The sequence below is a fragment of the Saccopteryx leptura genome, chromosome 3, assembly GCF_036850995.1.
Source record: "Saccopteryx leptura isolate mSacLep1 chromosome 3, mSacLep1_pri_phased_curated, whole genome shotgun sequence".
NCBI lineage: Eukaryota > Metazoa > Chordata > Mammalia > Chiroptera > Emballonuridae > Saccopteryx > Saccopteryx leptura.
In genome coordinates, this window is record NC_089505.1 from 144,569,215 (window position 1) to 144,641,303 (window position 72,089).

Genomic DNA, 72,089 nt, shown 5'->3' on the forward strand with positions numbered 1-72,089 from the left:
ACACACATACACACACACATACACACACACATACACACACACACATGTACCCATGCAGGGAAATGTAAAAAAGAAGTATCAGTGGGAAATAGTTGAAAATATTTATTTTATTCTTACTATAGAATATGAAACTATTGTTTAAAATAATGAATTAGATCTACATTTGCTGTTCTTAAAGGGTTTCCAAGATCTATAGTTAAGTAACAAAAGCAAGTTATAAAAGAAATGTAGATTATAAAAAATAATATAAATTGTGCACTCTGTTTGAGTCTGAAGAAATTTGGGAGGCTTTTGTAATAAAAGAATCTAATAAAGTGAAATTTGAAGGTGAAAAGTAATAAATTTAAGTTGGTTTTGCCTGGTGGGAATTAGGGAGACTAGGGAAGAGATTATTTATTTATTCTTTAACTGTCTTTGTATTTTTTCAGGTTTTACAACAAGCACTAATATTTTTAATATTAAATGTATTCTTATACAAACAATTTAAGTGTAGAAGTTAAAAATTTATTTTTCTCATTAAAAATCATTGACCTGGTGGGGTGTAAGGCCAGGGGCCGCTGCCATTGTGGCCATTCACATGCAGGTTCTCACTGAATTCTGGCAGACGGTAAAGAAACAGCGGAGCCAGAGGATGGTGGGCCATTCTGTTTATTGGTGTCTCACCAAGACTAGCAAGCCGCAAGAGCCAAGGGAAACACAGAAAACCTGCGTTTCCCATGGAAGGCAAGGGATCAGGGAGTGGAGAAAAAAGAAATCCTCCTGCACATCTCGGTGGTGGGGGCAGAATCTCCCTTTCAGTAACCATTAGCAAGACAATGGCCCCTCCCAATCAGGAAGGCTACCTGCAACCTCACAGACCACTATACCTGGCATTGCCCAGCCCCCAATGCTAACTATAAGCGAGCAAACATAAAAATCATATTTACAAACTTATTTAGCTAACATAGGGGATAAACACAATACAACGTACAGAGATGTGTTATAGAATTGTGCACCTGAAAGCTGTATAATTATGTTAACCAGTGTTACCCCAATAAATTCAATTAAAAAGTCATTAACCTATGTTAAACCATAGACTGGTAAATTGTAAGTGACTGATCATTGTGCTAAATACATCATGAAAAGTTGTTTTCTGATAGATGGCAGCCACAGTATATAATTATTGTGGAGAATTAAAGAGGAAAGGAAAGATGAGAAAAAATACCCTAACAACTAAGAAAAATAATAAACAATGTTCAGAAAGAAGTCTAGCATTCTGCATAAATAGAAAATACTATTTGTTTTTTCTTTCTGAAAGGCCCTAAAAACTTGAAAATAAGATATTTTCTTATTCAGAACAGGTGTATAGCAAGGCACAGAAGTTCAAATCAAAGAGTAGAGACCTATGGGTCTATCAGACTTCTATGAAGAAAATGGTAAAAATTAGTAAATGTTGCTTGAATAGTGATATATTCTAATAATAGTCAGTGTTATGATAAAAAGCCAAGTAAAAAAAAATATATATATTGAAGAGTATGGGGTCAGTAGCTAGAACAAACACCCCAAGCTCCACTTAACTGCTGTAATGACACAATCCTAAAATCTCAGTGGCTTACCACAATAAAGGTTTATTTTGTGCTCATGTCACAGACCAGCATTGACTAGTGGAGGGACTCTGCTTCAACAGCTGTTTTGGAGCAGCAGTCTTGATAGGGGAGCCCCAAAGTAAGAAATTTGGGTTCAGTAATAGTAGCTTTTCAGTTGTAATGAATAGGAGATATGTAAGGGTTAAGGAATAATCTGCTTGCTGATTTCTCTTAATGGCTCCCTGGGTTTTACTTTGAAATGTACAGGAGTGTCAGGGAAAGCTTACATTGGGGAGGAACCTGACAATTAGGGGAGTTTAAACCACAATAGTTGTTTGTAAAAACCTAGCCACAGGATTGATTAACTGTGAAAAGTTAAGGCTTATAAATTAATTAAAATTTAGCTCACCAATCTTAAATCTTTACTTTGTATCCTAAGAAAACAGAGAGGGTTTTTTTTCACAGATAATTCCCAGAGGTGCCAGGTCCCAGCTGTTACTGGAAGAAACCTGACCTTGGCTGTCTTGAAGATCTACCAAGACCAGCAGATAGGACCATGCTGATTAAGCCTGTGCTACATCAGAAGAACTTGCAGAGGAGATGTTTCTACAGCTGAACCCCACCTCCTGCGTATTGCTACGTGACTAACTGCGTGGACTTTTTTTCTTTCTCAGTGAACTTTATTAAAGCTGCCAACACCAGGAGTGTTAAGGCAGCTGTGTGGAAAGGACTCCCCTGCCTTCCAGGGTACCTGCATTTCTGAATTAAAGATGCTCTTATATACTCAGTCAGGTTTGTCTCTTTCATGGGCTGAATGCGATGAGCTGCTCTGAACCCGGCTTGTTTGGTAATAGTTTCTTCCATCTAATAGTACTGTTACCTTCAATATCTTAGATCACTATAGAATGAAAAGAGTAAGAGTGTGGTTTTGAGTGTAAAACATTTTTTGTGGGCCAGGTTTGGAAGCAGAACACATCACTTTTGTCCACATTCCATTTTCTCAGAATTTAGGATTATGATGCCAATTTATCAGCACAGAGACAGGGGAATGCAATTTAGCTGTGTGGCCATGAAAAGGAGGTGAAAAGGCAAGTTGGTGAGCACTGGCAGGCTCCCTGCTGCAGAAGGCCTCTTGCTGTAGTGCTCCCTGACAATCACCATACAGCATGGCCAGGACCAACACAGAAGGTATATGCACAAATTTAATCCTCCAGACTAAATTAATTTTATGTCCATTTAAAAATGTTGACTTGTGGGTAAGGAAGAGACATGTCATGACAAGAAAGTTGGGAATCTCATGAACCAAAAGTGTGAATTCAGATTTATTATAGAAGTCTTCCAAACATAACAAATATGCCAACCTTATGAAACCATTTGCTGTTCCTCACAAATGTGTGTTCTTATTTGCTGTATCCTTTAACTGGGATACTTCTTTCTCTTTGGTTTCTTTATCTGGCTTTCTTTTCTTACTTTTTACAGCTCAGCTTAAGGATTATCTCCTTCAGAGATCTAACTAACTCAGTCTGGGTTGAGTGATCCTTCTCAACAGAATGGACATTATTCTCTCTCTGTCATTGCACAACTGTGCCTTATCTCTTTGTTTCCACTGTTAGAACTTGAGCACAATAAGAGCCAGGATGCCTATTTCATCTCTGTATTCTTACTGCTTGAAGCACGTACACATGTAATTAGAATTGCCGTATTGATTAATAAATGAATATATTCATGACAATTATATCTATGTATAGGTGTACATATATGTATATATATATATATATATATATATATATATATATACTCTATTCACACTTATAAGGCAGTAATTAACAACAAATAGTTTTATACTTTTTGGTAATTGGATGTTTGGGAATCAAGTATTCTAAGTTAAAAAGTAAATTAGCTTCTTCAATAATGGTGCATATTTGTAATATATGTTCATAGGAAGGAAAGAGTGAAAGGGGTAGGGAGAAAGTAGTGGAAAGAAAGAAAACTGTAAAAGAGAAGGAGAAATAGAAAATGGAAAGTAATATGTGCTTGTATATGTGCTTTTTTGTGTACAAAAATATTTTTATATAAACTTGTGATTTTTTACATAATATGCTAGGTGGACACATTCTGGGAAGCTGGCTAAAAGTGTGTTCTTCTTGGTATTAAAGAAAGACATTATTATTTGCTGCCTGCAAAATTATATGTGAATTGAGGTTCAGCTACATCTGACTTTGATTAATTTGTTGTACAAATGAAATCAGATGGCTTTACTTGGGAATGACTCATTAGTCCTTCATCTTTCTTTGTTAATGTTCTCTAAATTTAATAGTGGTGTTGTGTAAGCTATCATATGGCTATTATCAAGCAGACTTAGAAGACGACATTTAATGATGTGTTCTGGATACATAGACAACTGTATTTTGCTATTTGGGTGCCAAAGGGGTTTTCTAATTATCTTGGATGGCATAGTGACTCATTATAGCTCTGTACAAGGACAGGAAAAAGGATCAGTGCCAAGAGCTTACCTAATTATCTTTGTACTCCAAGGTGTACCAGTAATAGGAGAAGGCTACAACTTTAAATGGAAGGTTCTATTTCTCCTTCAAGGCACAGAAAATTTCATCCTTACTTCCCTCCCCACCCCCACAATTCTTTCTCCCAGCTCCCAACTCTAAACTCCATTAGTACTTATTAGTTAGCTATTGCAATCCTTTAATATCATTAACCTTTTGTCCTGGGTTGCTGTGTATCTCTCTAGATACAAAGTAACCTTCTCTAGTGAACCTGTAAACTCTTTGTGGGCACAAAAAATTATTATTATTTCACTTTTAAAATTAAAAAGATTGTTGGAAAATTAAGGTAGATCGTTGAGGTTTCAAGTTTTTCATGAAGCTTTATTTTTTTAATTTATTTTATATTTTTGCAAGAGAGAGACAGAGACAGATAGGAAGGGAGAGAGATGAGAAACATCAACTTGTAGTTATAGCAATTTAGTTGCTCATTGATTGCTTTCTCCTATGTACCTTGACTGGGGGCTCTTGCTGAGCCAGTGATTCCACGCTTAAGGCAGATGAACCTGCGCTCAAGCAGATGAGCCCCTGGTCAAGCTAGTGACCTTGGAGTTTCAAATCTGGGTCCTCTGCATCCCAGGCAGATGCTCTATCCACTGCCCCACCTCCTGGTTAGGCTTTCACAGATCTTTAAATGTGAGATGAATTTGTGTCTTCTTACACATCTTTCCATAATCAACAGATATGCTTCCTGAGGTTGAAAAGGTAGCCAGGAGACAGATTGAATTTTAACTAAGTGATGGCTACTAATATTTAATAAATACTAGATATTTTGCCAGGATAAATAAAGTATGTCTGATACTTTTACAACCTGAAATCCACAAATAACATGTTTTAGTCGACAGGTCATTTTTCATAAAAACTGTAAAAAAAATAACAACCCATAAAAATTAGAGAAAGAACATGAGCCAGTTGTCATAAAAAAGTTGGAATTTTGGACCCAAGTAGATGTAGGTCAAAATATTAATTTTTTTATTTATTAGCTATATAAATGACCTCTCTGGATTTCATTTTCTTCATTGTAAAATGACAAGGATAATATCTAATTTATATGATTGGATAGAGTAAGGTAGATTAAACAACTACTACTCAGTAGAGATCAATAAATGTTTATTCGCTTTTGGTGTTTTTGGCATTGCAAGATAGACTTAAAAATATATATGTGCTTTTTAACTGTACATATGTGTAAATATTTGTATAATTACATCTATGTAACATCTATGTATGTACAAAAATAAATTATGATAAACATCAGAAGCAGTACTATCAACTGGGTACTTATTTGCCTTCAAGCAGTGAGACTTATGCCTGCATGAAGTTGCTGATGTGCTTGATCTTAATCCATTTATTTGTTTATTCATTCAACATATAATTATTGAGTAATCCTAATGAGGTAGTAAGTATGAACATTGGAATGGCCACACTGCTAAGAGGCTCATGCTGCTCAAGCAACATGACTTCCATTAGGGCTGGCCATTTCCTCAGAATGACTAAGGAGTCATTCCGCAGAAGTCGGAGGATTAATGCCATTCAATGCAGCCATACGGGGGGCTGGGTATTGTTGCCTGCCAAATGATGAGAAAATTGAAGTAATTGACATTTTTATTGTAGGCAGACTGAATAACCAGGAATGATTATACATTAAAGTAATCCTTTGAGTTTGATTTTTCAACATTTAAAAATATTATGGACTGACCAGGTGGTGGAACAGTGGATAGAATGTTGAACTGGGATGCAGAAGACCCAGGTTCGAAAACCCGAGTTCGCAAGCTTGAACACGGGCTCATCTGGTTTGAGGAAGGCTCACCAGTTTGAGCCCAAGGTTGCTGGCTTGAGCAAGGGGTTGCTCAGTCTACTGGAGCCCTCCCCAGTCAAGGCACATATGAGAAAGCAATCAATGAAGAACTAAGGTGCCACAACGAAGAATTGATGTTTCTCATCTCTCTCCTTTCCTGCCTGTCTGTCTCTACCTATCCCTCTCTCTGTCTCTCTCTGTCTTTGTCACACACACACACACACACACACACACACACACACACAAATATTATGTTAAATATTTATATAACAAAAATTTTTTTTGAGAGAGCGAGAAAGAGAGACAGGAAAGGAGATAGAGTTGAGAAGCATCAACTCGTAGTTGAGTCTCTTTAGTTGTTCACTGATTGTTTCTCATATATGCCTCGATCCCTTGTTCAAACCAGCTACTTTGGGCTTCAAGCTAGTGACCTTTGAGCTCAAGCCAGTGACCTTGGGATGATGTTGATCCCATGCTCAAATTGGTGAACTTGTGCTCAAGCTGAATGAGTTTGCACTCAAACCAGTGATTTGTGGTTTGAACCTGAGACTGCAGCATTCCAGGTCAGCAATGTGTCCACTGTGCCACCACCAGTCAGACAATATATTATACAACAAATTTTTATACAATGCTATGGGAAAAGGAAGTCAAATTTTGTGGTGATAGGTTAAGCAGTGAACTGAGATTACAGCCTGAGTGATTGACGTGTATAAATTCTAAATCTGAATAACAAAGGTGTTTGTATATGTAGAAGGAAATAGATTTCCCAGGCATTGCAGTGGATGTAGGTATAATTTTTTCTTTGCTGTTGATTATAGGCAGAACAGATCCTGAAAAGAGGAGATCCTAGTCATAAGAAAATTTTAAAAGTGATTGTGTCACTTGTGGAAATTGGTCAATGTCCTTCCTGTTCTCTGTTTTCCCAATATCTTGAGGGAAAAAAATCTTTGACCTGATTTTAATGATTGTTTATGACCATGACAAATATGGTTCATTACATTAAAAATAAACTTTATTTTGTTAGTCTCATTATTCTGAGCTACAAAAATTAAGAAATGCTGGGGATACAAAAATTAAAAGAGCACCAGCTCTTTTACAGTGTGCTAGGTAAGAGTTAAAGGGAGGGCTATAAATAATCAGTAAATAAATACAATATGCTCCTTTTAATAATATCAACGGCTGTATATGCTAAAGAATGAGCATAGAAATGGAAATGGTTACTTTTTTCTTGTTAAGGTTCAGTAAGAAAAACAAATGTTACTGATTTCATGCATTCTAGTTTTGAAAAATTAAGTAAAAGAACTAGAGACTTTACATTTTGGAAAAAATGGAGAATTGTAATTTATTATTAAAGCTGTCACAAATGTTCTCAGCCAGAGTCACTGGAGTGTGTGGGGATTTCTTAGCTTACCTGGGGAGCCACTATAATCTTCCACAATCTCAGGAAGCTTTTACCGACTATCCCATCCACAGCCATAAAGTAGCAAGGCAATTACTGCCAAACTCACATCTGAGGAGGTATTAGTTGCAGCAGCCTTCAGTAAATAGAAACTTCTTCTGTTCCACCTTCAAAATTTTGTGTGAAGGCTTAGCATTGGTAGACTCCAAAATAGAAGTATATGGAGAAAGGGATCTTGAGTTATATAGTTCCTGACTTATCCTATGCAGTATAAAAAATTATAAACCACATAGATGAATAAACTATACTATTAGTTACCAGGTCATTTGAAAAATGAAAAATTTCTAGAATTAAGATATATACATATATATATATATACACACACACATTTGAGGTCATCACATAAATTAAATCAGTCATTAGATATAGCTAAAGAAAGAGTTAAGAAACTTGATGATGTATCTGCAAAACTTATCCATAATATAACACAGAAAGGTAAGGAGCTAGAAAATATTAATGAAAAGTGAGGCCATATGGTGGATAGAATGAGAAAATTTTAGTAGAACACAGATAATATATTCAAACTGGGTAATTGATGAAATTTTAGAAATTAGGAAGATGAGGAGGGGTTGTAGATAAAAGATACTGAAATTAAGAAAAGACAGAACTTTGAAATTAAGTTGCTAAATAAGTAATCCATGTAGCTGTTGGAATTGCCTGTGAATTGAGATTGAGAGGAAGACTTTGAGAGGAAGAATAAGAAAAACAAAGAGCATAATGAATGACAGCATAGTAGTCCAGAATGTTGGCTTTCTTCCATTGCCTAAGATGACACAGATAAATGACATTATTGCACAGACTGGCTCTTTTTGATTCAAGGGACCTGAGTAAGCTGAGGGCCATATAATAACATCACAGGCCTATACGAATGACCACACTAAATGTTTTCTCAGTGTTCAGATGGTATGTTTCTGAGCAGCTGACCTGAATTTCTGAAGCTCCAGCACTATGGGACTAAATAATGAGCAGTCCATGCCTCATGCTCAGTGTATGAACTGGGGTGGGATGTTCTGTGGGGGGACTTCACGTGGACTCACAGAAGATATATTTAGAAAGAATTGCCCTTGTTAGAGTTGTCCCTTATTATTTGGAGGACTCACTAGATTTCTGTTTGCTTAGCTCCAGTGTTGTCCCAGCAATATGCTGTGTCCAGAAATGTTGGTACTTTGAGTAGTAAAAATGGTGAGGACTGGAAAAGGAGGTTTTTCTGATAGAAACCTATGGGATAGAATAAAAAGATCACTGATATTAACTCCTCATTTCTAGTGTGTTGAGTTGATCACTGCCTCTGTGATGTGAAATGATGTGAAGAAGGAAAGTTGAGCCAAATACATGCTTTAAGTTGGAGCAAAGAAATCTGCAAAGGAACATTACTCAGGACAAAGGTACCCTGATAGCTTTTTGGCTTTGTTTGATATCTCTTTATCCCATATATAAATACAAACCAAATTTATAAACATAGTGAAAAATGAGTTTTACCTTCAAGAATGTGTTAACTATAGCAGGATTAAAAAACCCGCAATGTTTTAATGCTGGGACTGGTGTGAAATAAATTTCTTGGATATGGTGTTTTTATACAATGTACAATATGAATAACTATTCATGGAGCCTTTGTCCTTCTACACAGTTGTCAATAGATTTGGGAACCGAAAAACTTTCCTTTATGGAAGAAGCAAGGTAACTGAGATTAACGTGGGATATTAATAACACCATCCCAAACCCCACCTCTACCCACAGGTTTTATTTTTACATCAACCTTTTCTCATGTCAAAAGTGCCCAAAACACACTATTATATCACAAAAGAATTGTTCTAACTTTAAATATTTAGGAATGATTCTAATATGACCTGTTTAATGCATTTTTTTTGGCTTCACACTTCCCATTCGATGAAAACTAACAGTTCTTACAGTTTTTCCGAGTAGAACTATATTTCTATCGATGCTGTTTCTGACTCATAATCTGGTCTTGTTAGCTACCTCACATTAGCCAAGGTTTTCATTTCCTGCACAAGGTCCCTGTGATTTCTTCTGCTTTTAATTACACAAAAAGCAACAGCTCTGACATGGTGTGCTAAAAATAAACCCTGTTTTTGGTTACTGCCAATGTCTATTTTTATAACATTCATCTTTTTAAAAATGTTTATTGAATTTATTATGGTGACATTGGTTAATAAAATTATATGGATTCCTGGTGTACAAGTCTATGATGTATCATCTGTATATTGTACTGTGTGTTCATCGCTCCAAGTCAAGTCTCCTTCCATCACGATTTATCTCCCCTTCACCCTCTTCTACCTCGCCCACCCCTCTGGTAATCACCATACCATTGTCTTGTCTATGAACTATTTTTTTATTTGCTTAATTCTTTTACCTTTTTCACCCGGTCCCAACCCCTGTCCATTCTGACAGCTGTTAGTCTGTTCTTATTATAACACTCATCTTCTTTCTCTAGTGGTCATTCTTGTTTTGCTCACCACTCACTATACAAGTTGCTGGGGCCAGCGGGTTGCAGTCTTGTACCAATGCAGATCTTTGAGCATTTCACTCTTTTTTATTATAATTGTTTGCCTTAGGCTGCAGGTGAGTCCTGGGTGGTTTGAACTATGAAGATTGGTGTATTTGGCATGGTGGTATTTGTCCACTTTCTTCTGAATCTAACCAGTGTGCCTTGACTCTCTTTCTTTAGAATAAATTCTATCCCTGGAGACTTCTTGGCATCTTCTGTAAATAAGCCTCTGGTATCCTGTTTGAATTTCTGTGCATCCTTACGGACAGGAGCTGCTTGGCCTCAGGCTTTCTCTGCCATGAGAAGTTTTGGAGACTGAGAGGCTTTGAGGTTCCTTACAATGGAATCAACAGCTCAGGAGTTGAATGTCCTAGGACACTTGGGAACTCAATTCCCAGGGATCACTCGGGTGATCCTCGAGTCTCATCTCTGGGTGCAGTCTGCCAGCAGGTTATTCTACACAGCTCTACCTGCTATTGTCCTGAGGCCATTACTCTCTGATTTCCTGGGACAAATGGGCACGGAGGAATTTTCTCCTAAGCAGGTAGAGGGCATTTGCTGAAGGGGTTTGGGCTGGGCTACTGTGGTGGCCTTCTGACAACTCCAGCATGTCGGAAAATCTCCACTCTGAATGTGATTTTTGAAAGCAGCTTATGTAATTAAAGTTTAATAACATAGAAAAAGTGTTTTTGTTCTTATACCAAATGTGCTACTTTATACTCAAGGCCTTTGCACTTGCTTCTTTATTTCCTTTGGATCCCTGTGCAAATATTGCCTTCTCAGGGAAATCTACTTTGACCACATTATCTAAAGTAGCACCCCTTACTCTCCAGCCTCTCTTACTGGGCCGAGTAGATAATATGCCATTAACCATTTCCCCTATTATTTTGCACATTCTCTTTTCCTTTTAATATTCTCTCATGTTGTGAATACAATATAAACACAAATTTTTCTAATGTAGAATTTTTTAAAAATCCAGAATCTCCAGACTCTTTTGACAGTGAAGTGCAGATACCAACAATTAGGTGGAGGGTTGTGACTTAAGGCAGCTGCATGGCACAACAATTGAGCATGGGCATTCATTGTGTTAGTGCAAGTGTGAGCAGGAACCAGGAGCTGCTGATGTGTCAGGAGCAAAAGCAGCCATTCTATGATAAGAGTAAAGGTCAACAGCAGTAATAGTAACAACAGCATTTTCGTATGAGGTCAGTTTTGTGATATACGTAGATCTGGGGGTGGTTGTTTTGTGAACTTTCTATTAGCCCTTAAATTCCTTGTTGAGACAACTAGTGGGTTTTTTTGTCTGCTTATAAGACTCTGACTGATACATGCATTTATTTTTTCTCTTCACATCTTATGTATTATTTATTTGATTGTCTACTAGAATGTATCTCCAGTGTGTACAATAGTGCCACAACCATAGTGTTGTTCTAAAACACTGAATGACTAAAAAAAGGGGGGAGGGCTAAACATGACAGGATCTCTTTGGTCTTTAGATATTTTAGTCATTGGTATTAGTTATCTTTTGTTTCATAATTGCCCCAAATTTCAGAGGCTTTAAACAGCAAATATTTATCATGTCATATAAATAAGAAGTCTCACACTGCCACTTCCATCACACTCTATTCATCGAATCACTCGTACTGCCTACACTTAAGGGGAAGGAAATTAGGCTGCCCTTGTTAAAGAGAAGAGTGTCAAATAATTTCTGGACATATTTTAAAATCACCACACCACTAAACTATAAAGTAAAAAAAAAAAAAAAAGCTGTAGGCCTGTTTCTCAAAAATCTCCTTTTGTGTATTGCTACCATCTCCATTTCCGTAATAATTATACCCTAATGTTATTTGGAAAAGCAATATGTCCATCCAAAATACCATATATCTGCTTCTTTGAGGTTTGATTTGGCCATGTGATAAAGTTCTGGGAGGCTGCTGACTCAAGATGTTTACCCTTTTTACACTTTTGTTCTTTCCTCTTTCCTGCTCTTTGAAATGCGAACGTGATGGTGCACTCTCTATTAGATATCCTGGACCAAGAGCAATCTTAAGAATGAAATATAGAAGGTGCAAAAATAGAAGGGTGATGACTGTGGTATCAGCAAGCACGCCTGGGCTGACTTGGTCTATCTTGCTTAAACTAATACTACTTTCAGTTTCCTGTTATTTATAGTCAAACTAATTCTGATATCTGTATCCTTGGGCAAGTACTCAACTTGTCTTTTGTTTACTCTCTTACTTGGGAAATTGTCTGCTCTACCCCACAGTTATTCATGGGTAGAATTTAAACTAAAAGATTTCAATCCCAGCCCAGTCTGCTTCTCCTCCATCACATCGATTCCATGGGTGGAGCAAAGGAAGTTCTTTTCTTGTCATCTTGGAGAAGCCAGAGTTTACTGAAAATTTTCTTTCATTTATTTAGCAATCAGGGCCTTTGTATCATAACAAACTTGAGAAAATCTCACTAACGCTTTGCTGATTTTATTTTTAAGTTAGATGACCACCTCTCTACAGGTGAGATATTGTTTGTTTCATTTTCATTGGCTGACCTTCTGCTGAGCTCAACCTCTTATTCTTCACTCTATAGCGCACTGAGACCTGAAATCCCTTACATTCCAACTTATCTCTTAGAAGCCTTTCTGTTGCAGTAATATAAGGTTATAGTAATTAAATATATAGGAATATAGAAAAATGTGGAGGATATATAAAAGTAATTAAGATATAATATTAAAATCAATTAAGGAAAGTAAGTAAAGTTATGCTGTCTGGATAGGAATTAGTGTAGTGTGTGCAGATGTGATAAACAGACTCTGACTTTCCAGCAGGGCCCAGTTAGCGTGTGTGTGAAGTTATACATAGATAAGGAGTGGCTTGATGTCATAACTCTGTAAATTAACATAAACAAGGAGCTTCTCTAGGAACACCTTAAAAGTGGCTTGATACGACATTTTAGTAGATAAAAATTAAAAGGGCTTCCTGTGAGGAATTTCCAAAAAGGTGGTTTGAGGTGATAATCCTGAAGATTGACACCTGCTAGAAGGCTATGGCCAGAAAAGATACTAAAGCTAAGCACCCCCGCCTTGCTGCGGTAGTCACCCAGACTTCAACATGAACATGAACGTGGACTGTCTCTCCACGCTGCTCTGATGAAAGACAGCTGAGAAGAGCATGCCGACGGGGCCCCCTTAAGCTATACCCAGACACGTCAAAAGGATTTGTGAGTAATAAACTGCCTGTGTGATTCTTACAACTAAGTTGTGTGTAGTCGTGTCTTTCCTCCTGTGATGGCTAGTTTCGGTACCAATAAGTAGAATCCCCATAGCTGCTTCAAGAGTAGTTTCGAAGAGGCTTCCAGCCTGCTGATAAGCAGGAATCTCCCACTGCACGGGGAAGTTGAATCAGGGACCCCAGATCGACAAGCTTGGGCTCTACTGGGACACTTTCTAAACTCTAGAAAACTTCCTATAGTGACAATAGTATATTGTCAAAACATTTTGTTTATGTGCCAGATACCTTCAGTTATTATTTTTAACCTTGTAGGCCATCTGGAATAGTAGCACTATAATTATCTCCATTTTAAAAAAAGGAAATTAAGGCCTGGAAACTTACCCAGAGTTACAGAGTTTAAAAGCAGCTGAGCTTGGATCCAAACCAGGCTTTGAATGACCCTAGAACTAGTGTTCTTTCCACTTTGCCTGGTTTTCAACCTCACTGAAATGTTGCTGGACATATTTAGAGTAGAGAATATAAATATGGAATGAAAATACAGTAAAATTGCCAAGTTGATTGATTTCATCATGCACAGCCTTGGGAATCCATCTGTCTACAACATTTTTTCTTAATAAAATTTGTTGAAACCAGATCAGCAACTTTGTGCCAGTGTGGGCCATCAGCCAGGGTATGGGAACCACATTACTAAATGGAATCTTATGTTAAAATGGTATTGATTAAGATAGGATTCTTCCAGAGGGCTGTGTTTCAGTGACAACAACTCAATGATATACATTTGCCCACCTCTCTGCTGACCTCTCCTCAAGTCATTTCAGAGGGACAGTGGCCTTACTGCAAAGCACAGGGGTGCAAGGTGCAAGGGCAATTGAGGGGAGCAGGGAGGAGGAGGATGGAAGAGAGAGAGAGCTGGTAGGAACTTTCACAGGTGTTTCCACCTAACACAGTAGTTTTTTCATCAGATCAATATTTTCTTTAACTTTCATATACCATAATTAACTAGATTTTATTAATAACATTTTAAAAATGGGGAAACTTAATGTCAGAGAGGTACAGGTCAACAAAATCATAGATGCAGAACATGATCAAGTTAAAATTTGAATTCAGAATTGTCTGATTTCAAAACCAATGTTCTTTGTGGTTTATCATGTTACTTCTTCATCAGCACTAATATTTAATAGTATCATATATTTTCTGTCATTTTTCATATTTTACAGGTAGTCTTTTATTTATTCTCATAATAATATCATAAGATAGTTGTCATGGTTAATTTTATATCAATGTGGCTAGAGTATAAAACCCAGGTTATTTGATCAAATACTATTCTAGATGTTTCTGCGGAGGTATTTTATAAATAATATTAGCATTTAAATAAGTAGACTTTGAGTAAAACAAATTAGTCTTCATAGCATGGGTGGGCCTCATCCAATCAGTTGAAGATCTTAATAGAAAAAGACTGATGTCCCTAGGGGAAGGGGGAGTTTGGCCAGCAGATTGTCTTCAGACTTGAACTGCAACTCTTTCCTGGAATACCAGCCTGCCTATTCTGCAGATTTTGGACTTGCCAAGCCAATAGAGTTATATAAGCCATGGTTGCAGGAGGGGATAGAGAGAAAAGGAGAGAGAGAAAGAGAAGGAAGAGGGGTGGAGAAGCAGATGGTCGCTTCTCCTGTGTGCCCTGACTAGGAATAGAACCTGGGACTTCCATACACCGTAGGGATGCTCTATGGCTGAGCCAACTGGCCAGGGTCTTTGTGGGCCCTTGTTTACCCAAATTTACTTAGATCTCATGCCCATAGCACAAGATTTTTGGTGTCAACAGCTTATTTTCTCAGTTTCAGCAGCCTCCTATAACTTTGAGGATCAGGCTTCAGCCAGGCTAGATTGTGCAGCAACAAGGAAGTTTGAGCTCTGTTGTCAGAGAGACCTGCACTTAAGTTCCAAAAGTACCACTGGTTATGTGGTGTCCTTGCATTTAAAATTTTAACTTTCTGTCAATGGAATGTGGATAATAATATCTCTTGCACAAAGAGGTTGGCTGGATTAAGTGCAAGCAAAGCATACTGTTATTGCCCATTCTTTTTTATGTCCCGTGGCAGCCATTAGCCTTTTGACATATTACTATGTCTACTAGAGTGACAAACAGAATAAAAAGTACCAGTTGTTCCATGTTTGCAAGAAAACCTAATAGTGCTGTTCTTCTTTGCACAGACAAGCCTAGTAGACTAGGGGATTCAAGGTTTTCTTTTATCTTTCTTTCTTTTTTTAGAGAGAGAGAGAAACAATGAGAGAGAGAGAGAGAGAGAGAGAGAGAAAGGGACAGAGATGAGAAACATCAACTCATAGTTGTGTTACTTTTGTTGTTCATTGATTGCTTCTTGATCGGTAGCGGGGGGCTCAAGTGGAGCCAGTGACCCCTTGGTCAAGCCAGTGACATTTTGGCTCAAGCCAGTGACCACAGGATCATGTTGATGATCCCACGCTCAAGCCAGCAAACTTGTACTCCAGTCAGATGAACCTGTGCTCAAGCCAGCAACCTAGGGTTTTGAACCTGGGACTTCAGCATCCTAGGTTGACACTCTATCCACTTCGCTACCACCAGTCAGGCTGGTTTGAGGGTTTTGACAAAATGTTTGTGATGATCACCTCTCAGACAGTCATTCCCCTTTTCTTCCTGGCTAATAGAACCCCAGTTTTGCCTTGAGGTTAGGCAGTCCTATGCAGAGGCTGGTGCCTGACCAGTTTAGGCCAATTGAGTCCATTACATCTTCTTTGGCAGGGCGGTGATTAGTGCAGAGGTGGCCGTGTGAATTATTTCTGGTAAATGAGACATAAGGGAACTTAAGGGAAGTTTCTGATGAAATTCAGGGAAATATTTCCTTTTCTGATTTTTTTAATAACCTCCAACTCACTTCTTTGGAGAAGGAGGGAGGGATTCACACTCATGGGTTATAGGCATGGTTGAACACATGACACTTGACACCGGACAGATGATATTGAAAGTAGTTTATAAGCCACATATGCTCACAATGCAGGGCCACACAGGGGGTTACACTCCAAACAAAGTGAACAACCATGAGTTTTGGGGGACAGGCTTTGTAGTGTCAAGAAAATGAGGAGCCCCTGGTTCCTGTGAAAGGGTGTGATTGAATTGTTTGATTAATTGTGTGGGCTGTCAGAGAACTGAAATTTGCTCTCAAGGATAAGCAGAAACAGCACTGGTCACTTTGGTAGGGAGAGTTGTTTGGCCAGGGGACTTTATCTGTGTAGTGTGTGGGGAGGGGACCTTTAGTTAGTCCAGAGGAGGTCCCCCACCAGTTTCACCAGATGTCAAGCCAGCATATAATATTTGACATTAAGTATAGTTTATATATGGAGAAAGAACAGTTCTTTCTTTTCTTTGGATACTGTCATGTGTGAACCTGATGGTTATTGTTAGAAGCATATATTAATTTTGCAACCCTGAAGGAAATAATGGTAGATATTTTAACAATGGTGGAAAAAAAGAAAGAACAAGCCTGTGTCCCCCGATGACTTCTTTGAGACTGCTGGTCTTTCCTGAAATCTTCTACTGCCAGACTTCTTTTATATGATGATAAGCCCCTGTTGTTGAACTACTTTTAAGTTTCTTATTCTGCCCCTTGTTGCTGAAGGATCTTGGTGGGGAAGGCTGGATATACATGCAATTTTTTTTTAAACTTTTAAATTTTATTTAGAAAATTAACTTTAACAGGGTGACATTGATCAATAAGAGTACACAGGTTTCAGGTGAACATTTCTACAGCATTTGAACTGTTGATTCTATTGTACACCCATCACCCAAAGTCAAATCATTTTCCGTTACCTCATATTTGTCCCTCTTTAAACCTTTCCTACCACCCCCTGCTCCTGCTATTTACCAGAGACAAGTGCCTGTGATTTTATATGTGCAATGTCTTTTTTGTGACTATTATGGTTATTGTCTTGTATTAGTTATGGTTATACTACATATAAGCATGGTGCAGAATCCAACTTGGGCTAGAGTAAAGAACTGGACAGAACATTTGCTCAATTGAATTCAACCAATTCAAGGACTACGTTAGGCTAAGAAAGATCAGCTTATCCTAATCTTGTTGACTTTTCATTGTCTCAAAGACCCAAGAATACTGGACATCCAGGAGTCTCTGAAGGCCACTCACCACATTAGACTCCTGTCAAAGCCAGAGGTCATCACCCCTCTGGGTAATACTTGTGAACAAACATAGCTGTTACCTCTTAGTTGCTCTCCCTAACTTGGTCTCTAGGTAGCAGAGGCCAGTGAGTAAAGAGCCATGCTGAAGAGCTCTTAGTCAATTATGCATGTAATTGAAATTCCATTAACGATTGAAGCCAGAAGGTAATATGGTCTCATTAGCTTTATATTAGAACTACCCAGTTGAAGAATATCTGAGAAAGGAATGGAGGCTGTTGCTACAGGGAACATAGTTACCAAGATTAGTAGAAATAAAGATCTGAGTGTAGGCAGAGGCACTGCATATTCAGGGAGATAAAACTAAAAGATCCCCAAGTGAATATGTTAGCAAAGAGAAAGGGAAATGGGACAGTGAGGAGGAATGAGGCAAGATAGTCACAATATGTCTCCAGTCAAATTAAATTATTTCTAAGGTCCGGGGTTCTCCTATACTTAGAACAGTGATGATCCTGAGCATAGGCCATAGGCTATAACATGGATTTTGGCTTTCTAAAAGCTAATATACTCTAAGAATTTTTTGGTTTGTTTCACTTTTAATTTTTTTTACTTCAGTTTTCAGCTCTTTTTCAGATAGCAGTGGGGTTGGAATAAATAATGCCCTGGTTACATATTTCAGGGGTATATGTACAAGGAATAAAAGGTGAGTCATGTTGCTTTCAACTATAAACTCTCAAAGGTCAGGGATCAGGCTGAAATTTATTTTAACTTTTGAAAATTAAAAAAAAATTATCCATTGATTCTGGAAAGACAGAGAAAGGAAGGGGGAGAGAAAGGAAGAGGGAGAGAGAGAGAGAGTGAGAGAGAGAGGAGAGAGAGAGAAAGAGAAAAAGAGAAGCATTCATTTGTTGTTCCACTCAGCTGTGCATTCATAGGTTACTTTCCTCATGTGCTCTGGCCAGGGATGAAACCTGCAAACTTGGTGTTTTGAGATGATACTTTCATGGATTGAGTGAACCAGCAAAGACACACTAAATTTTCTAAAGTTTATTTAAGGCACTTCACAAACCTTAAAAATAACAAGTAACATTTCCCCCATAGAATCGGGTTCAACCTGTCTGCTTTGCCATCTCTTAGCTGTGTGACACCTTCAGCAAGTTATTTTATTATTTTAAGTCCATTTCTCCACTTGTAAAATAGGCTGTAATTCGTACTTACCTTGAAAGATAATCTCTAGCATTAGAGAGAGTATAAAAAAGCACCCAGTGGGATGTAAGCACTTGATCAATGGTAGCTCTTCTTATTAAGCTAGATTTACCATTTTTGAGACCAGGTGTCAGAAAAAAAAAAAACACTTTGATGATTCTTTAATTATAATTTTTTATTTGAATCATTGAAGGATATAAATTTTTGGCAGGATTAAAAAAAGATGCAAGTGAACAAATGTTTTAAAAATCAGTCCACCCCAAAGAATTTATGTAAGAGAACATTACAATGCTATACTTTTAGTTGCTTGCAATTATTAATGACAATGTTTATACAGCTTTATAAATCCAGGCAAGCACACAGTATAAAAGTCTGAGAAGTTCAGCATAATCAGTATTAAATGATTTAACTTGTAAAAGCAAGATGAGCTAAATCTCAATTATTTGAAATTGCATTCTACATATCTTTTCGCAGAACTGCATGTACAAAAATAAATTTGCTAAGTATTTAGGTGATGGAACTAAACAGAATGAACCATTGGAATCAAGGATATAGAGGAGGACATTCAGGGCATTGTTGCAAATATGGTCAGGCATATTGAACTACTGCACATTTATTCCCTAGATACAATAAATGTCTAATTTTCTAAGGGACTGCTTTTTTGTCTGGAAACATCTATGGATTATTCCATAAATTTCTACCTGTGACTTATATTCTTGATGGAAATAGTTTTTAAAAAGGATTACATTTCCCTGACATCTACTGAGAGTTATTCTATTTTCCCATGCTGGCTCAAATCCAGTTACTGACTCACAGAGGACTTGTGGTCACCAGAGTCATGCATTCAAAATATGCATAAGTTTGGTAATATATTTTCCACCGTATAAAACAAACTTTCCCCCAAGCCATATCTACTTTAAGGCTATAAAATAATGTCAGGGCTCTGCAAAATAAGGGAAAATAAAATCCCTTTTATAAAAAATGAAAACTGATACGTCTCAGATAGGAAGTAAGCAGAAATGAAGACATTTGGATGACATAGTTTTGAGATACAGTTGAAATAGACTGTAAGGCCCCATATTAACAGTAAATTAGCTACTACTCAGTTAATATGCTCCCAGGGGCCCCAATTATTTCTATATATATACATATATATGTAGACTTATTCTGTCATAATAATATTTCTTATTTTTATTACTTTTGAGCATTACCTATATAGATTGAATATTACCTTCTGGTCTAGGGAAATAGTTATCAAAAAGTTGTCAGAAAATCCTTGACAATTCAAAAAAGCAAAGACAATAACAAAAAAAACAAACAAGAACAATTTCATGGAAGTTCAGAAAGAAACAAAAAACCGTTTAGGTGGCCTAAGTAGATTTCCTTAGATGGGCAGACTCATGAAAATGTTGAGAAAAGAAACACCTCCAGTGATACTATCAATGCAGTCATGCTCTTCTTTAAGATGATGCTACCAGGTGATGACAGGTGAACTTCACCATATCTAGGCTGGAGAGCTGTTTCTCTTTTGAATGATGGAAGTTTACCTTTCTAAATTTATTTAAACGACCTTAACCTCAATACATAAAATCTACGCTATACTGTTTTATTCTTGGAAATTTTCTTTTGCATACATTTCATCCATATTAAGTGCATAGGCATTGGAAATTAGACTATGATGATAATTTTACATCTCTTTTGAAGAACATAAAAGCCTATAATGGAATATATGCAAATATACAAACAATGACTTGGGTTAGCTCTCTTAAGTGTCTGGGAAAAAAAGTAGATTGTGTATTTACTGGGAACCAGAAAATAGGAAAATCAGGAAAGTCATCTCACTGTATGAAGCTGAAACTTGGTGTTATGATGTGACTGACACTGTGACTGTTAGGGACCAGTTTTAAGAAAAGACAGAAAGAGGTGAAAGTTTTTTGTTAGAAAATGTGTTGCATTTGTTACCACAGAACTTTAGTCTATAGGTTTTCCTTCACTTTCTTCTCCCTCAGAGATGGCATCTTTGTAAGAGAAGATGATGGTTTGTACATTCTTCATTTAAGAGGCTTAAAATGTTTCCTCTCACTTTAAGAATTATGCCTGTTTAATTTGGGATTAAATAGGGGTTGGAAGACTGTGTGCTTCTCCTGTATCTCAGTTTTAAATTCACAGATGTGAGGTAGGGAACAAGTAGCATAGTATTGTTCTTCTTCTTTTTTTTTTTACCTTTAAAATTAAACAGATATCTAAGCAAACCATTCAGGTTTACACTTTTTGATTTAAAGTTTCTTTTAAGTGAAATTATATACATATTGTATTAGAAAAAGCAGAAAAGAATAGTAAAAAAGTTTACAAAAAATATAAACATAAACTTAGATTAGTACTTTTTAAAATAAATGTCTACTCAGTCCAAATGAATCAAAATCAGATAATTTAGGAGGTTTCTAAGCCTGCATTCTCAGCCATGCTAACAACTGAAGTTTCTAATGTTCATATAGCTGCTGTCACCTTGTCAAATCAGATATTGTTTTAAAATGTCTGGGAAATTCTTGTTTTTGCACTCAAAGATAAGCCAGCCATCAGGAAATCTTAGTTCAGAGGTTGAAATCTCAAGGGTTCAGGAAACAAGTAATAAAAAATTAAATAATAATAATAATATCATGTCAGGTACACCTTTTCCTATAAGGGTGATAGTGTAGGATCTTTGTTATGCAATTATAAAGGCTTTGGGTTCTTATAGCTTAAGGGGTAAAAATCGGTCAAATATGCTATATTTTCTAAGTGAAAATTCATTATGTACTATCTGAACATGTGTAAATGAACTGGTTGGAAATAAATTGGTTATTTTCAGAAGTCATGAAAATACTGTATCCTCAACTTTCAAATTCATTGACTAAACCAGTATTATGGAACATGTGTTATTTAAATAAGCAGCGGCATAGATGTTGCATATAGAGCAATTAAAGAACACACAAAATTCTTGCCCTTGTGGATTTCACATTCTAATGTGGAAACGGGAGGGCCATGGTTTCCTCCGGTTCGGGTTGTGGCATGGTGACAGGTCTGGGAGCCAAGGCAACCGATATCCTCCCAGGCTAGCGAGAGCACCCCATTGTCCCCTTGCTTCGGGGACCCCGCAGCAGTGATGGCTCTGGTGTCTGGTTCACGCAGCCCGGAGAGGGAGGCCTCGGGCCCCAGAGTGAAGCGTCGCAGTTCTTCGAGGAGCCCTAAATCCAGCAAATCCGCTCGCTCCCCGCGGGGCTGCTGCTCTCGTTCGCACTCTTGCTCTCGGTCTGGGGATCGGAATGGCCTCAACCACTAGCCGAGTGGACTTAGTCAAGGCTCCCGAAACCAGCCCTGCCGTTCCCGCTCGAGGCCACGCTCTGGGGGGCGCTGTCTGCCACGCGGGGCACCCCCTTCGCTTCTGCCTCGTCCGCTTATTATAGCTCCTGAGGTATGGGAACTTTCTCCGAAGAATCGGAATCAGACTCTATGAACATACACCAGTCGAGGATGAAGAGCCAAAGAAAAGCACCACTTCAGCTTCTACTTCAGAAGAGGAAAAGAAGAAAAAGAAGTCCAGTCATTCAAAAGAAAGGTCCAAGAAAAGGAGAAAGAAAAAAAATCATCTAAAAGAAAATGCAAGAAGTATTCTGACGATAGTGACAGTGACTGATTCTGAAACAGTCTCCAGTGATGAAGATACAAAAAGGAGATCAAAGAAAGTCAAGAAAAAGGAAAAGAAGAAAAAACGCAGATCGAAGAAATACAAGAAAAAGAAGTCTAAGAAGAACAGAAAAGATTCCAGTGATTCAAGCTCTAAAGAGTCCCAAGAAGAGTTTCTGGAGAATCCCTGGAAGGATCGATCAAAGCCTGAAGAACCCTCGGATTTAATTGGCCAGGAGGCTCCAAAAACACTTGCCTCTCAAGATGCTAAACCCCTGAACTATGACCATGCTCTGTTACCTGGTGAAGGTGCAGCTATGGCTGAATATGTAAAAGCTGGAAAACGTATCCCACGAAGAGGTGAAATTGGTTGGGCAAGTGAAGAAATTGCATCATTTGAACGCTCGGGTTACGTGATGAGTGGTAGCAGGCATCGCCAAAGGGTGCCGTGGGACTACGAAAAGAGAACCAGATCTATAGTGCTGATGAGAAGAGAGCTCTCGCATCCTTTAACCAAGAAGAGAGACAAAAGAGAGAAAACAAGATTCTGGCCAGTTTTCGAGAGATGGTATACAGGAAAACTAAAGGATGACAAATAAGGATTTTCAGATTGTCTAAGAGACAAAGTCTGGGTTTCCTATATGCATACAGAAAGATTGTTATGATCTGAAAAGCTTTACAGTGTTACTGTGCCTTCTATTTAATTCTTTCAGTCCTTCAATAAAAAGCTGTTTATTGAATAAAACATATTTAAAAAAGAAAAGAAAAGAAGGGAGGAAGGTAGAAAGTGTTGGGGGTGTGGTGTAGATGTGCTGGGTGATAGTGGACACACCAAACTGAAGTGCTAAAGATGTGCTCCCAGAGTGGTATTTGAGGTAAGTCCCCCAAAAGTGATGGTGTGAGCCATGTGATTATTTGAAAGAAGAGCATTCCAGCTAGAAAAATAAGTGAAAAGAAACAAGTGAAAGGTGGAAACATGCATAGTTAAGAGCAGTCTGGCTAGAGAAATGTGGAAGGGAATAACAGGAGAGTGGATTGTAGAGGTAACAGATCATGTGGGGCCTTGGAAGGGCGCTGTTTCTATCTGAAAAGCCACTGGAGAGTTTTGAACATGTTGATTCTGAGACGCCCAAGTGGAGATGTCAAGGGGGCAGCTGGACATATGAAGTTGGGGTTCAGGAGAGAAGTCTGGTTTGGAGACATAAATTTGGGAATCCTTGGCACATAGGTACAATTTAAGTTATAAGAATGGATGAGATCACCATGTTCATGAGTGTAAGTAGAGAAAATAGCTAAAGACTATTAGGATATTGGATAGATAAGAAGTAATCAGCCAAAGCGACTGGGAAGGATCAGCCAGTAAGGCAGAAGGAAAATGAGGAGTACTCAAGTTAAGTGTAAAAGGTGTTTCAAATAGGAAAGAGAAAGCATAAAATACTATTCTGAGTCTTGCTAGGAACTTTTAATCTTTATTTCTTTGCCATTCATCTGCTGCTAAAATTTTATTGCTAAAAGCAGTATGAGGAAGATATTATGTATTCTTCCATGAAAATGCTCAATTTAGCATATAATATGCTAGAATATATCTTAACTCAAGGTTCACAAATTATTTTATATAAAATACATACTAGTTTCCCTTTTGTAAAAAAAAAGAAAAGAAAAAAGATTTATCTTTAAATAAGTTTCAGAAAAACCAGATATTTTTATTTCAGAGCTCTGTACCTTTCTATGCTAATATATTAATGAATCTGTAAGATAATAGAATATGGATAATGTCATATGCAATGTTTCTCAAACTTAGTTATCAAAATCCTTTTTATTGAAAATCATGTTGAGGGGTTAATGATCTAGAATACAAAGCTTTGTTTCCTTAAAATAACATTCTTGTATAACTGTCCTTTGGCTCCTTAGAGGACTTCCTTTGTAAAGCTTTGCTTAAAACTTCATGTTCTTATATTTTTTTCAAATTTTAAAATAAATACTCATATGAAGAATGGTTTTGCTATTTTAAAGATACAACTGCATCTGAAGGAGTTGATTAATCAGTCAATACACTTTTCTTTTTCTCTTTTTTTTTTTTTTTATCCAGTGAGAGGATGGGAGGCAGAGAGACAAACTCTTGCATGCGCCCTACCAGGATCCATCCAGGCAAGCACACAGGGGCCAATGCTTTGCCTATATGGGGCATGGCTTTGTTGCTCAGCAACTGAGCTCTTCACTTGAGGCAGTGTTCATGGAGCCATCCTCAGTGGCCTGGGGCCAACTCTCTCCAATTGAGCCATGGTTGCAGGAGGGGGAGAGAGAGAGAGAGCGAGAGCAAGAGAGAGAGAGAGAGAGAGAGAGAGAGAGAGAGAGAGAGAGAGAAGCAAGAGGGGGAGGAAGGAGAGAAGCAAATGGGTGCTTCCCTTGTGTGCCCTAACTAGGAATCAAACCTGGGACATCCACACACAGTGGCACTCTACCACTGAGCCAACCAGCTAGGGCTCAATACACTGTTTTCAAAAACACTCATTAAAAAAGTTCTCCCAGAGCTGAGTCATGAAAACGCTCTTTCTAGACTACTATTTTGGAACTGTGATGGCCTATGTATTCAGATCTCACTGAAAGTAACTAAAACTCATGGGAAAGGGTACACTAGTAGTTCAAAGGCAAAGAAGAAATAAACATACAAGGTAAAAGGCAACAAAATCCAGCAAAAACAACAGACCCTATAAATAGAAAAACTTCTGATGAGGAAATTATTAGACATAGGCTTGAAATGATCATGCTCCAATGAAGAAAATCAAGCATTAAAATACATGAGGCAAGTAAGAAATTATAAAGAATTACCAATCAGATTAATTAGTAAAAGAAACCAAATATCACCAAGTAAGCATCAACTGCTGATGTCAATTGGGTCTGATGAGAATTGTTACCAGACTGAAGGGGACCTTTGCCTGCATTCATCAAAGCCCAATAAGACATGAACAGAAGTTTGCAGCCAAGAAGGTAAGACTTTATTAAGGAGATGGCACCATGCCCAGACTCACAGGTATCTAATGTTCAAAGGCCTGGCTCCTTTTGGGTTCCAGGGGATGGATTATATAAGGAAAAAAAATCAATCATAGTGACTAAAGAAGGCATTTGGTCCTGGTCCATCCATGGAGTTGTTCTGCTCAACTTCTTAAAGATTTGTTCTGTGGACTTGTTCAGCTTTCCTTGCTCTAGACCAGTGGTAGGATTCAGCCTGTTCACACCAGTTCAGCAGAACCAATACATAATTTTTTGTTGAGTTCGGTGAACTGGTTGTTAAAACTGCACTTGTAGGCTTTGGCTGGTTAGCTCAGTGGTAGTTAGCCTGGTATGTGGATGTCCCAGGTTTGATTCCTGTTCAGGGCACACAGGAGAAGTGCCCATTTGCTTCTCCCCCCACTCTCACTTCTCTCTCTCTCTTTCTCTCTCTCTTGTTCCCTCTCTTGCAGACATAGCTCAATTAGAGCAAGTTGAGCGAGCTCAGGCACTGAAGATGGCTCCATGGCCTCTATCTCAGGGGCTAAGAAGAGCTTGGTTGCTGAGCAACAAAACAACATCCCAGATGGGCAGAGCATCACCCCTTAGTAGGCTTGCCAGGTGGATCCTGGTCAGGGTGCATGCGGGAGTCTGTCTCTTTGCCTCCCCTCCCCTCACTGAGTTAAAAAAAATGATGGCACTTGTAATCAGGATTTTCTCTAAGGTGGGCGCCTGGGCAGCTGCCCAATGTGGAAATCACAAATTTACATTCCTCACTCTTTTTTAACATTCATCTGTATAACAGTGTATTCTAAGTGCCAGTAGTAATGTTCATTCCGTCCACAGGTGAAAAAAATTGTAAGTGATGATGCTAATCAAAAAGCAATATGGAAATATCTTAAATAACAGTTTTATTGTTTTTTGGTCAGGTATTATTAAATGTCTTTTCATTAATATTTTAAAACTTTCTTATAACATAATCTAGTTTTCTATACCTCTTTTATTGTTTTTATTTGACTATTAAATGCATAAAATAAACTACCTTTCAGTATATCATTTTTTTAGACTTAAAATGATCTTTAGGAAAGAGAACTGGTTGTTACATTATATGAATTCCACCACTGCTCTCCAGCTAAAACACAACTGAGACCAAGTTATTATGTTTAGTTTGATTGGAAACTCTGTTTCTGCAGTCAGTAGATCTAGGACTTTGTTTCTAAGACTACTTGATACTGACCAGAACTTCATTGTCCTGAGGGCTTAATGATTAAGCAGGAGAGAGGGAGGTGGGTAAGTCAGAAAACCTGGATAAGGCCGGTTTGAGCCAAGGGAAAACATAAAAATAAAAGATCAGATCAGAGAAAATACGGTTTCTGTATGGTTACAGATCGTTGAAAATGTGAGGGAAGGGAGCTGTACCAGGTAATCAAATGAAGGGTCCAAACTCTTTATATATGTGCTGAATCAGCACCATCTCTATATGCTCTTTCTGTTTAGTTCCATTATTACATGTGCTTTTTTCTTTCCCTCTACCATGTATTTCTTTTCCATCTTCATTGAAACTGCTTATGGCCATTAGCTTGTGAAGGGCCATTAGAAAGGGATGCAGGGGTTCTGAAGATTCCAAGTTTTCCTTGTGGTCAGCAGGTTGTTCAACAAGGACTCTGTGGAAGGTCCAGGAAATTAAAACCATTTGCAGTGAAATGGTTGCAGGCAAGACAAGCTAAACAACCAGGCTACAGAGTCAGTGGGGAATAAGTAACCAGCCACTTTCCCATCTTTGTCATTCTGTCACCTGCTTCCCGTTTTTCTCTGTACTGATACTCAGATCCTCTACTCCCAACAAACTTTCCCTGGGTCTCTATTTCCTTATAACATATGGCTCAGATATAATCACTCCAGCTCAAAGAGGTAAGTCATTTAGCACTGGTACCTAACCTAGTGTTTCTTAGAGAACAGATTACCAGGATGCTGAGTACACGGAAAACAAAAATAATAAAATGGAGAGGTAGATTACTCAGAGCAAAAAGTTTCATGCTCTTGCTTAAAACAGAGGGTGGCAGATACCTTCTCTAGCACTGAGAATAGGTACCACTATTTCTTTGTTTACATTAGAATAAACTCAATTTATTTTGTTTAGTCATTCATTCACCTTTTATTCTTTTTTGTTTTTTGTTTTTTTTTTGAGAAATTGATCTTATTTACTGGAGGACACAGACTAGCATGCAGTTCCCATAGAGTTCTGCCAGTATATTTTAATATTAATGCATGTGCTTCCTTGCTAATCAACACTAGTTTAATTTTTCACTATCTTCCAAAAAACCCAATGCCAATAAAAAAGAAATCTTGACCTTAAAAAAAAACTTAAGCATAAGGCCTACCCACTTATCCCCTCTATGGTATAAGATCGGTATAAATTCACAGTCTAACAGTGTATTGCTTTATTGGGGTGGGGTTGGGAACGGAGACACCATGGTGAGGAATAAAATCAATGAAAGGAACACAAGCGCAGGAAGCAATGATGTTAAAATAGAAATACACCAAATGGATAACTGCTGTCACTTTCCTAAAAGAACTCGCCTTATGGAAGAAAACTTTAAATTACTGCTGCAAAAACATCTGAATGGAGTAAAAATTGGTTTCAATAATATTAGTCGAGAATTCGTTCTAGAAATTGGAGACACTGTATTTCCACATGTATAACACACTTGTATAATCTCCTGTATAAGATGCACTTTAATTTTGGGGCCTAAAATTTGAGAAAAAAAATATTACATGAAGTGATTGAACTCAAGTTTCATTCATCATAAAATTCATACAACTCCTCAACAAGTGTGAAAAAGTGGGAAATGCAAGTAAAAAATCTACAACCACTGTATAAGATGCACCCTGTTTTTAGACCCCAAATTCTTAGGAAAAAAAGGTGCATCTTATACACAGGGAAATATGGTATCTAGATTAATATCTTGGTAGTGATTTAATAAAATAGTCTTGGATGGTTAGGTTGAGGCCAACACCTAACGAAGATAAAAGCCTTTTCTGTGGGGAATTTTGGATGGTACCTAAAGAAATACTACACTCTACATAAACCAAATGGAATTGTGGTCATAAGTGTTTCGTAGAGGAAAAGTTTTTTTCTACATGAACTTCAATTTCACAACAAGAGTAGCATAGAATACTTAAACACAGAAGAGAACACTTATGCACAATATCTAATTTCTTGATATAATAATGTATACAATTCAAAACTATAATACTATCATTACATCTAGGGCTTTCTGCAGCTACATGATGGTGATTATAGAAAACATGGCCCTCAGTGTCAATATTTAAAAATCAGCCACCACCTTCCTCTATGTGTGTTCCTTTTTTGTGTTTTTCTTTTTTAAATCAACACTGCTGTTGTTGCTCCTTCTTAGCAAAACTGGTTGTAATTATTGAACATAGCACTCTGGAAATCAATATGTTTAAAACCTTCAACCTCTGGGGCAAAGAAAGCACTGTATGACATTCAGAACTCTAGTTTACAAACAGGGTCGTCACAAATTTTCCTGGCTTGAAGACTTTTACAACTTTCCTGATTAGGTCATCATAGGAGGTCTGACTTAAATTTGTTTCAACGCTAACACAAGAAAATCTGGTTCCGGAGTTATGTGAATAGTTCAGTAAGTGCCATCTGATTTTATTCCATTCGTTGAATGCCCACAAGGATTGAATGTTGTGGCATCAATGACAGAACCTGGCATCATGTCTCATGAGTTTCATCCTTTGAAGTAATACCATCTTTCACATAGAACTGGTCCATACTGTTGGGTCAGACTCATCAGAATTTCCAGGATTTAATCTCACTGACAAATTACCCTACTTTCTGGGAAATCCAAAGTATACAAGTACCAACAGTCAGAATTCACACATCCCATACAATATGCTGCTCCATTTGGGAGAATTGGGTTAAGAAACTATTTCTTCCTTGAAATTCCAGTGTGGGCACCCTTGGTGGGAAGGCTTGATAAAATTCTTACCAGAATAAAAGAAGCTTTGAATTGTGTCAAACTTGTTTCTCTCACTGAATACATATGCTTCCTGCTTGTCAGTTTTTGTCATACTTATGATTATTGCACATCTTTCAAAAGTATGTCCCACTTGATCTAGAGATGGTGCGAAGATCCCTAGATCCTTGATTATGTCAGATTGCTGCCTGGAAAACCAGACCTCCAATAGTTTCCATCACTGTGAAACTAGCAAACAACCAAAACCACAAAAAACCAATTGAAGTGAATCTCTTCCCAGCCACTGCTGCAGATTGTTCCATCTGTTACTAAAGATCAAGTTCATTTTTTTGCTATAATTTGATATTAATTTTTTTTTCAGACTAGTCACATTCAGTTCCTTTATTCTACAAAGATCTGTTGCCCTGACCATCAGAGCTGAAGGTTAAAATTAACAGAGAACATTTCCTAGATACTTTTAACTTTTTAACTTTTCAAAGGATATGCTTATAAATCTGATAAGAGTTTGTTCTTGGATTTTATTTACTGAATATTGTATTTTTAAATTATTCACTTTTTCTTTGTTAGTTGTTCCAATGTTTTTTTTCTTTGTATTCTTTTTTTTTAATTTTAAAAATAATTTTAGTTTTTTAATGGGGCGACATCAATAAATCAGGATACATATATTCAAAGATAACATGTCCAGGTTATCTTGTGGTTCAATTATGTTGCATACCCATCACCCAAAGTCAGATTGTCCTCTGTCACCTTCTATCTAGTTTTCTTTGTACCCCTCCCCCTCCCCCTTTTCCTCTCCCTCTCCCCCCTCCCCCATAACCACCACACTCTTATCAATATCTCTTAGTCTCACTTTTATGTCCCACCTACGTATGGAATAATGCAGTTCCTGGTTTTTTCTGATTTACTTATTTCACTTCATATAATGTTATCAAGATCCCACCATTTTGCTGTAAATAATCCGATGTCATCATTTCTTATGGCTGAGTAGTATTCCATAGTGTATATGTGCCACATCTTCTTTATCCAGTCATCTATTGATGGGCTTTTTGGTTGTTTCCATGTCCTGGCCACTGTGAGATATTAAATTTTTTTTAACATTTACCTGGGGTTTTTTTTTTGAGTAAAAGTTAAACATGAATCTGTTTAAAATAGAGGCAGATATAGTTCAGTCTCTTATAGTCCACTCTTTCTCTGTTCAAGAGAGCAGGGTGAGAGCTAGCTAATGTCACCAGCCATACTGTGGAAGCCTCACCCTTCACTCTTAACAGAATAATAAAACCTTACAGTTGAAAAAAAATTTAAAGTTATTTACCCAGCCTCCTTCTCTTCCTCTTCCTCCTCCTTTTAATTTAAAACACCTTTGTTCAATTTAGATGTAAAATTATTGGGGAGAAGGAGCTTCTGATACTATCTCTGGTTCCAAAGCCTACTGTTTTTACTGTTTACCTAGAACATATATATGTTGCCCTGGATTGTATTTCTTATTAAGTATTGGTCTGCCTGACCAGGTGGTGGCACAGTGGATAGAGAGTCCAACAGGGATGTGGAGGATCTAGGTTTGAAACCCTGAGGTTGCTGGTTTGAACACGGAATCATAGACATGACCCTATGGTAGCTGGCTTGAGCCCAAAGGTCACTGGCTTGAAGCTCAAGGTCTCTGGATTGAGCCCAAGGTTGCTGGCTTGAGAAAGGGGTCACTTGCTCTGCTGTACCTCACCCCCCCCCCCATCAAGGCACATTTGAGAAAGCAATCAATGAACAACTAAGATGCTACAACAAAGAACTGAAGCTTCTCTTTCTTCCTGTCTATCTATCCTCTCTCAGTCCCTCTCTCTGACTCCCTTTCTATCTGTCAAAAAAAAAAAAAAAAAAAAGTATTGGTCTGGGCAGTGAGGAGCAGAAGTTCTTTTGATTGAGACACCCTGCCCCCCAAAACGTATTGGTATAGGGCTGTTTGTAATAAACAAGAATATTTATGCTTTACTTATTTTTTATGTATTTAAAATTTTTTTATTATGATTAATTTTAATGGGGTGACATTGATAAATCAGGGTACATATGTTCAGAGAACAAATCTCCAGATTATTTTGACATTTGATTATGTTGCATACCCATCACCCAAAGTCAAATTGTCTTCCGTCACCTTTTATTTGGTTTTCTTTGTCCCCACCCCCCACCCCTATAACCACCACCCTCTTGTCCATGTCTCTGAGTCTCATTTTTATGTCCCACCTATGTATGGAATCATAATTTTTAGTTTTTTTTTTCTGATTTACTTATTTCGCTCAGTATAATGTTATCAAGGTCCATCTATGTTGTTGTAAATGATCCGATGTCATTGTTTCTTATGGCTGAGTAGTATTCCATAGTATATATGTACCAAAGGTTTTTAATCCACTCGTCCACTGACGGGCACTTGGGCTGTTTCCAGATCTTTGCTGCTGTGAACAATGCTGCCATAAACATGGAGGTGCATTTCTCCTTTTGAAACAGTGCTATGGTGTCCTTGGAGTATATTCCTAAAAGTGGGATAGCTGGGTCAAAAGGCAGTTCGATTTTTAATTTTTTGAGGAATCTCCAATACTGTTTTCCACAGTGGCTGCACTAGTCTGCATTCCCACCAGCAGTGCAGGAGGGTTCCCTTTTTTCCACATCCTCGCCAGCACTTATTCTGTGTTGTTTTGTTGATGAGTGCCATTCTGACAGGTGTGAGGGATATCTCATTGTGGCTTTAATTTGCATTTCTCTAATGATTAGTGATGTTGAGCATTTTTTCATATGCCTATTGGCCATCTGTATGTCCTCTTTGGAGAAGTGTCTATTCATTTCTTTCACCCATTTTTTGATTGTATTGTTTGTCTTCCTGGTGTTGAGTTTTACGAGTTCTTTATAAATTTTGGTTATTAACCTCTAATCAGTTGTATTGTTGAATATGTTCTCCCATTGTGTAGTTTGTCTTTTTATTCTGTTCTTATTGTCTTTAGCTGTGCAAAAGCTTTTTAGTTTGATATAGTCCTATTTGTTTATTCTGTCTTTTATTTCACTTGCTTGTGGAGATAAATCAGTAAATATGTTGCTGTGATAGATGTCGGAGAGCTTACTGCCTATGTTTTCTTCTAAGATGCTTATTGTTTCACGACTTACATTTCAGTCTTTTATTCATTTTGAGTTTATTTTTTTGAATGGTGTAAGTTGGTGGTCTAGTTTCATTTTTTTGCAGGTAGATGTCAATTTTTCCCAAAACCATTTGTTAAAGAGGCTGTCTTTAATCCATTGTATGCTCTTACCTCCTTTGTCAAATATCAGTTGTCCATAAAGTTGTGGATTTATTCTGGGTTCTCTGTTCTGTTCCATTGATCTATTTGCCTGTTCTTATGCCAGTACCAGGCTGTTTTGAGTACAATGGCCTTGTAGTATAACTTGATATCAGCAAGTGTGATACCTCCCCCTTTATTCTTTCTTTTCAAGATTTCTGAGGCTATTTATGTTTTTTTTTTGGTTCCGTATAAATTTTTGGAATATTTTTTTTATATCTTTGAAGTATGTCATTGGTATTTTAATTGGTATTGCATTGATTTTATAAATTGCTTTGGGTAATATAGACATTTTAATGATGTTTATTCTTCCTAACCATGAGCACGGTATATGCTTCCACTTGTTTGTATCATCCTTGATTTCTTTTATCAATGTTTTATAATTTTCCAAGTATAAGTCTTTAATTTCCTTGGTTAAATTTATTCCTAGGTACTTTATTTATTTATTTATTTTGGTTGCAATAGTGAAGGGGATTGTTTTCTTAATTTCTCATTCTGACAGTTCATTGTTGGTGTATAAAAATGCCTCTGATTTCAGAAATTAATTTTATATCCTGCCACCTTGCTGAATTCATTTATTGAGTCCAGTAGTTTTTTGACTGTGACTTTAGGGTTTTCTATATACAATATCATATCATCTGCAAATAATGATTGTTTTCTTCTTCTTTTCCAATTTAGATGCCTTTTATTTCTGCTTCTTGTCTGATTGCTGTGGCAAGGACTTTCGGAATTATGTTGAATAAGAGTGGTGAAAGGGGGGCACTCCTGCCTTGTTCCTGATCTTAAGGGGATTACTTTTAATTTTTGTCCATTGAGTATGATGTTGGCTGTGGGTTTGTCATAGATGGACATTATCATGTTGAGGTATGCTCCCGGTATTCCCACTTTGCTGAGAGTTTTGATCATGAATAGGTGCTGGATTTTATCAAATGCCTTTTCTGCATCCATTGAAATTATCATGTGGTTTTTCTCCTTCCTTTTGTTTATGTGATGAATCATGTTGATTGATTTGCGATATTGTACCAGCCTTGCCTCTCCAGAATAAATCCCACCTCATCATGATGTATGATTTTCTTTATATATTGTTGGATACGGTTTGCTAATATTTTGTTGAGGATTTTAGCATCTAAATTCATCAGGGATATTGGCCTATAATTTTCTTTCTTTGTGTTGTTTTTGCCTAGTTTTGGAATCAGAATTATGCTCGCCTCATCAAAGGAGCTTGGAAGTCTTTCTTTCTCTTGAATTTTTTTGAAATAGCTTGAGAAGGTAGGAGATAGTTCTTCTTTGAATATTTGGTAGAATTCACTTGTGAAGCCATCAGGCCCAGGACTCTTCTTTGTTGGAAGTTTTTTGATAACTCTTTCAAGCTCATTTGTTGTAATTGGTCTGTTTAGGTTTTCTGATTCTTCCAGATTAATTTTTGGAAGATTATATGTTTCTAAGAATTTGTCCATTTTATCTAGGTTGTCTAATTTTTTGGCATACAGTTCTTCATAGTATTTTCTTACAATATTTTGTATTTCTGTTGTGTTAGTTGCTATTCCTCCACTCTCTTTTCTAATTTTATTTATTTGAGTCTTCTCTTTTTTTTTTCTTGGTGAGTCTGGTTAAAGGTTCATCAATCTTTATTACCTTTTCAAAGAACAAGCTCCTGGTTTCATTGATTTTCTGTATTGCTTCTTTAGCCTCCATGTCATTTATTTCTGCTCTGATCTTTATTATTTTCTTCCTTCTACTACCTCTGGGCTTTACTTGCTATTCTTTTTCTAGTTCTTTTAGATGCAGGGTCAAGTTGTTTATTTGAGCTTTTTCTAGCTTCTTAAGGTATGCCTGTAATACTATGAACTTCCCTTTCAGGACTGCTTTTGCTGTGTCCCATAAATTTTGAGTTAATTTATGCTCATTATCATTTATTTCTAGGAATTTTAAAATTTCTTCTTTGATCTCATTGTTAACCCTTTTGTTTTTTAATAACATGCTATTTAGTTTCTGAGTGTTTGAGTATTTTTCAGTTTTTCTGTTGTGGTTGATTTCTAGTTTCATGCCATTGTGATCAGAGAAAGTGCTCTATATGATTTAAATCTTCTTTAAATTTGTTAAGATCACTTTTGTGCCCTAACATGTGGTCTATCCTAGAGAATGTACTATGAGCACTTGAAAAGAATGTATATTCTGCTGCTTTAGGGTGAAAGCTTCTGAAGATATCTATTAAATCCAGTTGATCTAATGTGTCCCTTAAGTCTGCTGATTCTTTGTTAATTTTCTTTCTTGAGGATCTCTCTAGTGATGTTAGTGGGGTGTTGAAATCCCCTACTATTACAGTATTGCTGTTGATCTCACCCTTTATATCAATCAAAGTCTGCTTTATATAATTACATGCTCCTATATTAGGTGTGTAGATATTTATAATGGTTATATCTTCCTGTTGGATTGCTCCCTTTATCATTATGTAGTGACTTTCTTTATCTTTTACTATAGCCTTTGTTTTAAAGTTCATTTTGTTTGATATAAGTATTGCTACCCCAGCTTTTTTTTCATTTTCATTTGCAAGAAATATTTTTTTTCATCCTTTTATCTTCAGTCTTTGTGCATCTTTTGTTTTAAGGTATGTCTCCTGTAGACAGCATATGTATTGGTCCTGTTTTCTTATCCACGCAGCTACCCTATATGTTTTGATCGGATCATTTAATCCATTTACATTTAAGGTTATTATTGATATGTAGTTGTTTATTGCCATTTTATTCTTTAAAGCTGTATTCCTCTTTTGCTATATTTTTTCCCCCTTTGATCTGTTTACAACAGGCCCCTTAGCATTTCTTGCAGCATTGGTTTGGTTGTAGTGAATTCCTTGAGATTTTTTTTGTTTAGGAAGCTTTTTATTTCTCCTTCAATTTTAAATGATAGCCTTGCTGGATAAAGCAGTCTTAGTTGTAGGCTCTTGTTCTACATTACTTTGAATATTCCTTGCCATTCCCTTCTGGCCTCAAGTGTTTCTGTTGAGAAGTTGGATGTCATTCTTATGGGGGCTCCTTTGTAGGTGATAGCACCTTTTAATATTTTCTCTTTATCACTTAGCTTTGATATTTTGATTATGACGTGTCTTGGTGTAGATTTCTTTGAGTTTTTCTTTAATGGAGTTCTCTGTGCTTCTTGAACTTGTGAGAGTTTTTCCTGAACTAATTTAGGAAAGTTTTCAGCTATGATATGATTGAACAAAGTCTCTATCCCTTGTTCTTTCTTTCTTCTTCAGGAACCCCTATCATGTGGATGTTATTTCTCTTCATGTTGTCATAGAGCTCTCTTAGACTTTTTGAGTCTCTTTTCTTTTTTCTGCTTTGCTTCCGTGCCTTCATTTATCTTGTCCTCTAACTTGCAGATTTGATTCTCAGCTTCATCCATCCTGCTTTTAATTCCTTCCATTATGATATTTATTTCTGATATTGTATTTGTCATTTCTGACTGATTCTTTTTTATTATTTCAATGTCCTTTTTTATATTTGCTATGTCTTTATTTAGGTGTTTGTAATGATCATCTATTGTTGTTCTAAGATCTTTGAGCATCCTAACAATTGTTATTTTAAACTCTGCATCCAGTAATTTGGTTATTTCTGACTCATTCAGGTCCTTTTCTGGGGATTTCTCTTGATTTGTTTGTGTTGCATTTCTCTGCCTTCCCATTTTGTCTGTGTATAAGAAGGTTTTGGCCTCTGGAGTCCAATGGGTGTGGCCTCTGTGTTCCATAGGTGTGGTCTGTCTGCAGGCCCACCACCCCCTCTGCTGCTGCTGCCTAGGGCATTTGGGTATGGGTGTTGCTGGTGCCAGGCCACTGAGGCTGTCGCTGTGGTTTCTGCCTCTCCTCCATGGGAGGGGTTGTGATCACGTGCCTGGGTCTACAAGCCTCAGCGGCCTTGGCCTTTGCCCTGCCCCCGCGGATGGTATTATGCGCTGCACCTGGGCTGTAAGCCTCAGCACTGCAGGCAGGGGTGAGAACCTTTGCTCAGCTGTGTGTCTCTGCCTGCTCTGGTGTTTCACCCCACCCCTGTGGTAGGAGCTGGCTCCAGTCTGCTGCAAGGTTTGGTTCTGCCAGCCGGGAAAGGCTGTGCACCTGTGTGCCCTTGCTCAGCTGTGGGTCTCCACCCCTTCCGGGGCTCCACCCTTTCCCCCGCAGGCGGGATTGCAGGTGGGCCCACAGCTGGGTCTGACCACTTTCGTGTGTCCTCTCTGCCCCACAGGGCAAGACTGAGCTTACACCTGGGCCTCAGTCGTGGCCAGCAGGCTTCCGCCCTTGCCAACAGAACTGCGCTTCTGTGTCCCGCTGCCGTCAGCTCTCCAGCTAGTCCTCAGCCATGTGGGTGGGGGTGCTGCAGCTCAGACCCTAACACTCTATACTGTAGTTCTGAAAGCTCTCTCCTTCTAAGTGACTCTGCTCTGAATGCCAGGGGAGAGCTTGTTTGACTGTTTTCCTGCTTCCCTTTGCTGGTATTGCTGTTTCCAGGGAAAATATTCACTTCAGATTTGGGAAGTGACTCAGCCCAGGGGTTAGGGTGGCTGTCCCTCAAAGTGTTTCTTCCTGTGCCTCTTAGATTACACTCTCTTCCCACTGCTTCGGTCCTCTCCTTTCCCCCATCCCCCGGAACCCTGGGTGGGTGGTTGTGAAAGAGGTTTTCTGTGCGGTCTCTTTAAGAAGAATCCTGGGTCTGAGAAATCTGTCTCTTTCTCACAAACAATATCCTGACTTGTTTCACAGCTAAATACTGTCCATATGCCTCTTCTAGGCTCTGGGGCTGCAGGTTGGGGCTTTGTTCCTGGGGCTCAGGACCCTTACCTCTTCACTAAACTCTCTTCCTGCCATGTGAGTCTCTCTGGGCTGCCGTTTGCTCTGGGGAGCTGGGCAGCCCTCTCCATGTTTCTGCTTTTCCTACCAGTCTCAGTGTGGTTTCTTTGGTGTTCCTTGGTTAAAGAGTTCTCTTAGTTTATTCCAAAGTTGTTTTTTTCAGATGATATTACTTAAAATTAAGTTGTAATCCACTTTGGTTCTGGGAGGTGAAAGTTGGTACATCCGCCTACTCGATTGCTATCTTGCAGCTCCAAGAATATTTATGTTTTAAATGAAACAACAAGGCAAACAACAAATCACCTAGCTTTGGGTACAATATGAAGGAAGCAGATAAACCTACAGGTTGTGCAGCTGAGTTGGAGTCAGGGTTGTCAGGCACTGCGGATGCAGCCACTGAAAACTGAAGAGCCTATGGTTATCATCCAGAAGGACAGTACACACAGTTAAGCTAATCAAATCCTTAATGCTTTTATCCAAAGATAATTCTGAAACACCCAGAAAAAACTTAGAATATTGTATAGGTTTTAAAATAGGCTGTAACATATAAAAATATATTTTTTAGAAAGCAGAATTTGGTAACATAAATAAAACGTAAATAATATTGAAATGATGATTATATACATGACAGCATCACACTGAAAGAACACTGTGGCAATGATGACTGTGTTGAAATGATTTTTCTGATAACAGAACAGGATAAACGAGTGTAAATCACAAACATGTCAGGCTAGGTAATTGAATGGTCCTGACTAACGCACTTGAAAATCGATTAACTTCAGAAATAGTGGCTTCTAATCTTGTATTTATAGCTTTGTCCCTTTTCTCCTCTTAATTTCAAGTCCCAAGAGTCTGCCACAAATAGAGCTATATACAATAGCTAAGTGTCTTTTTAGGATTTTCCAGTTTCCATATCATTTGTGGAACTTCCATAGATTTTCTTTAGTGGATGCTGCAAAAATGGTTGAGTTTGGATGAAAGAAGTTAAAAAGAAGTGCACTCTGTTTTATGCTTCATACTTCAGGCTGAGAAGATGAAAGGACAGGTCATGAAAATCAATCCCAATCTTTTGCTTTCTATTTTTAGTATGGGTCAAAGAAGGCACACTCTCCCAGACCTGGGTTGGTAGAGAAAAACAACACAAGGTAGGTGTTATTTGATTGGAAAGAAAATGATATTCAGGGACTGTGGAAGTCAGCAGTCTACCCAGGAAACTAAACTACTGTGTACTTAGAAAAAACAAGGGCAGGGTCTGACCTGTGGTGGTGCAGTGGATAGAACGTGGACCTGGCATGCTGAGGTCACTGGTTTGGAACCCTGGGCTTGCCCAGTCAAGGCATAGACAACAAGAAATCAGTGAACAACTAAAATGAAGCAACCATGAGTTGATACTTTTCACTCACCCTGTCCTTCTTTCCTCTCTGTAAAACCAATAAATAAAATCTTTAGGAAAAGCAAAAAGCAAAAAGAAGGAAGGAAAGAAATTATTTTGAGACCTGAAAGGCAAGGCTATATATAGTAATTACATTGCAGACATAGCTCAGAACCTTTCTTTTTCTCTCTCTTTATATATTTATCCCTCTCTTTTTCCATGAAATTTTATCTGAAAATTAGAGGAGTTTGTTTAGGTAGGAAAACAGTATTTCTCAGTATTTAGTGTTTATATCAATAGAAAAATGGAAATACTGGCCATTCATTCAGATGGTATTAAATTAAAAATCTCCTTTTGCTTTATTTTGTGGGGTAGTAAATAAGAAAGAAGATTTTCAAGTACATTAGAAATGAACAACCAGCAGAGATGCAATTACATAGTCAGATTTGAAGTATACATTCATGAATTCATTCAACAAATATTTGTTGAATACCTAATATGTGATAAACAATTATGTGTTTTCCAAAAACTCAAGCCTTTCACAGAGGCACTTTGATATTCACATGTACTATTTTGCACATGGTAGCTTAGTATGGCATCTTTTTGAGAACATAAATGTGTGTGATTTAGCCCATGATGAACAATTGCTTGAGATTTGGGGTTCTTCTATAAATTTGACATGATGTGTTTGTCATATTTTGGAAAATTCTTTTTCATAACACATTTTTTTAAGATTAAATTTTGCTAGCAGATTTCTATTTTCTCACAGTTAATCATGCATGCGACTTGCTGACAACTACAGGAGACTAAATTTAAGACAAGATTTTAGGAAATTATTGGGTTTATTGAATGACTTATTGTCCTTGTATCTTGAACATTTTCTTGATTCTTTGTTTTTCTTCTCATGATTTTCTATATATGCCACCTGAATGCTGATGACAGTTTCCTCTTTCATAAAGAAAGAAAGAAATTGAACTGATTTCAGAGATTTAAGAGTGATGATATAAAAGAGAAAGAAAAAAGTCTATCATTTAAAGGTAATTGCCCCCAAACCAGGCAGCCTGAGTTTTAATCCGCACTCAACCAATGAGCTAGACCATTTTCATTAAAGAATCTATTTTTTATGTACTTCTTTTCTATGAATTATTAACATATTCTGAACCCTTATTATGTTTCAGATGGTATTTATTAATTCATTTTATGGGGTGACTTTGATTAATAAAGTTATACAGGTTTTAGTGGTACAGTTCTATAATACATCATCTGTATATTTTCTTGTCTTTACCCCAAGTTAAGTCTCCTTCTTTTTTTATGGCAGAGACAGAGAGAGAGACAGAGAGAGGGACAGATAGGGACAGGCAGACAGGAAGAGAGAGAGATGAGAAGCATCAATTCTTCATTGTGGCTCCTTAGTCTACTTAGTTGTTTATTGACTGCTTTCTTAGATGTGCCTTGACCAGGGGGCTAGAGCACAACAAGTGACCCCTTGCTCAAACCAGCGACCTTGGGCTCAAGTCAGTGACCTTAGGTCTCAAACCAGTGACCTCTGGGTGCAAGCCAGAAATCATGGGGTTATGTTTATGATCCCATGCTCAAGCCAGCAACCCTGCACTCAAGCTGGTGAGCTTGCTTTCAAGCCAGTCAAGCCCAAGTCTCCTTCTATCACCATTTAGCTCCCATACCCACTTCTATCTCCCCTTTCCCCTTCCAGATACTCTTTTAAATTAGAGTTTTTCGTGTGTTATTTTCTATTCTCATAACAATCTCAGTTGCATCTGACCAGGCAGTGGCGCAGTGGATGGAGCATAGGACTGGGATGTGGAGGACCCAGGTTCAAAACCCCAAGGTCACCGGCTTGAGGACAGGCTCATCTGGCTTGAGCACAGGCTCACTAGCTCGAGTGCAGGGTCATTGTCTTGAGCATGGAATCATAGACATTACTTCATATTTGTGGCTTGAGCCTAAAGGTTGCTGGCTTGAAGCCCAAAGTCACTGGCTTGAGCAAGGGAACTCTCGCTCTGCTGTAGTCCCCTGGTCAGGGCACATATGGGAAAGCAGTTAATGAGCAACTAAGGAAACTAAGGAGCTGCAACAAAGAATTGATGCTTCTCTCTCTTTCTTGTCTGTCTGTCCTTATCTGTCCCTCTCTCTTTATCTGTCACAAAAACAAACAAACAAAAACCAAAAAAACAATCTCAGTTACAACTATGATTATCTCCACTAACCAGATGAGAAAACTGATTAACAGAAAAAATAAATAACAAGGATATAGAGTTAGTAAGTTGCAGAGCTAATATTTAAACCTAGATAGTTTGCTCATCATTACACCTTACTGCTTCTCTACAATATCTTTTATCAAATCACTCTAATGAAAAACAACGAATAATAAGTTACAATGTTCTAAATTGTACTTGTTTACATTTTTCTTTTTTGATCAGTGGTCCCCAACCTTTTTTGGGCCATGGACCGGTTTAATGTCAGAAAATATTTTCACGGACTGGCCTTTAGGGTGAGACGGATAAATGTATTACGTGACCAAGACAAGCGTCAAGAGTGAGTCTTAGACAAATGTAACAGAGGGAATCTGGTCACTTTTTAAAAATAAAACATCATTCAGACTTAAATATAAATAAAATGGAAATAATGTAAGTTATTTATTCTTTCTCTGCAGACTGGTACCAAATGGCCCATGGACTGGTACCGGTCCATGGCCCCGGGGTTGGGGACCACTGCTTTAGATGATTTAAAATGATAAACATAACTCTTAGCCAAGACATAGAAGTTTATAAAGTTAAAAGTATGGCATTTTATTCTTCAGACCTATAAGTTTGACTGTTAATAGTTTTCTGTGTGTCCTTCGGAAAGTTTTCTATGCTCATATAACGTGTTTTTCAATGCAAAAATTGAATATAGGATAAAACATAACAATCGATGATATACATCTTCATCAGTGCATATTTATCAAATTTTAAAAGAACTGTCTCAAGTTTCACTATATACACTTAACTGTGCTTCTTCTGATGGTAGTATATATTGTTTCTAAGTTTTTATTACTATAACAATGTAGCAATAAATTACCTTGTACATACATACATTTTATCAAATCACTCTAATGAAAAACAACGAATAATAAGTTACAATGTTCTAAATTGTACTTGTTTACATTTTTCTTTTTTGATCAGTGGTCCCCAACCTTCCTGAAGCTATTTGGAAAAAGACAAAACAGTGTTAGTACATATTCTCTGGGTCCTACTTCAATAGTGGAAGCATATATATATTCTTAGAGAATAAATTTCTAGAAGTAACATATTCTTGAAAACCATAAAGGGTAATTGTTAATTTAAAGATGTTAAAAAAAAAGAAAGAGAGCAAGGATTTAAAAACCTATTTAAAAAAATGACTGAAAACTTTCCTAATCTGGTGAATAAAATAGACATACAAGTCCAGGAAACTTGAGAGTCCCAAACAAGATGAACCCAAAAAGGCCCAGATTGAGACACATCATAATTATATGTCAAAGGTTAAAGACAAAGAGAAAATCTTAAAAGCAGCAAGAGAAAATCAGTTAGCTATCTACTAAGGAGTTCCCATATGGCTGTCAGCTGATTTCTTAACAGAAACTTCGCAGGCTAGAAGAGATTGGCAAGAAATATTCAAAGTGATGAAAAGCAAGGACCTATGACCAAGCTTACTCTACCCAGCAAAACTATCATTTAAAATTGGGGAACAGATAAAAAGCTTCCTAGACAAGAAAAAAGTAAAGGAGTTTACTGTTGCCAAACCAGTATTACATGAAATGTTAAAAGGTCTTCTTTAAGAAGAAGAAAAAATATGAATTATAAAATGGCAATAAGTATATATCCATCATTCATATGCTCATTGCAGCATTATTTACAATAGCCAAGATATGGAAATACTCTAAGTATCCACCAATAGATGAATGGATAAAGAAGTTGTGCATATATACAATGGAATATGACTCAGCCATAAAAAAGAATGAAATCTTGGCATCCACAACATGGATGAACCTAGTAGGTATTATGTTAAGTGAAATAAGTCAGATAGAAAAAGACAAGTGCCATATGGTCTCACTTAAATGTAGATTCTAAAAAACAAGGTAAACAAATAAATAGAACAGAAAAAGACTCTTAGATACAGAGAACATTTTGACAGTTGCCAGATAGGAGGGGTTTGAGGATTGTATGGAAATGTTGAAGGAATTAAGATATATAAACTGATTGTTATAGAGTAGTCATGGGAATGCAAAGTACAGTATAAGTAACATAGTCAGCATTTTAATAACTGTATGGTGTCAGATGGGTACTAGATTTACCAGGGTGATCACTTTATAAGCATATAAATATTATAGGTTGTATACCTGAAACAGATATATTACTGTACATCAACAATAATTGAAAAATAAAAAAGTATTAAGAAAAATAAATAACTGCCTGCATGTTTTAAAAGGGAAATTAATAAATACAGTTTCTTAGAAGTTGTTTAACATCATGTGATTATTTAAGGAATAAATACACTTATTTGATCCAGCTAATAACACTGTTTTGTCTTTTTCCAAATAGCTTCAGATATATAGAAAAGATTTATATAGGCGGATGGGGATCCTCAAACCCCTCAGCGAGATCTTCTGAGCATGGCTTTTAAGATACCTAGAGGCAGAAAAAGCCCAATAGAGATCAGGGGAACTACCAGCTTTTAGGATATGCCCTTAAAGGCTCCAACACCCCAAAGGGGTCTCATAGGATGCCTTCTGGGTCCTGCTTCAATAGTGGAAAGGAAGGTCATTGAGCTAAAGCCTGCCAGACTTTCAGGCCTCTTCTGTGAGGAAACAGGGACACTGGAAAGTAGGCTTCCCCCTTGCTCCTCTAAGGTGGGGTTCAGTCTCTTCTAGCCCTGCTCCAGCCACCTATGACCTAACCTTGCCCAGAATGCTGGGGTTTGCCACTGAAGGCTGAAGGTGCCCAGGGCTGTCAGCCCCATCTATGACACTGTGGACAAGCCTAGGGTATTTCTTCCAAGAAGCAGGTAAACTGATCTCATTTGCACAAGGGCCACTTAACTATGTCTTGCCTGAATAGTCAGGTTTTTTATTCTTCCCTCAAAGATCTCTGTTGTGGGTGTTGATAGTCCTATTTTTTGCTGCTTTGTTTAATATATAGTGTTTCCTTTATTCCTCCTACCTCAATGCACCACTCATATTTCAGGCTGGGACCTACTTCTAATTTAGAGCTCTCTTTCCCTCTTTTGCCAACTTCTCTTATGAATCTACCTTTGCCACCTAGCTTAGTGTATTCCAAGGTTCTCTTTACCAAGCCACAGTCGCAGAGCTCCAGGGAAAAGCAACCTGGTCTCATCTCTCCAGGCAGAGGAGAACAGAAGCCCCATATCCACGCATGCTGCAAATGGCCTTTCCAGTCTGCCTGAATCATTACCAGCTAGAAGCAGCGGTCATTGGGACTTGGACGTGAGCTGCAAAGTATAGAATTGTGACAACAATTCCAGTGCCATGCAGACTTTTCCTGGTAGTGGACTTTTCCTGGAGTCTTGCTCCTGTGACAGCTCCTAACAGACTGAACTGGGGTTGGGTTGCATTTTTCAGGGAATTGGCATGGTGTTGGGGCCAACTTGGACTTGGTGAACATGTTAAGGAGGACACTACTCTTTTATAGATTCTTGCTGTATTGGCCAAGAGTTTGCTTAAAGGCTTTAGTCACTGTAAAAAAAAAAAAAAAAAAATAGAAGACTAGATAAAGAAAAAAAAAAAAGAAAAAAAAGAAAAAGAAAGAAATAAATACAATATATATTCAAGTTTTTCTCTGTGTGTGACTTTTATGCCCTTGTGCAAACCAGCTCCTCCAGGCCCTTGTTTTCTCATTTGTAAAATAAGAATAATCAGTTATTTTACATTTTTCTGGATTATTTTGAGAATTAAAAAAAATATATAAATTTTTGAAAAAAATTAAATGCTTTGAAAATGTAGCTAAAATCCTATGACAGATACTGTTAGTCATTTATTCAATAATAATTCTTCCCTTATGCCAATGTGTATTACACCCAACTTTATTCAGTGGGACCATAGGTTTCAAGGGTTCTTGGATCCTTTCTCAGCCCAGGGAATGAATTATAGTTGTCCTAAAGCAATTGGTTTATTCTGCTTGTCTGTGATGGGTTTAAGAATAGTCAAGTGAATCTCTTCTGATCACTAGACTTAGAATAAAGGCCATCTGAGGGACTTTCGGAAAAAGGAGAGGGTAGGAGGCAGAGACACTCTGTTTTATGCTTGTGGAAGTTGTACTGTGAGGATGTGATGCCAGACTGCTGAATTAACCAAGAGGGCATATGTTCAAGGACAAACATCTATATATGCTATGTGGAAGATGCTAGAGTCCTGATATCAATGAGCTGCTGAAAAGAACAACTCTGGAGCTTTTCTATTCCTGAACTTCTTGTTGAAAGAATTGCTTAAGAAATTGACTTTTTTTTAATGGTAGCTGGAATCATTTTAGTTGATAAATAATTACTAGTTCAAAGCACTTCCTCAGCTTCAAAAACCATATTTACTTATTCCTCAAAGCTTATTTTGCTGAACCAAATTGAAAGTTTGAATTATTATTCAACAAAGTAATTCAGGCTTCCAAGTCTTTTTTTTTTTTTTTTTTTTAAGCAATAGCATCTTGCAGAAAAAGAAAGGATTCTAATTTTGCTTTTCTTTTAACTGTGAAGATAAATTGAGAATGTTATTAAACAATGCAGAAGTGAAAACAAAGTATACTTTTATTTTTGAAGTTGTTTCTACTATAACACCATCACAGTGTGATGAATGAAAACCTCATAGACATTAAGTACACATGAACTGTTTTAAATAGTGATGAGCTGATGGGGACCAGTTAGCCTTTCTTCTAAAAGTTCAAAATTTCCAAATATAAACAGTTTAACTTCATTGCATTCTAATCTTTTGAAGAGAGTATTCTAAACTTATGAGATGTAATCTGGCACACATAATTTAAACTGTGAAGTTTATGTTTTGGTTTCAAAAAGATATTTGTTTTGAATGTCACTGTAAAATTTTTGCAATCTGAAAAGATGATCTTTTTCATGAAAGGAATTAACTAGACACTCATAAATTAACAAGGCTCTTATGGAAAATAGATCTGACTTAAATAACCAAAGCTGTTCTAGAGTTTAGCTAGAGTTTTATTACATTAATTAAAGGTAACATTTTCTAAAAGGCATGATATTTGATTTCACAATATAATGTATTTTTTCATAATTTAAACTAGAAAGCTCAAATGATATAGGCCATTTTCCCAATATTGCACATTAGTAGTGTTAAAAGATAATGTGGGCTGATATTGATAATTCTGAAATCTGTATGATCTTTTTGGATTAGAAAAGTCCAAGAGGCTGATTGAAATGGTTTAAGAATGTGGTCTTTGAAGTCATGCAATTTTGAATTCAAATGCCTATTCTGCCATTTAGTGTGTCACCTTAAATAATACATATACCATTCTCTACACCTTGGTTTTTACATCTATTAAATGGAAGCAAGGGAGAAGTGTATGATAACATGTACCTTCTGGGTTAGAAGAGTAAATGTAATGATTTATGTAAGGCACTCATCATGGTAGCTGGTCCATTAGAAGTGCCAAACAAATGCAAGTTTTCATAGACAAAAAAAACACCCAACTCTCTTTTGTTTATGTAAAGTATTAAATTTTCTAAATGATTTATGTCATAGCACCCCAATTAATTTTTTTAAGACAAATGAGAGGAAAATAGGACAGCTATTGATATTACTGTTTTATAAAAGATGAAAAAGAGGGAATTGTCAATGAGACTGAGATCATTCCAGGTTTATTTGTTCAATATTTAACAAGTATTTATTGAGAAAGACATGCCAAGATACATATTAACGTAAGAACCAAAACAAGAGCTATCCCTCTGTACATCTGTTATTTTTGCCAACTAGTATCCAGACCTCCTTCTCCCTTTTGGCAATTGAAAATTCTCCCTGGGTAACTTATCTCTCCCCCATTGTTTGCAAACTGGTGGTGCAGAAAAACATGGCAGAACTCAAGGCAATCAATCTCACTTGCCTCAGTTTTGGAAATTTGTGGGAAAGGACACAAGGATAAAAATAATTGCAGTTTATTCAACCTGGGTGACACTGTCTGTTAGTTCATGTAAAGATTCAGAGCTTCTCTAACTTCTATCTTGACTATTTGATGCCATAAGGTAGATAACATTCTGTAATAAATTTTCTTTTGGCTTAGTTTAACCAATGTCAGATTATATTGCTTTCATCCAAAGAAACTTAATCCTTTGAAAGTGTGACTTAATTCATTCTCAGAAGTTTTGGAATCTGTTTCTAGGACAACATTGTTATAATATAGATAATGTGACAGACAGGAGATTGTCCAATCTTAGTTTATTTTGTACTTAAGAGGAGAGAAATTATTTATGTATTAATGTTCTGTGTACAGTGGAAGCAAAATAAAGCAATGGCAATATTTCCCTTAGGCTAATCTATTCCTCTGGTTCTTTACTTCCCATTCCTGTTCTATTTCTCTTTTCCATTCTATAACCATTCTGAATCTGCCTCATCTTTTCCCCTTATATATTAGGCACATTTTTCACTTATACGTGAGCTTGGCTTGGCTTCAATCTGCATGTTGGGTCCAGATCTTCCCTGTGTGCCTCCTTGTTCTTCTTGGATGGAGTATATTACTCTGCTGGTAGGTGACAGAGATTCAAATTCCAAGCCAAACCCTGAGAGCAAACCTAAAGTTTTCCTTGCATTATATCAGCTACAATCCATTGGCTAAAATAATTCATGTGGCCAACACCAATATCAATACAAGTGGGGAACAGACTCTATACAGTTGGTGGGTGATACCGTAAAGTCATGTATAATTCTATAGCAAGATAGGAATAGAATAACCGGGGATAAGAATCCAGCCTACCACATTTCTACATGTTCACCGAGTCCTGGAACACATTTATCTCATGTTTTCTATTTATCTCATGTTTTCAGAATTTAAGGTGAGTTAAGGTAGAGTAGAAGGAAGGTAGAGTCCTAGATAATTCAAAACTGTTTATTCTGTCTTAAACATTGTGAGTAAAATATCATGTTAGTAGAGTTTTTTAAAATTTTTTATAAAACTCCAGTGAGGCTTATATACAAGGAATCTGAAATTTAGAAAGATTAAGTTTTCACAAACATAAAAAATGATTAATTGCTCTATAGCCATGGCAACAGGTAGTCAGTCAATAGAACTAGATATAAACCAAGTCTCTTAATCAACTGCTTCTGTGGGTGTACTTTTATAAGCCAGCCAATCAGGGAAAGGGCTTAGCTTCTGAAAGTCAGCCAATCAGGACTCATTCTAATAAATGCGTTTCTGAATTTCAACTAATCAACCACAGTCTTTATTCCTCAGTAATCAGGCTTCTACATGCCTCTAAAAGTCTCCAAGAACTACATGCTTTCCCAAAATCCTACAGAAGACCCGCAGAGCCTATGCCTGACCAGCATCCCTCTTTCTTGCCATAGTAAGCAATATATTCAGCTCTGTCTTTTTATTTCAGATAATGTGTGATTGTCTCATTGACCTTTGACATGTTTACACAGCTGGAAAATGGAAGAATCAAACAACAAACAAGTTCCAGATGATTTTAGAGCCTAAACTTTCACCCAGCACACTGTCTTACCTCTCCTCCTTTCACGATAGTTACTCCCCTGGTTCTCTTCTCTGCAAAGGAAAGCAACTAGGTAAATTTGACTCTTGACTGTTATATAATTTTTCATATCTTATCTATTCAGCTAACTTGTAAGATCAGTTGAGCGTTATACAATTTAACATTCCCAGTGGTGACTAATTTATCAATTATTCACTTATTAATTTAAAAGATAGTCAATGAAGTACTTACTATGTGTCAGGCACCATGATAGTGATAAAATTAAGAAGTTTTAGCTTTCAAGGGTTGGCAGCTGAACTGCAATGTGAAACGTGCTACCCTGTATGCAGGGTGCATAGGGCCAGAGAGGAAAGAGTGCCTACGTTTGTCTTTAGCATTGTGGGTACTCAATAATCAACCACCAAAAGACTGATATGTGGGTATCAGTTCTTTGAAGCAATGATTTTAGAGCAGAGTAAGAAAGTTCTCAAAATAGCTAAAATTCTTCAAAAGTCAAATATTTAATCAAGAATTGCGTTAACCCAAATTCTGAGTTATTTGGAAAGAGGCCACAGAGTAAATATGTAGTTTATCAAGGGGCTATACATGGAAGACAACATCGTTTTCTATTTCTATTGTTATCAAAGTTTCGTTTTTATTTTTCTTATCAAGTGTATATAGTTTTATAATACAAAATACTACCCAGTTATAGATAACTGATGGAAAAAAATTAAAAAGTATAGAAAAAATACTTTCATAATGTTTAGTAAACAGGAGCTGGCTTAATAAGGAGACAGGAATTTACAGCGATGCTCAACTTACATTTATATACAGTTTCTTTTTATTTTTAGTGAAAGCTATTTTCCTTGATTATTTCCCACTCTTTTTCCTTGGTACTTTAAGAAGTTTTGAAAAATTGACATAATCATTGAAATGAAAGTTTTTACCACAAAGGAAAAAGAAAACATCTCTTGTTTATATAGAAGATGGCTGCTCTACGACACAGAAGCAATGTTTTCGTTTAGGCATGATTAATGAGTGGACACTGGCTTAGATTTCAGTACTTTTTTTGCTTTTCCCAAACAGCTGTGACCTTCGCAGATAAATTTCCTGGCTGAACCGAAAACTGAGGGCCACTGGATGATGGTCATAGAGGCCGCAGGGGAGATGGGTTCTCTTGTGTCTGCTAGCGCTGCATTAATTTGATGTGAGATGATATGTAACTGAGTTACAGTGACCTGTAGCCTTGATTCACCAAAAAGACAATAAGTGCATTTCAAAAAGTTTAAAAACATTGTTGGAAAAGTGAGTTCCAGTTGCAATTACTGCAAAGAGTTTGACTTTAACCCCTTTCTTCCTTAAGGAACCCCAGTTACTTCACAACCCATTCTTGCCCCTATCCCCACACTAACATCCTTTGGACTTTCTAAGTAGCTCTTTACTCTTATGTTCTGAATATACATTTCTTTCCTTTATCTGGAAGGTGCCTATCTACAAACCCAGTACCAGAAGCTAAGTGATCACTGGTATCAGATAAACTTACTCTTATATTATTAAAAAGAGCACACTAACTATAATTTCTTGATCATTTTTAAGTGCTTTGATCACTTCAAGTCAATTAATGCAGGATTTTACAAAATCCCTGTAAAAGAAGTACTATTATTATCCCTATTTTACAGACTAAGAAAGCTAAGTTTTAGCAAAATGAGTCAGTTGCTCAAGTTCGTAGAGCTGTTAAATGGCAGAGTAAGGCTTCCCATCCAGATCTTCTTGACTCCAAAGTCCACTTTTTTTCACAGTGCTGCCTCAAATGCCTTTTTGACTGCTAAGGGGTTTTGAGGGACATTTGTAATTTGATAAGGGATGGTGCCACAGGAGTGATGTCTACCTTACAATTTTAAATATCAACAAAAACTTGTGGGGGAGATATGTTATCTGATGAATTGGTAGTTCTCCTGAAATTTCTCAATGCAATCTAGAAAAGCCTCTTATTCATCAGAGTCAGGCTAACTGTTCAGCACAGTAGTGTGATGATAGGAGCAGGAAGAAAAGCCCCTTGACGTGTGTAGCCTTTCCTCTTGTCACTGACTGTTTATCTCCCTCTTTCTATTGGTAAACAAAGGAATAGAATCACAATGCAGAGACTGCTGGAACTTTAGTGTTTCATGATCTTGGTGATGACTAAACTTAAAGCCTTCATCATAAAGAAGATGAAACTGAGTCCCAGTGGAATATAACACTGAAAGCAACAAATGAACAAATAAGACAAACAATACTCGCAGACACAAACAATAATATGGTGGCTACCAGAGGACAAGGGGGTGTGGGAGAGGTAGTACAGGGTAGAGAGGGTCAAATATATGGTGATGAAAAGATACTTGACTTTGGGTGGTAATGCAATATACAGATGATATATCATAGATTGCACACTTGAAGCTTATATAATCTTATTAACCAATGTCACCTCAATAATTTTTTTTCTTCTTTTCCAAGTTGAGAGGAGGGGAGATAGAGAGACAGACTCCTGCATGCACTCTGACTGGGATCCACCTGGCAACACTTCTGGGGCCAATGCTCTGCCCATTTGGGGCCATGCTCACAACCAAGTTATTTTTAGCGCCTAAGGAGAAGGCTTTACAGAGCCATCCTTAGTGCCCAGGACCAATGTGCTCAAGCCAATCCAGCCATGGCTACAGGATAGGAAGAGAGAGAAAGAGAAAGACATAGAGAGAGAGAGAGAGAAAGAGAGAAGGGGGGAGGAGCAGATGGAGAAGCAGATGGTCACTTCTCTTGTGTGCGCTGACCAGAAATAAAAGCTGGGACATCCACAGGCTGGGCTGATGCTCTACCACTGAGCCAACTGGCTAGGGATCAATAAATTTAATAAAAACAAAAACAAAAAGAAATTGTGTCCCAAGAGCAAAGTGATTTAAATTCATCCACCTACGAAGTAAGTGATAGGGTCTAAACTCAAGTTCTCCCTCCCTCCTCTTCTCTCTCCCTTTCTCTCCATTCTTCTTCTTGTCCTTGTCTTATCCTTTTCCTCAACCTCCTCCTTCACCTCATCTTCCTTCTCCTTTTTATCCTCTTCCTTCTCCTCCTCCTGCTCTTCCTCCTTCTCCTCTCTCGTCTTCTTCCTCTTCTCTATATACCTTTCTCTATTTTTCTCAGCAAGCATTTATTATATATCTGTTATGTGCCAATCACTGAGTATTGGGAGTACCGCAGAGTAAACACAGTAAAAAAATCTTTGCATAATGGAGTTTACACTAGTGGGCAAAGGCATATAACAAACAAACCAGTAAAACTTTTATTATGGAAGATGGTGATAATTATAGAAAAATATAGCAGTGAAGTGTGATAAGAAGAGCAAGTGATGCTATTTCAATAAAGTCCTTCCTAGGCAAGGGGCCATGAAGAGAATTCCAGGTGGAGTAACAGCAAGTGGAGAGCACAGTTGGGCTTGACCTATCTGAGGAATAGCAAGACCAGTCTGCCGAGAGCTGTGAATAAGAGAGCAAAATCACAGGAGGATCAAGAGAAGCCAGATAACCCCTCTTATCTTACCGATCAGTCAATATCTTTACAGCAACATTAATGTTTCTTTTTAAGACGTTCATATAATGGCAAGTCTAACTAATATCTTTTTTACAACAATAGCTAATGTCAGAGACCTTCCAACCAAAGGTATGCAAGAAATATAAAACCCACCGGACCTGGAGACAACTATCTCAATGTAAGTTCTACCATAATTATTAGCTACATTATTTGCCCTGTTTAAGCTTCTTTCCCCTTCTCTGTAAAATGGAGGTTATGCTAGCTATTTTTCAGGGTTTTTATGAAGGTTGACTATTTTAATTATCCCAATAACCTTATGAAGTTGTAATGATTATTATTCCCAGTTGCAAATGAGATCTTGAGACTCAGTTAGACTGAATATAACTTCTACAAATGGCAAATGGTGTGCTAGAATTCAAATCCAGCTGGACTGGTTCCAGAGCCTGTATTCTTAAGACCTTTCTTTATTAGCTTCTCCACTGTAATACGTAATATTTTATCATAGCACTCACTATCCATCATTGTAATTTTGTTTATTTTTTTATCCTACTATATAAGCTTGGAGAAACCCAACTATAAATGTGTGGGACTAGCAAAGTAAAATCATCTCATTGCAATGTCTTTATTTAGATTTCAGACACAGGTGGGGTCTGAAATGCTTAATGCAGAAAAATTTGGGTGTGTGAGATAAAGTTGTGTGAGCAGTGTGCCAAACAGTACGACATGGATACTGAGTGGATAATGGGGGCGAATCCAGATGATAATAGCTCAGGCGATAACAAAGGTAATGAGTTTATATTGGAAACTGAAAGCTATAGGAGGACAGTGATATGATGTGATGTGATCTAAGGTCTATGGAAGTTTGTGGTAGGAGTGACTGCATGCTTTGGAACTGTATATGCTGGCAAACAGAAAAGGAAAAGAAAGTACTTCCGATGGTATCTTGACATACAAGTTTAATTCATTTCATGGGCGAGCTCGTGACTCAATTTGCTCATGTGTCAAATTGAATTTCCCCATTTAAATGAATGGAAATGCAGTTAATCCATTCTGGCCCCCAGAAATCACATGAATTTTTTTGTTTTATATGCTTTTAAATAAGGAAATGTACTTTATAAATAACAAATACATATATGTATATACATAATAAAAGAGAATGTAAAGAAATAAACTGATTTATGAAGTATATTTACCTTCAAGGTCAGGCAAAAATGCTGGTGGAGGGGGAGGAGACATTAGCATAACAATGCCCCTTCCCAAGCAGAAAGGTAATTAAAACAATTTTACAGACAGCTGCCCAGCACCAATTTTTTCTTTTATAGATTTTATTTATCCATTTTTAGAGAGAGAAAGGGGGGGAGGAGCAGTAAGCATCAACTCCCGTATGTGCCTTGACTGAACAAGCCCAGGGTTTTGAATCGGCAACCTCAGTGTTTCAGGTTGACGCTTTCTCCACTGTGCCACCACAGGTCATGCCCTAGCACCATTTTTAACAATAAAAGTGAGCAAACTCAAAAAAACACAAATTTTACAAACTCATTTGCCCAACATTCCACCCCTTTTCCTCATTTTGCAATTCACACTACAGGCTTTCCTGTGCAAGGAATTAGGCATATCATACAAACAAATTACAGCAACAGCATAAGTCATACAATTTTAACCAGACCTGCTCCCCCCTCCATCAGAGTCTCTTATATTGTCCAAAAGCCGCATGTCCATCCAACAAGGGAGCTGGTGTCCCCTCTGGTCGCAGTCCAAGCATCAGTTCACACACATGGGGCCTCAGGCCTCCCCCCTCATCCCTGCCATCCTGGCAGCTCTTAAGACACTGCCCCAAGGGGGAGCATGTGGCAATGGCAGCCAACATCTCCACCTCTGCTCCAGAGAGCATGTTGCCATTCACTCCTATGTCCCATAATCGTAGCAAACCTACCAGGGGCTTAGTTGGTACTCTTTGCTGCTGGGCTTTTACCTTCTGAAGTCTTGGAATGGCAAGTTCAGCCCCAGTCTCCTCATCCTCAGAAGAGGAGCTGGAAATGCTTGCTCCTGCTGACTCAGAGCTTCTCTGCCAGCAAAGCTCCAGTGTAGGCTCCTGTGGCTGCCAGCTATATATACCACTTCCAGGGAAAACTGCAACTCACAAACCTGTAATTCCTTCTCCAGACACTGCTTCATTTCCAGGTGCAACTCGTGAACCCGGTCGGGCTCTTTCTCCAGCACTTGTTCTAGTTCCAGGACGTGCATCTCTTTCTCCTATGGCCATTCCAACTCCTTCTGCTCCTCGGTTTGCAGGCCTCAGGCAGTCTCTTGCACAGAGCTCTTGGTTTCCTCTTGCAAGGCTGTAAAATTCAGCCAGCACACAGTCCCCAAAAGGACAGCCATGGGGAACCGTAACAACAACCAGTCCTCTACCCTACCCCTGGGGGTGGTGGTGGCTCCATACGGATCTGATCCAATTCCTACCTCAAACTACGTCAAATGTATGGCCAGTAGTGGCGGCCATTGTGGCCATACACATGCAGGTTCCCATTAGATTCAGGCTGATGGTAAAGAAACAGTGGAGCTAAAAAATGGTGAGCCATTCCTTTATTCAAGATTTGTACAGACCAATGAACAAATACACACAAAGCTCCCAAAACCATTTACACATTCTCCAGTTCCATAACCAAGAGAATCTTCTCTGGTTTTTCCTAGAATCAAAGGCCTCACCAGTCTCAGTCACCTCTGGTTCCCCATCTGCACACCTTCTCCCTTCTCTCTGCACAAACTGGCTTCTCCTTCAGCATCCTGCCATCTTGGCTTCTCTCTCTTTCCCTGCCATCTTGGCTCATCTTTCAGCACTCTTCCTCCTCTCTGCTCTCACTCTGTCATCATGGCTTCTTCTCTTCTTCCTTCTTCTTCTCTCCTTTTTAAAACTTTTCTGGCACCAAAACCTCTCCTTCAGCCAACATTAGCATAACAGTGGCCCTTCCCAAACAGGAAAGTAATCTGCAATTTGCAATCAACTACCCTGCTCTGAGGGCAAGCACACATGTGGCTGCCCAGCGCCATTTTTAACAATAAAAGTGAGCAAACTCAAAAAGCACAAATTTTACAAACTTATTTGTCCAACACTTGTGATTCAAATATCTGCTTGTGACTTAAAGCAAAAAATCCCATGAGTGACTGCTTGTCTCTCAAATTGCTCATGATTTAAAGTGTTCATGTGTCAAGATATCACTGTACTAGTAAATTTTTTCAATTTCATGAATGTATATGCACAGTTCAGAAATGGACCACCCTGTCTCTTACAGTGTTGGAATGACCAAACAAGATCTCTTACATTGACAAGTACAGCATAGGTTAGTTTAGTGTTTCCAATACACCAATTTCCTTCATGTATTTCTTGTAATATTATATACTTAATATTTTTCTTTAAATGACACTATTGTGAGAAATGTTCACACATTCATTTTAAAGGGAATTTTATACAAATAAAACACCATTTGTGCTCTCTTAAAATAAGAGTTAAAAGTACCTAAGATAATTATATTAATCATAACCTACCCCCACCAAATCATCTCAAATATCATGAGCAATAACTTTATTATGGTTTGGAAAACATTGCATTATCTCATTAGATTGTTATATTAGTATTTTCACCATTTCAATTTACCAAGCAAAGCAAAGCTAGGAGAAATCATAGGCAGAGCTGGGACGAGTAACCCAGTTCTTTGTTCCTGTTCCTATTTATTATGGGCCATGAGGAGGCAACTGCTAAATAGGCACTTAAAAGGAAAATTCTAAAATAGATGGGTAGAAGTGTGCTCCCAGTATGACCAAGGAGTAATGCATTGTGGTGGCATTGGGACCTGGCTAAACAGAAGGGCCCTGAGCTATTGAAATGTCCTAGATAATCCTCCATGTGAAATACTCCTAAGAGCTCAGGTTGATACTGAGGTCTCCACTCTCTGATCTACCCCATCTATCCCTGGCCACTTAGTTTCAACCATAGTCTGAAATGAAAGAAGGAGGACTAAGAATAAATTTTAGTCTGGAAGGCTCTCAGAAGCCTTCAGGATATAGTCTCATAACACTCATTTAGAAACTAGAACTTCTTGGCCCTGGCGCATTGGCTCAGTGGTAAAGCGTGTGGATGTTCCAGGTTCAATTCCTGGTCAGGGCACACAGAAGAAGTGACCATCTGCTTCTCCATTCTTCCTCTTCTCAAAGCCATGGCTTGATTAGTTTGAGCACATTCACCTCAGGTACTAAAAATAGCTCGGTTGCAAGCATGGCCCCAGATAGGCAGAGCATCAGCCCCAGATGGGGTTGCCTGGTGGATCCTGGTCAGGGAGCATGTGGGAGTGTTTCTCTCCATCTCCCTTTCTCATACTTGGAAAAGAACAAGGAAGAAAGAAAAAAGAAATTAGAACTTTCTAAAAAGTTATTCTGAGAGGAGAAGATTTTAGAGGAATATCCTCTGGGTGATCAGAGTCAAGTGCTAGCCCTCTAGCTTTTTCCCCATGGTGCTTTGAAATTTCATTGTAGGACACAAGAGACATGGGGTGATGTCCAACTGGGTATGGGAAGTGAGATTTTGGGTAGTTCCTGCAGGACTCCATGTCCCAGCAACAGTGCTAATAATCATATCTCCACAGAGAATTAAATGACATATTCATCAGAGTTAAACATTTAATTAAGATGCAGTAGGTACTACATAAGTGTTAGAAAATACAGCAGCCTTTGAAGCTCTTTCTACAATGGGAGATTATATAATGGGTTGAACTTATCTTTTTACAGATAAAAATGATTCAATACTGGTAATTTCATATAATTCAACCTAATATTTTAGTGGAAAATATGAATTGGGCATTCTGGACTCCTATTATAATTCTGTAATGAAGATTTTGTTAAACTTGGCCAAGTCATGTAAACTTTCTAGATCTCAGTTTCTTCACCTCTTTGATATTGAAATTTCAAAATATAAGACTCAGAAGAAACCTTTTTTTTTTTTCTGAATTTTTTATTTTGAGATAATTTAGATCCACATGCATTTAGTTGTAAGATATAATATAGAGAGATTTCACTTTTTCTTTCATTTTGGTGTTAGCCTCTTTTTTTTTTTTTTTTTTTTCATTTTTCTGAAGCTGGAAACAGGGAGAGACCATCAGACAGACTCCCGCATGCGCCCGACCGGGATCCACCCGGCACGCCCACCAGGGGCGACGCTCTGCCCACCAGGGGGCGATGCTCTGCCCATCCTGGGCGTCGCCATGTTGCGACCAGAGCCACTCTAGCGCCTGAGGCAGAGGCCACAGAGCCATCCCCAGCGCCCGGGCCATCTTTGCTCCAATGGAGCCTTGGCTGCAGGAGGGGAAGAGAGAGACAGAGAGGAAAGCGCGGCGGAGGGGTGGAGAAGCAAATGGGCGCTTCTCTTGTGTGCCCTGGCCGGGAATCGAACCCGGGTCCTCCGCGCGCTAGGCCGACGCTCTACCGCTGAGCCAACCGGCCAGGGCTCTTTTTTTTTATTATTCAATTTGAGATCTGTGTCTTGGTGACAAGTACCATATTTCCCCTTGTATAGGACACACCCTTTTCCGAAAAGTTTGGGTTCTAAAAACTGGGTGCATCTTATACAGTGGTTGTCAAGTCATTAAGAAGTGTGGCATTTCAAATGCCATAGATGGAACTGAGGACGAGGCAATATATGAAGACAGTGATTCATCATCAGACACAGATGAGGACAAGCTAATGGATGGGAGTTTTGACAGTGATAAGGAGTTATATGAATTTTATGATGAATAAAACTTGAGTTCAATAACTTTATGTAATACAGTTTTTTAAAAAATTTCAGGCCCCAAAATTAAGGTGCATCTTATACATGGAAGCATCTTATATATGAGGAAATATGGTAACTTTTCATTGAAACCTGGCTGCTTTTGGGTTATGCTATGAGACTGTAAATCTTATTTTAGCCTCTAGTTTTAGCTGACTTTCTCTGGCATTGTTCCAGCAAGGAGTGCTTAGCTCATTACTAGCACAGAGAGGTTCTCCACTTGGCCTTCAGTGGTAACAGAAGAGGGGGCCCCTCATTACTGCTGGGTGGGCATGGGAGTTAACATTTCTCTTACGATCTTCACTGACACTGAAAGGAAACAAAGGAGGAGGGGTGCTTGCTATTAATCACCAGAGGTAAAATTCCTGGCTTCCTACTTGATCTTCTTTGATATTTCTCATGTCGGAGTGGTGGGACATCTCATCACTGCCTAGCAAAGATGGAAGTCTCGGCTCTGTACTTAGCCATTACTGGTATAAGTGTGGATGGGGCCACAGCTTTTCTGTGGTGTTTGGCTAGCATAGAGCTGTCACTGTCTAATAAAAGTTTTCTGTACTGCTTGACTGCACTTTCAGAGTAGGGAAAAAAAAAGTTGGGGCTTTTCTCCCCTGTGCCAGCCTACTGGCATTTCCAGGTTGCTAACTTCTATAACTCCAGATATGGGTATTATGAGGTAAATAGAAAACACAGAGAACTCACCATAATATTATTCTTTGGGGTCCTGAGGTTCTTAGCCAGTCTGCTTCTTCTCTCTACTTTTTTTAGAGATTATTTATGTTTATTTTCCACATAATGTCCAACTGTACTTGGTGGGAGAAATTGGAAAAAGTTTATCTACTCCATTTTTCTGGAACTAGAGGCCTTAGGAAACATAGTATTTAAAAAGAATCTGTAGTAATACAAACAAATTTTTGAAGTAAATGAAATATGAGGTTCTTTTAAGCTTTATCCAGCCAATGTATGATTCTGAGAATAACAGACAGACCACCCAAATGACCTTTATTGACTTACTAACTGGTTGATAATAAACCATCTTCATGTTTATCAAGAAAAGAAATAATATATGTCTAGGTACTGAAGATAAAGTTGACACTCAACTACTGATGCTGAGATAAATAAAGGCTATCTTTTCCTATATTAAAATCTTGCTTTTGCACTGTCTAAAAAAAGTAGAAATTCTAGCTGTTCTTTAATATTGACTCACCTATTTACTTTGAAGTTGTCTTATTCACTATTTATTTTCAGGCCCAACCTTTCTTTATGGGGAGAAAAAAACCCTTGTGTTTCTTCATTCATTTCACAGATAATTATCTGGATATTTAGCTCAACCTCATTGTTTATAGATACATTTAAAAAGTAAGAATAAGGCCCTGGCCGATTGGCTCAGTGGTAGAGCGTTGGCCTGGTGTGTGAGAGTCCCAAGTTCAATTCCCGGTCACGGCATACAGGAGAAGTGCCCATATGCTTCTCCACCCCTCCCCCATCTACTTCCTCTCTGTCTCTCTCCTCCCCTCCCACAGCCAAGGCTCCATTGGAGCAAAGTTTTCCCGGGCCCTGAGGATGGTTCTGTGGCCTCTGCCTCAGGCACTAGAATGGCTCTGATTGTAGCAGAGTGATGCCCCAAGATGGGCAGAGCATCGCCCCCTGGTGGGCATGCCGGGTGGATCCTGGTTGGGCGCATGCGGGAGTCTGTCTGACTGCCTCCCCGTTTCCAGCTTCAGAAAAAAAAAAAGTAGAGTTTAGCACTCTCTCCAGCGAGCATACCCATACCCCGTCTTCTCCCCCATTTCCTCCCCCCAAGCATGTGTTCATCACCTCTCCTGCTCCTAAACTCAAAGGGACCCCAGCAGGCCTGCAACCAGGAGAGCAATGTGCAGTGGCAGCTTGTTGAACTAACCCTGAACGTCACCAAGCCTCTTTTTCCCTAACTTCTCAGTGAGCCAAAGCAGCCTCACCTAGGCTTTCTCCTGTTGCTTCTTCTAATCCTAAACTCTTCCTTGTTTGACTGTCTCAGGCTCTGAAACTAATCAGGACACTCATTCTCTAGTGAGCTGTCTGCTCAGACCTTTCTGAGTGTACTCCTGAATGGCCAGCTTTACTTGCTGCAAAAAAAAAGAAAAAAAGAAAAAAAGTAGAGATCAGTAATTCTGACCCTTACACACACCTGCTTCTGCTATGCGAACTCAATTCTTACTGAGTTATAAGTTTGTTGGCTGAGTCATTGAGTCTAATCATAGACTCAATGAGTCACTTCATGAAGGAACGGCCTCAACTTCTCTGTGGCACAGCCAAATTTCACATGTATACCTGGAAGTCATTTTCTGTTTCAGTGTTGCAGAAACAGTAAGTTAGCAATTGCACAGCCAAGTAACTGCTCTGTAATGATGTGTCTGTTAATGACTCAAAATGCAATTTTCAGAGATAAAATATGATAGTTTGAATGAATGGAAGAAAGGCACTATCTTCCTCAGCAGGTCAGAGAAAATCATTGCCTGAAAGGTAGGCTGGCAGGTGTAATCATCCCGCCAGCCCTGATGGTTTTGGAAGTTGTTTATGGAGAAGAAACAAAATAAGAAAAAATAAAGAAATTGTTTACAGCACTCTCAAGGGCTCTTCAAAAGGATCCTGGGAATAAAAACAGATAAAATATATTTTTTTTATATATAATTTTATTTTTTTAATGGGGTGACATCAATAAATCAGGATACATATATTCAAAGATAACAAGTCCAGGTTATCTTGTCGTTCAATTATGTTGCATACCCACCACCCAAAGTCAGATTGTCCTCTGTCACCTTCTATCTTGTTTTCTTTGTGCCCCCCCCACCCCCTATCCCTCTCCCATTCCCCCTTCCCCCCCGTAACCACCACACTCTTATAAATGTCTCTTAGTTTCACTATTATGTCCCACCTACGTATGGTATAATACAGTTCCTGTTTTTTTCTGATTTACTTATTTCGCTTCGTATCATGTTATCAAGATCCCACCATTTTGCTGTAAATGTTTCGATGTCATCATTTCTTATGGCTGAGTAGTATTCCATAGTGTATATGTGCCACATCTTCTTTATCCAGTCGTCTATTGATGGCCTTTTTGGTTGTTTCCATGTCCTGGCCACTGTGAACAATGCTGCAATAAACATGGGGCTGCATGTGTCTTTACGTATCAATGTTTCTGAGTTTTTGGGATATATACCCAGTAGAGGGATTGCTGGGTCATAAGGTAGTTCTATTTTCAGTTTTTTGAGGAACCACCATACTTTCTTCCATAATGGTTGTACTACTTTACATTCCCACCAACAGTGGATGAGGGTTCCTTTTTCTCCACAGCCTCTCCAACATTTGCTATTACCTGACTTGCTAATAACAGCTAATCAAACAGGTGTGAGGTGGTATCTCATTGCCATTTTGATTTGCATTTCTCTAATAGCTAAAGAAGATGAGCATCTTCTCATATATCTGTTGGCCATTTGTATATCTTCCTGGGAGAAGTGTCTATTCATATCCTCTTCCCATTTTTTTATTGGATTGTTTGTTTGTTTGTTGTTGAGTTTTATGAGTTCTTTGTATATTTTGGATATTAGGCCCTTATCTGAGCTGTCGTTTGAAAAAATCATTTCCCATTTAGTTGGCTTTCTGTTTATTTTGTTATCAGTTTCTCTTGCTGAGCAAAAACTTCTTAGTCTGATGTAGTCCCATTCATTAATTTTTGCCTTCACTTCTCTTGCCATTGGAGTCAAATTCATAAAATGCTCTTTAAAACCCAGGTCCCTGAGTTGAGTACCTATGTCTTCTTCTACGTACTTAATTGTTTCAGGTCTTATGTTTAGATCTTTGATCCATTTTGAGTTAATTTTTGTACAGGGGGAGAGACTGTAGTCCAGTTTCATTCTTTTGCATGTGGCTTTCCAGTTTTCCCAGCACCATTTATTGAAGAGGCTTTCTTTTCTCCATTGTGTGTTGTTGGCCCCTTTATCAAAAATTATTTGACTATATATATGTGGTTTTATTTCTGGACTTTCTATTCTGTTCCATTGGTCTGAGTGTCTATTTTTCTGCCAATACCATGCTGTTTTGATTGTCGTGGCCCTATAATAGAGTTTGAAGTCAGGTATTGAAATGCCCCCAGCTTCATTCTTTTTCTTTAGGATTGCTTTGGCTATTCGGGGTTTTTTATAGTTCCATATAAATCTGATGATTTTTTGCTCTATTTCTTTAAAAAATGTCATTGGAAGTTTGATGGGAATTGCATTAAATTTGTATATTGCTTTGGGTAATATAGCCATCTTGATTATATTTATTCTTCCTAGCCAAGAACAAGGTATATTCTTCCATCTCATTATATCTTTTTCGATTTCCCTTAACAATGGTTTATAGTTTTCATTATATAAGTCCTTTACATTCTTTGTTATGTTTATTCCTAAGTATTTTATTTTTTTGTTGCAATCGTGAAGGGGATTATTCTTTTGAGTTCTTTCTCAGTTGTTTCATTGTTGGCATATAGAAAGGCTATTGACTTCTGTATGTTAATTTTGTATCCTGCGACATTACTGTATTGGCTTATTGTTTCTAGTAGTCTTTTTGTGGATTCTTTGGGGTTTTCGATGTATAGGATCATATCATCTGCAAAAAGTGATACCTTTACTTCTTCTTTTCTGATATGGATGCCTTTTATTTCTTTGTCTTGTCTGATTGCTCTGGCTAGAACCTCTAGTACCACATTAAATAAGAGTGGAGAGAGTGGACAACCCTGTCTTGTTCCTGATTTAAGGGGGAAAGCCTTCAGTTTAGTGCCATTTAATATGATGTTAGCTGATGGTTTATCATATATGGCCTTTATCATGTTGAGATATTTTCCTTCTATACCCATTTTGTTGAGAGTCTTAAACATAAAATTGTGTTGTATTTTATCGAAAGCCTTTTCTGCGTCTATTGATAAGATCATGTGGTTTTTGTTCTTTGTTTTGTTGATATGGTGTATTACATTAACCGTTTTACGTATGTTGAACCATCCTTGAGATTCTGGGATGAATCCCAGTTGATCATGATGTATTATTTTTTTAATATGTTGTTGTATTCGATTTGCTAGTATTTTGTTTAGTATTTTAGCATCTGTATTCATTAGAGATATTGGTCTGTAGTTTTCTTTTTTTGTGCCATCCTTGCCTGGTTTTGGTATGAGGGTTATGTTGGCTTCGTAAAATGTGTTTGGAAGTATTGCTTCTTCTTCAATTTTTTGGAAGACTTTGAGTAGAATAGGAACCAAGTCTTCTTTGAATGTTTGATAAAATTCGCTGGTATAGCCGTCAGGGCCTGGACTTTTATTTTTGGTGAGGTTTTTAATGTTTTTTTCTATTTCTTCTCTACTGATAGGTCTGTTTAGGCTTTCTGCTTCTTCTTGACCCAGTCTAGGAAGGTTGTATTTTTCTAGGAATTTATCCATTTCTTCTAGGTTGTTGAATTTAGTAGCATAAAGTTTTTCATAGTATTCTACAATAATTCTTTGTATATCTACGGTGTCCGTGGTGATTTCTCCTCTTTCATTTTGGATTTTGTTTATATGAGTTCTTTCTCTTTTTTCCTTGGTAAGTCTTGCCAAGGGTTTGTCAATTTTGTTGATCTTTTCAAAGAACCAGCTCCTTGTTCTATTAATTTTTTCTATAGTTTTTCTGTTCTCTAATTCATTTATTTCTGCTCTGATTTTTATTATCTCCTTTCTTCGGCTGGTTTTGGGTTGTCTTTGTTCTTCTTTTTCTAGTTCCTTAAGGTGGGAAGTTAAGTGGTTCACTTGGGCTCTCTCTTGTTTGTTCATATATGCCTGAAGTGATATGAACTTCCCTCTTATCACTGCTTTTGCTGCATCCCATAGATTCTGATATGTCGTATTGTCATTTTCATTAGTCTGTATATATCTTTTGATCTCTGCACTTATTTCTTCTTTGACCCATTCATTTTTTAAAAGTATGTTGTTTAGTTTCCATATTTTTGTGGGATTTTTTTCCTCTTTTTTGCAGTTGAATTCTAGTTTCAAGGCTTTATGATCAGAAAATATGCTTGGTACAACTTCAGTTTTTCTGAATTTGCTGATGTTGTTTTTGTGTCCCAACATATGGTCAATTCTTGAGAATGATCCATGTACACTGGAGAAAAATGTATACTCAGTCACTTTGGGATGAAATGTCCTGTAGATGTCTATCATATCCAGGTGCTCTAGTGTTTTGTTTAAGGCCACTATGTCTTTGTTGATTCTCTGTTAGGATGACCGATCTAGAGCCGTCAGCGGTGTATTGAGGTCTCCAAGTATGATTGTATTTAAGTTTTTGTTTTAAGATCAATAAGTAGCTGTCTTATATATTTTGGTGCTCCTTGGTTTGGTGCATATATATTAAGAATTGTTATGTCTTCTTGATTCAGTGTCCCCTTAGCCATTATGAAATGGCCATTTTTGTCTCTGAGTACTTTTCCTGTCTTGTAGTCAGCATTATCCGATATGAGTATTGCTACACCTGCTTTTTTTTGGATGTTATTTGCTTGGAGTATTGTTTTCCAGCCTTTCACTTTGAATTTGTTTTTATCCTTGTTACTTAGATGAGTTTCCTGTAGGCAGCATACAGTTGGATTTTCTTTTTTAATCCATTCTGCTACTCTGTGCCTTTTTATTGGTGAGTTTAATCTGTTTACATTTAGTGTAATTATTGATACTTGTGAGTTCCCTATTGCCATTTTACATCTTGCTTTCTGTTAGTTTTGTGTCTTGTTTGATCCTTCTCTTGTTTTTCTATCTTTTGTTTTTATTTGGTTGTATTCCATACATCTTTCCACTGTTGCTATCTTTTTTATCTCATGTGCTTCTGTGGTGGTTTTTTCAATGGTGGTTACCTTTGAATAATGAAAAGGGTCCCTACCCTGTTCATTGTAGTGAACTATTTTGTGAGTACTTTTGCACTCCATCGTCCTTTGCTACTGTTAATCTCCATCTTCTCCCCCTCTTTGTTTTTGTTGTTGTCACAGTTTAAATTTGGTTTTATTGTGTTCTTCTTGGAGCTTTTACTTGTGGCTCTGTTTTTTTTTGTTCTTTGTATCTGATTGGAGAACCCCCTTTAGTAATTCCTGGAGTGGGGGTTTTCTGATGATAAATTCCCTCATCTTTTCTGTATCTGTGAATGTTTTTATTTCTCCTTCATATTTGAAGGATAGCTTTGATGGGTATAGTATTCATGGCTGAAAGTTCCTCTCTTTCAAGACTTTAAATATTGTGGTCCACTCTCTTCTAGCTTGTAGAGTTTCTGCTGAGAAATCTGATGATAATCTAATGGGCCTTCCTTTATATGTTGTATTCTTCTTTTCCCTGGCTGCCTTGAGAATTTTTTCTTTGCTGTTGGTTTGTGTCAATTTCATTATGATATGCCTTGGAGTAGGTTTGTTGGGGTTAAGAAAACTTGGAGTTCTGTTTGCTTCTTGAACTTGAGGCTTTAGTTCTTTCCACAGGCTTGGGAAGTTCTCATCTATTATTTGTTTGAGTATGTTCTCCATTCCATTTTCTCTCTCTTCTCCCTCTGATATACCTATTATTCTTATGTTATTCTTTTTGATGGAGTCAGGTAAATCTTGTAGGGCTATCTCATTTTTTTTAATTTTTGAGTCTCTTTCTTCTTCTCTCTGTTGTGCCTCAAGTTGCTTGTCTTCTATTTCACTAATCCTCTCTTCTATCTGACCTGTTCTATTAGCTAAGCTTGTTACTTCGTTTTTCAGCTCGTGAATTGAGTTTTTCATCTCTGTTTGATTTGTTTTTATAGTTTCAATTTCCTTGGACATATATTCTTTGTGTTCATTGAGTTGTTTTCTGAGCTCCCTAAATTGCCTTTCTGTGTTTTCTTGTATATCTCGGAGGATTTTTAGGATTTCTATCTTGAATTCTCTGTCATTTAGCTCCAAGGTTTCCAATATATTAAATTTTTTCTCCATAGATTTTTCCTCATCTAGCTGTGTTACCTCTCTTTCTTTTGTATCCATGATATTCAATTTTCTCTTCCTTAATGGCATCTGAGGGTGGTTTTGTTGATAGTATTAATGAGATTTAAAAGAATAAAAAGTTTAAAAAAATAATAAAAAAAAATCGAAAAGAGTTGTTTTTTTTAAAAAAAATTAATAATGAAATAAAGAAAAATAAAATAAAATAAAAATTTAAAAAAAAAAAAAAAAAAGGAAATTATTCCCCCCCTCCTTTTTCCTCTCCTCTCCTCTCCCCTCTTTCTTGATAAAATCTTGTGGTGGACTGTGAATTATAACAAACAATGCCTGTGATGGAGGGCCTGAATTGGGGAAAAGTAATAAAGGGGCAAAAAAATAAATAAATAAAAAAAAATAAAAAAAAAAAGAAAGAAAAAAGAAAAAAAAGAGCGTATGGACCCACAAAAAGCAAATAAGGAAAAAATTTGGGTCAAGAATAAAATGATTTGCTTTTAGGTGTTGGTTGTCTAAGAGTTATGATGAGAGGATTAAGAGGAAAACGGAAAAATGGGGGGACAAATTAAAAAATTACTATTGTATTTAGTGGAACAAGAACTAGATAATATGGAGAGCCAGGGATGGGAGCACTGCTAGTGAGTTAAAAAGGTGAAGTAAAAACCCCCCAAAATGCCACAAACATAAGTTTGAGTCCCAGATAAGATAATTTGTTTGTTATTGAGGTTTGAATGAGAGGAGATGTAAAGGAGAAAGGAAGAAACTAATATAGAGGGAGAAAAGAAAGAGAGAGAGAGAAAAAAAGAGGGAACCACTAAAAGAAGAAAAAAGAAAGGAGAGAGAGAGAGAGAGAGTTAAGGGTTTTGGAGTGCAACCCTCATAGAGAGAAAGGAAGAGAAGAGAAAAGATAATGGGAGATGTAACACTTATGGGTAGTGTAGTTCAAGGAGAGGAGAGAGTAAGACCGGTAGAGAGTTAATCGGCCAAATTGGAGGAGGAAAAAAAAAGTATCAAGAATGAAGATAAGAGAAACAAACGAACAAATATAATAAAATGGGATAGGTTATAAAGTCTGCAGATTATTCTTGATTTTGAGAGGTTATCTTCTTGCTTTTTCTTTTCTCTCCCTCTTCCTGGTCGGTGACTCTGTACCCTGGGTTTTGCCCCTTTGCCACGCTCAGGTGGAGGTTTGCAGTTGATAAGTCTCTATGGCAATGTCATGTATTGTGCTTTAGTCTCGTTGGCAGTCGAGGCTATTAGCATTTATAGGCTCCGACAGTGAGAGAGTCCGTGTTCCTGGAGCCTTTCTCCTAGTCTTTCCTTCCTCAATTAGTAGCCTGATAATCCAGCTATGGGGTTGCTGCTGCCTCTGCCTGGATAGTAAGAGGCTCAAAGAGCTGGCAACTCCCCACTCTATTTCCACTCAGCACAGGGCTCTGGGTAAGGCTCAGTCAGTCAGAGCTGCTAGCATAATCAGGCGGGCTTTCCGGCCATTCAAAGACCTCTGGCTCTGCCACTCTGTCCGGTAACACAAGCGGGCGCCCACTTCTGGGGCGCTTGGAGGAAACTCTCACTCACTGGCTGTGCGCGCAGACCAGGATATCCGGCCAGCAGTCTCACGCTCTGAGTGAAACCCCCAACCGCAGGGAAAAGTTGCAGCGTTGGAATTGAGTCTTGCTCCGTCCCCGTGCGCGGCTTTTGCAAGGCGCTGGGGCGGCCCGAGATTCTGCTTTGGCCCACACAAAGGCCCCTGACTCTGCCCCTCTGTGCGATAACACGGGCGCGCACTGCCGAGGCACTCGGAGGAATCGCTCACTCCTTATCTGCGCACGCAAACCAGGATATGAGGCCGGCCGCGTTTCCCTCTGAGTGAAACACCCAGCAGCACGGAAAATCTCCACCGTTGGAATTAGTTCTCACTCCCTCCCGTGCGTGGCTTTCCCAGGGTGCTGGGGCTGCCCAGAGACTCTGCCCTCGGCCCACAGAAAGGCCTCTGACCCTGCCTCTCCGTGGGGCAACACGGGCACCCACTTCCGGGGCTTAGGAAGAAATCTCTCGCCCACTAACTGCGCACCAACCAGGAGACCGGGTAAAATGTCCGCGCCGCTTGTCTTTCTTTGTTTGGGTTTGGCGCGAGTGTTAGCTTGTATTGCCCGGGTTGCCACAGGATCAGATTTTCCTTGGCTTGGATCTCCGTGCCACAGCCTGGTTCGGCCATTTGTGTCGCGGCCTGGATGTATTCACCCCCTTTGCCCGCCTCAGTTTCTATATTCAGTTACCAGAGAAAGCCGCCCTGTTTAGGTTAGTGAGGAATGCGGAGCATTTCTTACTCCCTATTTCCTTTGGGGTTTGGTTATATATTTAGCCAATTTTTCACTCAATCATACCTTTGGGTGTATTGCGAAGCATCTGGAAGCTCCAAGTATAGGTTTTTCTGTTTCTGGTTGAAGATCTTGTTGAGTTTTGGGGGAGATTTATCGGTATCGCTTCCTACCCCACCATTACTCTGACGTCATCTACAGATAAAATATTTTAACTGAAGAAGCCAAGATCAAAGAGTCACCATGTTTCACAAATTATTTTAGTAAAAGTAAATTATTCTTGGCAATTCCAACAAATTGCAAATTATTCTAGGTAGCAAGTGGTCAATAACATGTTATTTCCAGAAACAATTTTCTACCATGCATTTTCAAGCTAACTGTGATAGTTTGGCCATGAAACAGAAGAGCAGAAATGTAGTAATAATAATAATAATAACAAATAATAATAAAACTATTGTTATTTTCTGTTTTCTTATACAACAAGCAGCCATGAAACAATTTTGTTTGAAAAATGCCCTTTTCTTCTCTGACCAGGTTTTTGGACAAATATTAGAAGCAGGAAGATGATGTGGGCAGTACACAAAGGCTTGCTTTAATCATGATTTTGCCAGATATGTTAGTGGTAGAACAAGGCTCTCCCTGATACTTTATAATCCAGGTTTAGAACAGATTGGTTCATTGTTTCTTCTTCATGATACATTATTTACATACTATGTACTCATCTATTGAGCTCCTTATCTGCCTTTCCTTCTGTCTATCTACATATTCAGTAAATTATGCATCTATTCATTGACCTATGTATCCATCATCCATCTATTCATCTATTCATCCGTCTATTCATCCATCTATTCATCCATCTATTCATCCATCCATCCTTCACAGTGTCTTTATTTCCACCTAGAAAAATATATAAGATAATAAGGGAGAAGAAGGTAAGTAAACGGAGGAAAACTCTTTTTTCAAAGACAGAGCAGGAAGACGGAAGAAAGAACAAGATGATGAAATGGGGAAATCACTGAATCTGGATACAGAATGTACTTTCTTCTTCAGCTCCATCACTTCCTGGCTGTATGACCGGACACATTTTTATTGAGGTAAGATTGATTAATAACATTATTTAAATTTCAGGCATACAACATTATAATTTAATATGTTTACTCTTTTGCGTGCTCACCACCAAAAGTCTAACTTCCTTTTATTACCATATATTGAACCCCTCGCCTTTATCCTACTCACCTTTCCCCCACCCCCTTTCCCTCCAGTAACCATCATGCTGTTGTCTGTGCCTATGAGTTTGTTTGTGTTTTGTTTTATGTTAGGCTGTTTATTACTAAGTGTCCATAGACAGATGAATTGATAAAGAAGATGTGATATATAAAATGAAATACTAAGTCATAAAAAAATGATATATTGTCTTTTGTGACAACATAATGGATCTTGAGCGTAGTATGCTAAGTAAAATAAATCAGATGGAGAAGGACAAAAACCTTATGATTTCACTCATATGAAATATTTAAAAAGTAACAAACAAAATGACATAAAAAACTCATAATACATGTTACTATATGGCTTTGTGCATTATGTTCTTTTATCTTACAATAATTTGTATATGACTTGACCACAGTCTTTTCCCTTGTTCGTGTTTAAGTGAGATGGGGTTTTTAGAAATCTCAGAAGAGAAATGTTAGCGAGTAGTTTTCTTAGCCTTACAGTTGTAGAATTCTCTCTCATTAATATGAAGTATTCACATGTATGACCTTATACTTTGTGCTGCCTACCTTCTCTGTTTTCCTCTTCTACTTTTATCTGAATCTTTTTTTTTCCATTTGATCATAGTGTCTTTATCCTGTTCAATTTACCTCTATACACAGAAGATTGTTTGGAGGCTGATCTTTGTCTTATAAGGGAGGTTTAAGTTGTTTTATTTCATTTTTTTGTAGGGCAGAAACTGACCTGCATCATCTGACCTTTTTCTGTTCCTTAGCACTCACCCTCAATTTGCAGCCCACACAACCAGTACCTATTTTTGTTCTATTCTGAAAATGACCTACAACCTTCCAAACTGAACTCCTCAATTTTGGGTCCTTAAGCAATGCAGTTTTTGAATCTTCCAGCTCTACCAGCTGTCAGAAATCCCTTAGCCCACTCTCTGCTTCCTCCCACACAGTTGCCAGTACTATGTGAGGCTTGCTATAGTTTGTTCTCAATTCCCCTAATTTTAGGGTTTATAGAGATAGTCTTTGATTAGATTGTAGACTTTGGTTGAATGTTTTGTTATTCTAGTTGCTCTTTTTTTTTATTTTAGGGCAAATTTGGAAAGTCAAAAACTATGCTGTCTACCTATAATCTTCCTTTGACACCCTCTTCCCTAATTTTCTTATAATAAAGGCTTGCCTCTCTGTGTAGTTCTTTACTCCACCTGGCCTTTATTTTCATATAGATTATCAGGTAAAGATATAAGTTTCTTCTCATTTATGCAATTCTCACCCCCACATATACAAATCCTTTCTTCCTCTGAGTTGTAATACCATATCTCTTATAAGTTTTCAAAAACCCTTGGTTTTGTTCTGAGATCTGTATTTTATACTTCTGTTCTTACACCAAGATCACTCTATTTTAATTTCAACAGCAGTCACATTGATATTTGATATTAAAAATCTTCCCCACGCCTTTCCCTGCTCCTTTTTGTTATTGTTGTTGTTTAAACTGTCTTCGTCTATTCTTTGTCTTAATATATAAATATTATTATTAGCTTGATAATTGTGCTAAAAATATTTTTGGGATTTAGAAAGGCCTGACTTTTATAAAATATATCAGTTCTTCTCATCTATGCATATAGTATATCACCATGTATTTACGGATTTTATGCATATTAAACTGAGATGCAATAGCTTTCCAAATGCTCTTGTTAGTTTTCACAAATTCTTTGTATATAATATTATCTTCAAAGAATAATTTTTCTTTGCTTTCCAAAGTGTGCATATATATATACATATATATATATATATATACATATATATATGTATATATATAATATCTTATTATTCTGGCCAATACTTTTATTTCAAAATTTAGTGGTGATAGTGTGGTAGTGTGAATAGCATTCTTATCTTGCTACTGTTACTGACTTTTACCATAAAACACAATGCTTGTTCTGTATTTTTAGAATGGCATTTTACCAGGTTAAAATTACTTTTTCCTACTTTCCTAAGACATTTTATAATGGGTAAATATTGAATTTTATTGAAGGCCTTTTTTAAACATTTCAGCATTTTGCATTATGTGTTTTATTTTACTTTAATCTGTTGATATGATGAGTATATTCAGAGTTTTCCCTCCCAGTATTAAATCATTCTTGCATTACTGTGTTTAATCTACTTTATTAGTGATATATATTATGATTTAAATGTCACATAACGTGAATTCAGAAATAGTGCCTTTGACGATCGGTTCCTGTCCTTCACAAATGTTGTTCTCAAACAAAGTTGGAACAAAGTACTTATATTTTTAGAGGAATAGGTGGTAAAAAAAAGGTAGGTGAGAAAAAATAGAATATTCATAACCAACTTTCTTTGGGGAATCAGGCAGGTGGGCAGTGGATCCCTCATCCCTGTATTCTCCAAGCCTGAGCTTACCAGGTCACTGCTACTGTCCGAGAAGTCACCACTGATCACCACATAATGACAAACCATATCTAAGACTGGGAAGACCTGTATCACGTGGCTGGACCTCTTATAATTAACTCACCACTGGCCAGTGTGAGGCATAAAACAATCATTTTATTAGTCTTATAATAAAAAAATTCACCAGCTTATGAGACTTGTTTTATTTTTATTCTTTACTCTATCTACTGGATACACAGTTTTGATAGGGTTTTGATATAGTATACAATCAATTCACCATATATAACCTATTTCCTAGATTTATTTTTTTTAGCAACCCAACTCAGAAATGCAGGAGAACTACTGAAGCCAGACAGACCCAGACTCCTGAGGAGAACCACTGAAGCCAGACAGACCCATACCCTTGAAGCCAGACAGACCCTTACCCCTGAGGAGAACTA

General features: G+C 37.7%; 2 pseudogenes; one reads left to right on the top strand and one right to left on the bottom strand.

Moving 5' to 3' along the window:
* Positions 1 to 21,626: 21,626 nt before the first annotated feature.
* Positions 21,627 to 22,739, top strand: LOC136397706 (NF-kappa-B-activating protein pseudogene; annotated as a pseudogene).
* A 5,786-nt stretch (positions 22,740 to 28,525) lies between these two features.
* On the bottom strand, positions 28,526 to 54,166 carry LOC136398333 (S-adenosylmethionine decarboxylase proenzyme-like; annotated as a pseudogene).
* Positions 54,167 to 72,089: the final 17,923 nt, after the last annotated feature.